The sequence below is a fragment of the Pristiophorus japonicus genome, chromosome 2, assembly GCF_044704955.1.
Source record: "Pristiophorus japonicus isolate sPriJap1 chromosome 2, sPriJap1.hap1, whole genome shotgun sequence".
In the NCBI taxonomy this organism is placed as follows: domain Eukaryota; kingdom Metazoa; phylum Chordata; class Chondrichthyes; family Pristiophoridae; genus Pristiophorus; species Pristiophorus japonicus.
The window spans coordinates 25,523,250-25,595,338 of NC_091978.1; the positions used below are offsets into that span (position 1 = coordinate 25,523,250).

General features: G+C 47.1%; 1 protein-coding gene across 1 annotated transcript; it reads left to right on the top strand.

Annotated features, from left to right (window-relative positions):
- Positions 1-11,902: 11,902 nt before the first annotated feature.
- Positions 11,903-47,508, top strand: LOC139228528 (D(5)-like dopamine receptor). Its single transcript, XM_070859608.1, has 3 exons — positions 11,903-11,946; positions 42,606-42,782; positions 46,827-47,508. The coding sequence occupies exons 1-3, from the start codon at positions 11,903-11,905 to the stop codon at positions 47,506-47,508; spliced, it is 903 nt and encodes a 300-aa protein (XP_070715709.1).
- Positions 47,509-72,089: the final 24,581 nt, after the last annotated feature.

A 72,089-nucleotide genomic window follows, 5' to 3' on the forward strand; every position in this document is an offset into this window, starting at 1 on the left:
CTGTTTCCAACGTGAACCTCAGCTCCCTATCTGAATGCCCCAATCAAAATGGCGGAGGGCTAGACAATGGGGCGGTAATTCTCCTCTGCGATTTTGAGCACGCTAACACCCCATCCCTGCCCAGAAACAGGGATGAAGATCAGCGTCATTTCTACACAAGCACAAGTGGCACACACATCCCTCTGGTCATTGCTGTGTGTGGGACCTTGCTATGGGCATTTTGGCTGCTGAATTTCTCTACGTTGCAACAGTGACAGTACTTCATTGGCTGCAAAGCGCTTTGAGACATCCCGAGGTCATTAAAAGCCACTGTATGAATGCAAATTCTTTCTATCTATGCTTCTTTGCCAGACTATTCATTTTTGCCTTTTCTACACCAGTCACGCAGGAATTAAAAGATTAGTTAACCTACACCAATCTCATCATATGTTTTATCACACTATGTATGCACCAAATGCTCAGCTAGTATTGCTTCACATTCCAATAACTTATTGGCTTATTCATTACACAATTGCCTCTGAGTCAGAAGGTTGTGGGTTCAAATCTAGGCTGACACTCTAGTGTAGTGCTGAGGGAGTGCTGCACTGCCAAGGCCGCCATCTTTCGGATGAGATGTTAAACCGAGTTCCCGTCTTCTCCCTCAGGTGGATGTAAAAGATTCCTTGGCACTATTTCGAAGAAGAGCAGGGGAGTTATCCCCGGTGTCCTGGCCAATATTTATCCCTCAATCAACACAACAAAAACAGATTATCTGGTCATTATCACATTGATGTTTATGGAAGCTTGCTGTGCGCAAATTAGCTGCCACATTTCCCATATTACAACAGTGACTACACTCCAAAGGTACGTCATTGGCTGTAAAGCGTTTTGGGACATCCGGTGGTCGTGAAAGGCGCTATATAAATCCAAGTCTTTCTTTGTAATGCTCAAATCTCATTCTGTGGTATGTCTTTCAGATGGCAGCCTCACTCACTGTTCTAACCTTAAAGCACACCATTTGCCAGCTGTTGCTATAGAAACATGACTCCTCTAACCCCATGGGTACCATAGCCTCGTGGTTATGATATTGGACGAACAACTCAGAAGTCATGGTCTAGAAATTAGATCGCTAGACATTTTGTCCAATCATAGGCAGAAAATCTAGTCCAATATGTTCCAGCATCTCAGTAACTGTTGATACTTCACGCAGCATCATTCATCTCAGCCTGCGCTTCAGGGCTGATTCCATGATCAGGAATTCCCAGCGAGAGCAGCATTCACATAGAGTAGAGATCGCGGAGTTCGATTCCTGCAGTGGCCCATGGGCCGACAATTCTCCAACATGCATTCTGTCCAGGTGCTGCTCCTTGCTGGAAGCACGTGATCACTGAACCAGCCCACTCCTTTGTAATTCTTAATCCCATTCGTAACCACATACTCACTCGGCTCTCGTTTGGCTTACTTCATATTTGCTGATTGTCCCTTTTTTCACCTGTTGCCCGTGCTGTCTCTTTAACCTTGTTTGTTAAATCGGGTTGAACTTTATGAGCAGGTCACGAGCAGGGTGGATAGGAAAGTGTCAATAGATGATATCTATATGGACTTCCAGAAAACAATTGATAAGGTTCCATGATCATCATCATCATCATAGGCAGTCCCTCGAATCGAGGATGACTTGCTTCCACGTCAAAAAGTTCACAGGTGTTTCAATGAAGGACCTAAAATTCCAGGTCCGAACTAAATCTTGAAGGGTGGAAGATGCCTGTGCGTGGATTTTTTTAACATGTGGTGGCCGTTGCACACGGGTTCGACAGAGCTTGGTCTTAGTCCAGTGGCAAGGATTAACCAAGACGACTTGAGACCAGCTCTGCTGCACGGACCCAGTGCGCACACATATCGCAGTGTGGGTTGGACCGTGCTGCCCCTGGGCCCTGAACTCGTGCCTCTCCTGACGATTAGCAAAAATGGGAGCGCACTGAATTAAAGGTAACTTGGTGACATGGATTGGAAGTTGGTTGGGAGATAGGAGACGGAGAGTAGGGATAAAGGGTTTCTTCTCAGATCGATGGGATTTAAGTGGTGCTCCCCAGGGATCTGTACTGGGCGCTGAGCTTTCCACCATACATGTTAAAGATTTGGATGAAGGAATAAAGGGCTAGAAATTGGCCTTTGCCCCGATTGGGGGCGGTAACCTTATGGGGCCGGAACTTCCTGCGCCCGACTTGGAGGTCCCAGCCCCCGATGCGGAATTAGGCCGTGCGCCCCTCAAAGGAAGCTGAGCGCTGTCTCCGGTGCTCCACTTCTTTTGAGGGGTGCTCCCAGGGTGGAAGTCCGCCGCCGAGTTCAGCATCCCATGGATCAGGCCAGCACTTCGCAGAGCATCTATGTACAGTGCCCCCTCCCCATCCATTAAAGGGGAGGGCCGCTGCATGCACTGCAGGCCCTTTGGTGGCTGCCACTGGGCCACCAGGGACATGACTGACCCGGACCGGACACCCAAAACGGAGTACCGGGCTGCACGATGGTGGCCCAATCAACACCAGGGCCGCCATTGTCGGGCCGAGCCAAGAGTTGGGTCGACAAATAAAGATGGCGGCCCAGGGCGCTAATGGCCTTCCCTTTATGGCTCGCTCCGGCAGCAGATGTCCGCCTGTTTCGCAACCCACGAAGATGGAGTTGACATCTGCCCGTGCCAGCCTCATAGCCAACGGGGCAATTGCCCCCGCGAGGCATTAAGGGGGTGGTGCGGGGCGGGGTGAGGGATCTGCGCGCAAGGTGATGACATCATCGCCGGTTGCGCGCTAGCCCGGGCTGCTAATCGCGGGGTTGTGGCGCTGCCGGGACAGCAATCCCCAAACCTCCGGGAGGCAGTAGTGCCCCCCCTCCCCCGGGCGAAAATGCCATTGCGCCCCATTAGCACACCACCCCCCACCCCACGTGGGCACTAACGAGGCTATAAAAAGGGGCAATTTCATGCCCAGAGAAATATATATCCAAGTTTGCAGGCACAATAATGGGAATGGGAGCAGGAAGTTACAAAGGGACATAAGCACACTAAGTGAGTGAGAGAAACAATGGCAGATGCAGTGGAGAAATATAAAATAGAAACATTGAAACATAGAAATTTACAGCGCAGAAGGAGTCCATTTCAGTCCATCGTGTCCACGCCGGCCGACAAAGAGCCACACGGCCCACGGTCAGCAGCCCTGAAGGTTACATATAAACTGATGAACAATGAACAATGGCGGAAAGGTAAAGAGCATCCGGCCTAACCAGTCTGTCCCACACAACTGCGACACCCTTTGCACTGACACTTTCTACACTCCACCCCAACCGGAGCCATGTGATCTCCTGGGAGACGCAAAAAACAGATAAAAACCCAGGCCAATTTAGGGAACAAAATCTGGGAAAATTCCTCTCCAACCCATCCAGGCGATCGAAACTAGTCCAGGAGATCACCCAGGCCGTATTCTATTACCTGCAGTACTTACCATTATATCTGCGTCGGCCAACAAGAGGCTATCCAGTCTAATCCCAATTACCAGCTCGAGGTCCGGCAGATTACAGCACTTTAAGTGCCCATCCAACCATCTCTTAAAAGTGGTGAGGGTTTCTGCGACCACCACTCTTCCAGGCAGTGAGTTCCAGATCCCCCCACAACCCTCTGCGTAAAGAAGCCCCCCCTCAAATCCCCTCTAAACCTTCCACCAACCACCTTAAAACTATTCCCCCTTGTAATAGCCCCCTCCACCAATGGAAATAGACCCTTACTATCCACTATGTCCAGGCCCCTCAGTATTTTGTACACCTTGATGAGGTCTCCTCTTAACCTCCTCAGTTCCAATGAGAACAAACCCAGCCTATCCAATCTGTCCTCATAACTAAGATTCTCCATTCCAGGCAGCGTCCTAGTAAATCTCCTCTGCACCCTCTCTAGTGCATTCACGTCCTTCCTATAATACGGTGACCAGAACTGCACGCAGTACTCCAGCTGTGGCCTAACCAAAGTATTATACAATTTAAGCATAACCTCCCTGCTCTTGTATTCTATGCCTCAGCCAATAAAGGCAAGCATTCCGTATGCCTTCTTAACCACCTACTTTCAGGGGTCTGTGGGCAAGCACTCCAAGGTCCCTTTGTTCATCTACAATTCTAAGTAGCCTACCGCTTAATGTGTATACCCTTTCCTTATTAGCCCTCCCAAAGTGCATTACCTCACACTTCTCTGAATTAAATTCTATTTGCCACTGTTCTGCCCACCTGACCGGTAGATTGCTATCCTCCTGCAGCCCATGACTTTCCTCTTCATTATCAACCACACAGCCAATTTTAGTGTAATCTGCAAACTTCTGAATCATACTCCTTATATTCAAATCTAAATCATTGATATATGCCACAAAAACCAAGGGACCCAGCACTGAGCCCTGCAGAACCTCACTGGAAACATTCTTCCAGTCACAAAAACATCCATCAACCATTACCCTTTTCTTCCTAGATTTAAGCCAATTTTGGATCCAACTTTGCCCTGGATCCCATGGGCTTTAACCTTCATGACCAGTCTACCATGTGGGACCTTATCAAAAGCTTTGCTAAAGTCCATACATACTACATCGTATGCACTACCCTCATCGACCCTCTTGGTTACCTCCTCAAAAAATTCAATCAGGTTAGTCAAACACGATCTTCCCTTAACAAATCCGTGCTGACTGTCCCTAATTATACTTGCCTTTTCAAATGTAGATTTATCCTATCTTTCAGGATTTTTTCCAATAATTTTCCCACCAGTGAGGTTAAGCTGACAGGCCTGTAATTATTCGACTTATCCCTTTCTCCCTTCTTAAACAACGGTACTACATTAGCAGTCCTCCAATCCTCCGGCGCCAAAGAGGACTGGAATATGATGATCAAGGCCTCTGCTATTTCCTCTTTTATTTCGCTCAACAGCCTGGGATGCATTTCATCCGGGCCTGGGGACTTATCTACTTTCAAGGTTGCTAAACCCCTTACTACTTCCTCTCTCACAATATTTATTTCATCCAGAATATCACTCCTCCTCGATAGCAGTATCTGCATTGCCCCTTTCCTTTGTGAAAACAGAAGCAAAGTATTCGTTAAGAACCTTACCAACATCTTCCGCCTTCACACAAAGATCACTCTCATGGTCTCTAATAGGCCCTACCCTTTCTTTAGTTACCATCTTACTCTTAACATATTTATAGAACATCTTAGGGTTTTCCTTAATTTTACTAGCCAAGAATTTTTTGTGTTCTCTCTTAGCATTCCTAATATCCTTTTTAATTTTTAAGATCATCCACTGTGGTACAAGAAAGCCAAATCAGAAGTTTTTCTTAATGGTGAGAGACAAGGAGCTGTGGATGAGTAAAGGATGTGGGTGTCCATGTACACAAATCACTAAATGTCAGTGCACAGGTACAAAAAGTAATCAAAAAGGCTAATGGGCTTAATGGAATGTTGGAATGTTGGCCTTTATCTCAGGGAATTAGAATTCAAAAATGAGGTTGTGGTATTCCCATGTACCTGCTACCCTTGTCCTTCTATGAGGTAGAAGTCACAGGTTGGGAGGGACTGCCAAAGAAGCCTTGGCGAGTTGGTGTTATGCCTCCAGTAAATGGTACATAGTGCAGCCATGGTACACCCATAGTGGAGGGAGTGGATGTTTAAGCGGGTGGATTGGGTGTCAATCAATATGACTGCTTTGTTCTAGATAGTGTTGAGCTTCTTGATTGTAGTTGGAGCTAAACCCATCCAGGCAAGTGTAGATTATTCCATTACACTCCTGACTTGTGCTTTGACGGCAGTGGAGATGTTTTGGGGAGTCAGGAGATGAGCCAGTGGTGGCAGAAGACCCAGCCTCTGAGCTGCTCTTGTAACCACGGAATTTATGTGGCTGGCCCAGTTCAGTTTCTGGTCAATGGTGACCACCGGGATGTTCATGACGGGGTCTGGGTGATGGCAATGACAGTGGTTAGACTCTCTCTTGTTGGAGATGGACATTGCCTGTGCCTGGCACTTGTGTGGTGTGGCTGTTACTTGTCACTTATCAGCTCAAGCCTGAATATTGTCCAGGTCTTGCTGCTTGCAGGCATGGACTGCTTCATTTTCTGAGGATTTACGAATGGATCTGAACACTGTGTTATCATTAGCAAACATCCCGACGTCTGATCTTATGATGGAGGGAAGGTCATTGATGAAGCTGCTGAAGATAGTTGGGCTGGTGTATATATATATATAGATATAGCAGTGTAACTATTTGAACTGCACTTTTTTTTGCAGACATGTGTCTATCAAAACCCCGCCCCGTCAAGCTCCGCCCCGCTCCCGGCCCGAATCATTCCCTCCACGAGAAGCAGGACCTGAGGCTCCAACTCACTTCACCCGCTCAGGCCCCAGTCCTCTCCTCCCCCACCCCGCCCCCACTCACCCCCCACTCCCCCTCGACCTGTCTCACCCCAGATTCCCCCCCACGTCTCTCTCTCCCCCCCGACCCTTCCCCCCTCCCACTCACCCCCACTCCCGCTCAACCTCTCCCTCCTGACTCTCCCCCCCTTGACTCTCTCTCCCCCCCGACTCTCTCCCACCCTCACCCTTCCCCCCCCCCCCACTCACCCCCTCTTCCTCGACCTCTCTCATCTCTGACTCTCTCCCCCTCTGGTTCTATCTCACCCCTGACTCTCCCCTCCCCAACGCTCTCCCCCGCCCCCCCCACCCGGTGGGCCTGGTGCCTGAAGCGGCCTGCGTGAGACAGAGAGGGATGGAGAGAGAGAGATTGGGGGGAGAGAGAGTGACTGGAGGGGAGAGAGAGACTAGGGGGAGAGAGAGAGATTGGGGGGGCAAGAGAGTGACTGGAGGAGAGAGGAAGACTGGGGGAGAGAGATTGGAGGAGAGAGAGAGAGAGAGAGAGAGAGAGACTATGGGGAGAGAGAGAGAGGTTGGGGGGAGAGGGAGAGACCAGGAGAGAGAGAAGAGAGGTGGGACGGGGGGAGGTCGGGGAGAGAGAGAGAGACCCGGGTGGGGGAATCAGAGGGGAGACAGGGAACTCAGGGAAAACGGATCACGTTCTTCCAACCCTCTACTAGGGACATTGTTGGAGTGGATGATATCCAGAAGTCATAACACTGTCACGATTTACTTCATACCCAATAAACCTGTTAACAATCCGTACATAATACCTGCCCCATCTATGGCAGGATGCATTTGTGCTGGGGTAAGGCACTTTGGCTGGAGGAGGGATGTACTTGGATTGGGATAAGGCACTTTGACTGGGAGAGGCATGCACTTGTGCTAGGGTAAGGCACTTTGGCTGGAGGAGGGATGTACTTGGATTGGGATAAGGCACTTTGACTGGGAGAGGCATGCACTTGTGCTGGGGTAAGGCACTTTGGTTGGTCCTTGCTGTCTTCTGGGGAGTTCTGTCCTCTGTCGCTTCAGGAAGTCAAAGTAGATCGAGTTATAATTTGCAAAGTCAGTGAGACCTTGGGATGGGCAGTTCCAGTTACACATTCCAGTGAAACTTCAGGGTGTGGCTTATCCTCCAAGGGGACCAATCATAGACAAAGGGTGGAGCATGGTGGCCATTTTTGCAGTACAAATATGCACATCCATATACAGGAAAATATATTTCCTCTCCCAGCAATAATTTACTCGCATTGCTGCTGTCTGTGTCGAGACTGATACATGTGTTCATGTATTCACTCTCTGACCCAGTTTAATGCTACTTATTACTATACAGTAATTTCACTCAATTTACAGAGACAGCAGCACAACAATATTTAATTGGGGCAAAGATATCAGAAATAATGACAGAGCAACATGACCTACAGTTTGAAAAAACAAAAAGAGAAATAACAATGTGCAGCAATTAGGTCACTCAATTCCACCTGAAATATCAATCCAGCTGATGGGACTTGTCGCATAAATCTTTTATATTTCGGTTTTCCAACATTTTATCACTTTTCTCGAAGAATTACCCTGTGATTGCCTCATAGAAGGGAATAAACAAAACTCTTTGATGAAAAGGTAGAACTGAATCAGTGAACACATTGTGAGGCAATTTTAAAATGATAGCTTAAGGGGAATGTGCAACTAATGCATGCTGTCTAATTACTTTTCCTCTATTAAGGAAGAATCATTAGAACAATGTGATTCTATTTTTATCTTTAGCTTTGCTGGGTTAGAGGAAGGGATAAAGCAGCAGATTTGCATCTGTATAGCACTTTTTATCTCCAGAAATACAAAGGGATGGACGTTATGTACAGAGCTCTGTTTAGACTCCATCTGGAATAACTTGAGTTTAGTTCTGGGCACCATATTAATTGGCCTTGAAGGGACTGCAGAATAGATTCATCAGAATGATACCGGTGTTAAAAGGGTTAAATTATGAGGCCATGTTGCATAGACTAGGCTTGTATTCCCTTGAATATAGAAGTGGTGATCTAACTGAGGTGTTTAAGATGATTTAAGGAGTTGATAGCACTGATAGAAAGAAACTATTTCCTCTGGTGGGAGAGTTTAGAACAAGGGGTCATAACCTTAATATCATAGAATGGTCACAGCACAGAAGGAGACCATTCAGCCTGTCGAGCCCATGTCGGCTCTCTGCAAGATCACTTTCCCAGTAGCCCTGCAAATGTTTTTCCTTCAGGTATTTATCCAATTCCCTTTTGAAAGCTACTATTGAATCTGCAGTGCACTCCAGATCCTAGCTGTTATATATGTAAACCTGTAAATACCATGTCTAACCACCAGAGGGCTTATTCCCTGGAGTCCCAAGGGATCCCACAATCCTTTGGGAGCACCTGTATATAAGGAGGCCTCACGGGCTGGAGAAGCACTCTGAGATCTGTAATAAAGGACTACGGTCACACCTTACTTTGAGCTTGCAGCATCTAGTCTGACTCTTTATTCAAGACATAACACTAACCATGTCACCTTTGGATCTTCTGAAAATCACTATAAATCCGTGTCCTCTGGCTCTCGACCCTTCCACCAATGGAAAATTAGTGCTAGGCCATTCAGGGTTGATGTCAGGAAGCACTTCTGCACACAAAGGGTAGTGGAAATCGGGAACTCTCTCCCCCAAAAAGCTGTTGAGGCTGGAGGTCAATTGAAAATTTCAAACTGAGGTTGATAGATTTTTATTAGGCAAGGGTATTAAGGGTTACGGGACCAAGGCAGGTAGATGGAGATAAGCTACTGATTGGTCATGAACTAATTTAATGGCAGAACAGGCTCAAGTGTCTGAGTGACCTACTCCTGTTCCTATGTTGATCACATCCTTAGGATATCCCAAAACATTTCACAGCGAATTAATTACTTTTCAATTGTAGTCACTGTTACATAGGCAAGCATGGCGGCCAATTTGTGCTCAGCAAGGCCCCACAAACAGCAATGAAATGAATGACCAGTTAACATGTTTTGGTGATGTTGTTTAAGGAATAAATGTTGGCCAGGATAGCTCACCTGCTGTTCTTTAAATATTGCAATGGGATCTTTTCAACCCACCTGAACAGGTAGATGGGGGCCTTGGTTTAATGTCTAATCTGAAACACTGCACCTTTAACAATGCTGCACTCCCTCAGTACTGCACTGAAGACTATGGGGTGGATTTTCGGTTGTCTATAGCCTCGGTTAGCGGGCGAGGGGGCGTGAATGCGAGCATTAGAGCTTACCGATTGGGCGTGCAGCTTTAAGCGCCCCGTCTGAAAAATTATTAGAGATTTACCGGGGGCGCAAATCGCTAGCGCCTGGTTGCTGACGATCACTCTGATCATCAAGTATTCCTGATGCAACGCGCACATTTGCGCCCCGGTCGGTAAATTTGGTGCATGCGCCTCATTGAGCGCCCCCCGATAACAACGTCTGGAAAAACAGTCAGTACAGGTTTGCAGGGTCGTTAGCCGGTGGCTAATTAAAGGGAAGAGGAAGCGCTTCCCTCGGAGGTCACAGTCAGTGCAACGTTTACACACAGCACGGTGCGTGAGCCTCCCAGTTTGCAGCGGCAGACAGACATAAGAGTTCAGCTGGAGTAAAGTGATTTTGAAAACTTTAATGGGTACATTAAGACGCGGCTTTTCCCGGGGTCTGAATCGGAGTTCGGCACATGCGCAATGGCTTGGTTAAATGTAGCGGTGACGTTTTCGTTATCGCTCTCCCCCCACCCCCCAAAGCTCTGGTGTGCAACGGCTGATTTAGCGCCCCGTCAGCTCTTCGACTGATTGTGACGAATTTCTGGGTGGGAGGCGCAAACTTTGTCAAGGCTCTAAAAGTACCGCTCCGACTGGATTAACGCCACAGCAGAAGCGGCCGAATTTCTCCCCCTATGTGCTCAAGTCCTGCCGTGGGGCTTGAACCAGCAAACTTCTGACCCAGAGATGAGAGTGGTACCACCAAGCAAAGCTGGTACTTAGAAAAGATTAACGATTTAGCTTTCCAAGCACTGATCTTCATGCAATGGGTCAACATACAATGAATTTGATAATGAATGTCAGCATGCCTAATTCTTGGAGCACACAATTTTAATGGACAGAAAATTGTGTGGATCTTGAATCAAACATGATGCTCTCCATGGCTGAATTCCCAATATACAACAACAACAACTTGTATTTATATAGCACCTTTAACATAGTAAAATGTCCTAAAGTTCTGTACAGGAGGGTAATGAGACAAAAAATTGTCTCCAAGCCAAAGAAGGAGACATTAGGACAGGTGAAGTGGTGGGTTTTTAGGAGTGTCTTAAAGGAAGAGAGAGAGAGGTCGAGAGGCTGAGAGGTTTAGGGAAGTGATGACGGAGCTCAGGGCCGAGGCAGCTGAAGTCACGGCCACCAATGGTGGGGCAAAGGAAATCAGGGATGCACAGGCAGCCAGAACTGGCGGAACACAGTGATCTCGCAGGGTTGTAAGGCTGGAGGAGGTTACGGAGATAGGGAAGGGTGAGTATGCTTAGCTCAGTGCTGAATGCTGAATTGTAAAATTTACCCCAATATATATTTTGTAGAATTTGGTCAAGTCCTCCGCCCGCCCAAGTGCCGCCCGAGGCCGCCGAGGTACCGGACGGTACTTTCGGCGGAGTTTTCATCACCGAGGTCACTCAAAGGTCGGCGGGTGACAAATCAACAAGTACGCCGCCAATCTGGGCGGCAGCGGGCGAGAGGGCTCATCCTCGGCGGCAGAGGCGCTTGCCGCCCAAGTGCCGCCGAGGATGGAGTCGGGCCCACGGAGGGTCGAAGAGCTGAAAAGGAAAAGCATCAAAAATAAACCATCAGAAGACCTTCAGCGGACTCCATCCAGGTTCGTACCTGTAAAGAAATAATGTAAAAACATTCCCACTTAGCTTTTTTACAGGATCTTCACTCTCACCGTTCAGGACAGAGCAGCCTCCACGCAGTGGTCCATCGCCGTTCTGCCGCTGACCCCGGCCGACTCCCGCCCCCACCAATCTGGCACCTCGGTGGGCCGGAGATCACTTACGCGCATCGGCCGTCCGCTGACATTGGCAGGCGCTTCCCGGCGGCTCTCCCTCCCGTCTGCTCCAGGCCACGTCAAAAGTGACACTGGGCGGTTCGACTGACGGCGGCAGTCGGCGGCAGTGGCCGGTGAGTGCATCAATTTCGGCCCCTTATTTTCTACACCATCAGTTCACTAACCGGACAAACAACAACAACTTGTATTTATATAGCGCCTTTAATGCAGCAAAAGGTCCCAAGGCGCGTCACAGGTATGTTATGCAATTACAAATTTGACACCGAGCCACATTAGTAGAAATTAGCGCAGGTGACCAATTGCTTGGTCAAAGAGGTAGGTTTTAAGGAGCGTCTTGAAGGGGGAAAGAGAGGTAGACAGGTGGAGAGGTATAGGCAGGGAGTTCCAGAGCTTGGGGCCTAGGCAACAGAAGGCACGGCCACCGATGGTTGAGCGAAACAAGGTGATCCTGCTGCTCTCCTACCATAAGTGAGCATCTGTCAGCCAGGATGAAATGCGGAGAGCTACAGTTGGCCTCAGTGCCTCTGAGCCTGAAAAAAGGCCACATTACATCATAATTCTAAAAGGACAAAGGGTGTTAAAAAAAACAAGCCTGAAGGCTCTGTGTCTCAATGCGAGGAGCATTCGTAATCAGGTGGATGAATTAACTGCGGAGGCGGCTGTTAACGGATATGATGTAATTGGGATTACGGAGACATGGCTCCAGGGTGACCAAGGCTGGGAACTCAACATCCAGGGGTATTCAATATTCAGGAAGGATAGACAGAAAGAAAAAGGAGGTGGGGTAGCATTGCTGGTTGAAGAGGAGATTAATGCAATAGTAAGGAAGGACATTAGCTTGGATGATGTGGAATCTGTATGGGTAGAGCTGCGGAATACCAAAGGGCAGAAAACGCTAGTGGGAGTTGTGTACAGACCACAGTGGTAGTGAGGTTGTGGATGGCATCAAATGAAATTAGGGATGCGTGCAATAAAGGTACAGCAGTTATTATGGGTGACTATAACCTACATATAGATTGGGCTAACCAAACTGGTAGCAATACAGTGGGGGAAGATTTCCTGGAGCGTATAAGAGATGGTTTTCTAGACCAATATGTCGAGGAACTAAGTAGAGAGCGGGCCATCCTAGACTGGGTGATGTGTAATGAGAGAGGATTAATTGGCAATCTTGTTGTGCGAGGCCCCTTGGGGAAGAGTGACCATAACATGGTAGAATTCTTCATTAAGATGGAGAGTGGCACAGTTAATTCAGACTAGGGTCCTGAACTTAAAGAAAGGTAACTTCAATCGTATGAGACGTGAATTGGCTAGGTTAGACTGGCGAATGATACTAGAAGGGTTGACGGTGGATAGGCAATGGCAGACATTTAAAGATCACATGGATGAACTTCAACAATTGTACATTCCTGTCTGGCATTAAAATAAAACGGGGAAGGTGGCTCAACCGTGGCTAAGAAGGGAAATTAGGGATAGTGTTAAATCCAAGGAAGGGGCATATAAATTGGCCAGAAAAAGCGGCAAACCTGAGGACTGGGAGAATTTCAGAATTCAGCAAAGGAGGGGGGAAATAGAGTATGAGAGGAAGCTTGCCAGAAACATAAAAACTGACTGCAAAAGTTTCTATAGGTAAGTGAAGAGAAAACGATTAGTGAAGACAAATGTAGATCTCTTGCATTCAGAATCAGGTGAATTTATAATGGGAACCAAAGAAATGGCAGACCAATTGAACAAATACTTTGGTTCTGACTTCACTAAGGAAGACACAAATAACCTTCCAGAAATACTAGGGGACCAAGGGTCTAGCGAGAAGGAGGAACTGAAGGAAATCCTTATTAGTCAGGAAATTGTGTTAGGGAAATTGATGGGATTGAAGGCCGATAAATCCCCAGGGCCTGATAGCCTGCATCCCAGAATATTTAAGGAAGTGGCCCTAGAAATAGTGGATGCATTGGTGGTCATTTTCCAACAGTCTATAGACTTTGGGTCAGTTCCTATGGATTGGAGGGTAGCTAATGTAACACCACTGTTTAAAAAAAGAGAGAGAAAACAGGGAATTATAGACTGGTTAGCCTGACATCGGTAGTGGGGAAAAGGTTGAAACCAATTATTAAAGACGTAATAGCAGCGCATTTAGAAAGCAGTGACAGGTTCGGTCCAAGTCGGCATGGATTTATGAAGGGGAAATCATGCTTGACAAATCTTCTAGAATTTTTTGAGGATGTAACTGGCAGAGTGGACAAGGGAGAACCAGTGGATGTGTATTTGGACTTTCAAAAGGCTTTGACAAAGTCCCACACAAGAGATTGGTGTGCAAAATTAAAGCACATGGTATTGGGGGGGTAATGTATTGATGTGGATAGAGAACTGATTGGCAGACAGGAAGCAGAGAGTCAGAATAAACAGGTCCTTTTCAGAATGGCAGGCAGTGACTAGTGGGGTACCGCAGGGTTCAGTGCTGGGCCCCCAGCTATTTACAATATACATCAATGATTTAGATGAAGGAATTGATTGTAATATCTCCAAGTTTGCAGATGACACTAAGCTGGGTGGCAGTGTGAGCTGCGAAGAGGATGCTAAGAGGCTGCAGTGTGACTCGGACAGGTTAGGTGAGTGGGCAAATGCATGGCAGATGCAGTTTACTGTAGATAAATATGAGGTTATCCACTTTGGTGGAAAAAACAGGGAGGCAGAATATTATCTGAATGGTGACAGATTAGGAAAAGAGGAAGTGCAATGAGACCTGGGTATCATGGTACATCAGTCATTGAAAGTTGGTGTGCAGGTACAGCAGGCGGTGAAGAAGGCAAATGGCATGTTGGCCTTCATATCGAGAGGATTTGAGTATAGGAGCAGGGAGGTCTTACTGCAGTTGTACAGGGCCTTGGTGAGGCATACCTTGAATATTGTGTTCAGTTTTGATCTCCTAATCTGAGGAAGGACATTCTTGCTATTGAGGGAGTGCAGCGAAGGTTCACCAGACTGATTCCCAGGATGCCAGGACCGACATATGAAGAAAGACTGGATCGACTAGGCTTGAATTCACTGAAATTTAGAAGATTGAGAGGGGATCTCATAGAAACATATAAAATTCTGACGGGATTGGACTTGTTAGATGCAGGAAGAATGTTCCCGATGTTGGGGGAGTCCAGAACCAGGGGTCACAGTCTTAGGATAAGGGGTAAGCCATTTAGGACTGAGATGAGGAGAAACCTCTTCACTCAGAGAATTGTGAACCTGTGGAATTCTCTACCGGAGAAAGTTGTTGATGCCAGTTCATTAGATATATTCAAAAGGGAGTTAGATGTGGCCCTTACGGCTAAAGGGATCAAGAGGTATGGCGAGAAAGCAGGAATCGGGTACTGAAGTTTCATGATCAGCCGTGATCATATTGAATGGTGGTGCAGGCTCGAAGGGCCGAATGGCCTACTCCTGCACTTATTTTCTATGCTTCTATGTTTCTATGAGAGAGATACACCCCAGGAGTCTTGCTACCCCATCAATCCAGCAGGAAAGCTTGCATATGTAGGTATCAAGAGAGGACACAATCTGGCTCAGCTATGACGAAATAGGATGCGAGTCCTCGCTGCCTCAGCTCAGATAGGAAAGATCATCACCTGGGCGAGAGACTGGAGGAGGGCGGCCCATGTGCAAGTATGAACCTTCAGGAGAGGAAGGAAATAAATGATGGGTGAGCACATAAGAACAGGAGTAGGCCATTCAGCCCCTCGGGCTTGTTCCACCATTGAATTAGATTGCGGTTGATCCGTACCTAAATTCCATTTACCCACCTTTGTTCCAGATCTATTGATACCCTTACCAAACAAAAATCGATCAATCTCTGTCTTGAAAATTTCAAATCACCCAGCAGGAATAGCCTTTTGGAGGAGAGAATTCCAGATTTCTGCTACCCTTTGTGTGAATAAGTATCTCGAAATCTATCTAGAGAATCATAGAAAATAGGAGTAGTAGTAGGCCATTCGGCCCTTCGAGCCTGCACCGCCATTCAGTATGATCATGGCTGATCCTCTATCTCAACACCATTTTACCCACTTTCTCCCCATACCCCTTGATGTCTTTTGTGTCTAGAAATCTATCTATGGAAACATAGAAAATAGTTGCTTCCTGATTGCCCTCCAAAATGGCCTCGCTCTCATTTTAAGGTCAACCCCCTTGTTCTGGATTCCCCCACCAGACAAAATAGTTTCTAGCCTATCAAATCATTTTATTGTTTTAAAGACCTCGATTCGATCACTCCTTAATCTTGTATACTCAAGAGGATAGAAACCAAGTGGGAGAATTGCAGTCCCAAATTCAGACCAACTATATGCAGCAGTGGTAAAGAATGCTGGGGGCCAAAACTGCATATCACCCCGTTTGGGGGCAGTAACCTTGGCGAGGAGGGACATCCTCCGCCCAGCGCAGAAGTCCTGCCCCGGAAGCGAAATTGGACTTACCACCCTCAACATCGCGCTCCACTTCCTCTCGGGGGGGGGGGGGGGCAGGTTGGGGGCACTAAGCGCGGCCTCTCGTAGCGCTGACGTGATTCCAGGGCCCTCCCCTTCCGCTCAAGGGGAGGGCACGCTGTGAGCTCTGCAGGGTTTTCAGTGGCCTACACTAGACCACCGGGGACGCAGGGCACTGAAACGGAGTGTCGGGCTGCACCATCACGGCACGGACCCCGTGAAAATTAACATGGGGGGCCAGATCGATACGTCCCAGGACAACGCAAAATGGCGCTGTGCACCTGTGCACCTCCCCTTTAACTTTCGGCCCAGTTCACGACCCGAGAGGAGCTGTCCAATTTCTGCCGCGAGGCGAAAACGGGCCGCCACGCACGGCGATGACATCATCGTCGGTGGCCCAATGGCCCGGTGCGCTACCGGTTTTGCGCCTTCGTTAATTCCCATGCTATTTCGCTGCCCCTCACCCCCCACCCCCACGAGGGGCAAACGGCAGTCGCAAACCATGCAAATTTCTCCCCCCTTGTCTTTTGTTCAGTACTTCTCAACCTCAATATTACAAAGCTTTCATAATCACAAATGATAAAGCAAGAAAGAAAGATTTGCATTTATATAGCGCCTTTCATGACCACCGGACATCTCAAAGCGCTTCACAGCCAATGAAGCACTTTTGGAGTGTAGTCACGGTTGTAATGTGGGAAATGCGGCAGCCAACTTGCACACAGCAAGCTCCCACAAACAGCAATGTGATAATGACCAGATAATCTGTTTCTGTTACGTTGATTGAGGGATAAATATTGGCCAGGACACCGGGGATAACTCTCTTGCTCTTCTTCAAAATAGTGCCACGGGATCTTTTATGTCCACTTGAGAGAGCAGACGGGGTCTCGGATTAACATCTCATCTGAAAGACGGCACCTCCGACAGTGCAGCACTCCCTCAGCACTGCACTGGAGTGTCAGCCTATATTTTTGTGCTCAAGTCCCTGGAGTGGGACTTGAACCACAACCTTCTGACTCAGAGGCGAGAATGCTACCCACTGAGACACAGCCGACTTTGATGATAGCATGAAATGAGTTTGTGAAAATGTTGAGCGAACAGGATAAGATGGATGAAGTGGATTTGTTCACTTGGACTGTGAGCACAGAACAAGGCAGCATCAATATAAAGCTAACCACAGGGAAGCAACATTTAAGATTAGAAGCACATTTTTTCCTGCAGGGCCGAGGCTGCATAGAATGGACTCTCAGTAATGTGCTTAATGCTGCATCATTTAACATCTTTAATAAGTGCTGAGAGAAAACCCAGTTAGAAATAGGATCAAGCATTGTGAGGATAACAGCACAGACAGTGATGATTGAATGCTGATGGCTCCCCGAGGCAGGGGGCCCCATGCTGCAGAAGGCAATCAGTAAAGCTTATATAATTCAGGATATGAAGTTAGATAGACATCCTGGAATAACCTGTGACTTAACTTTGGCAAGTGGCAAGGAAGAACTTTAGTTGAGACATTTTACTACATTAAAGGTGCTATATAAATGCCAGTTGCTGTTGTTTTTAGGTGCGTGGTGTCCCTGTTAGAGCAGATTGTACCTTACCTGTGGAAGGAGTGTCCTGGATAGGAACTATCTTCAATTGCTCAGTAACTCAAAGCAATGGAACTCTTCACCTCCCTCATTCTTCACCAATATTCCTCTAATTGTAATGTTCGCTGCACGGTATCTATTCCAGCCGAACAGCTGGAGGACAGCCTGCACAGGAACTCTCGCTCGCCGCATGACCACACGCCCACACAGCGTAGAGGGAATGTTGCTCTTCACCCCCTCACTCTTCACCCCCTTCCTCTTCACATCACTCTTCACCCACTCACTTTTCACCTCACTCTTCACCAACTCATTCTTCACCTCACTCTTCAACTCACTCCTCACTCCCTCACTCCTCACTCCCTCACTCACTCACTCTTCACCCACTCACTCTTCACCCACTCACTCTTCAGCCCCTCACTCTTCAGCCCCTCACTCTTCAGCCTTTCACTCTTCACCTCACTCACTCCTCACCCCTTCACTCCTCACCCCCTCACACCTCATCCCTTCCCTCGTCACCTCACTCCCTCACTCCTCATTCTTCATCCACTCACTCTTCACCTCACTCACTCTTCACCACCTCACTCTTCAGCCCCTCACTCTTCACCCACTAGCTCTTCACCCCCTCACGTCTCACTCCCTCATTCTTCACCCCCTCACGTCTCACTCCCTCATTCTTCACCCCTTCCTCTTCACTTCACTCTTCACCAACTCACTCCTCACTCCCTCACTCCTCACCCACTCGCTCTTCACCCCCTCACTCTTCACCCCCTCAATCTTCACCTCACTCATTCCTCACTCCTCACCCCCTCACTCCTCACCCCCTCGCTCCTCATCCCCTCACTCTTCACCTCACTCACTCTTCACCCCATCACCTCACTCACTCTTCACCCCCTCACTCCTCACCTCACTCACTCTTCACCTCACTCACTCTTCACTCCTCACCTCCTCGCTCTTCACCCCTCACTCCTCACTCCCTCACTCTTCATCCCTTCACTCTTCACCTCACTCACTCTTCACCCCTTCGCTCTTCAACCCCTCACTCCTCACCCCACTCACTCTTCACCTCACTCACTCTTCACCTCACTCACTCTTCACCTCACTCACTCTTCACCTCACTCACTCTTCACCCGCTCACTCTTCAGCCCCTCCCTCTTCACCTCACTGTTCACATCACTCACTCCTCACTCCCTCACTCCTCACCTACTCGTTCTTCACGCCTCGCACTTCACCCCCTCAATCTTCACATCACTCACTCTTCACCTCACTCACTCTTCACCCCCTCACTCCTCACCCCCTCATTCTTTACCTCCCTCACTCTTCACACTCCCCCCGCCCCCCCCTCCACACCGCAGAACCACTTCTGCTGCAATACAGGGATGACATTTCTATCCCTTGTTTCCTCTGTGGGTGGAACAGCTCTCAGCACAAACCAATTTCTCAATAGCTCACATTCAATTAATGCAGCAGAATGTTTTAGAAAGCTCTAAACAAACTGTAATGTTGAGGGGCTCTTCAAGAACATTGCAATTAGGCGTAATATGCCCAGACATGGATTTCCAAAAGACACAAGGCATGTTGAATAGCACATAATGTCTGCTGTTGCAATTTGTGTGATATGGAACAGTGCTGAACAAACTTTGTGCGGCTGCTTTTCATATGTATAATGACAAATGAAATTATAGATTCCGATACCTAGGAATGTCACATGATGAGTTGCACTGGTTTGCACCAATACATCATGAGATGTACCCTCCAACGTCTACAGAGCTGAACGTATCAGACTTGTGTGGGGTTTTTTAATTCATTCTGGGGATGTGTGAATTTCTGGCATTTATTTTCCATCCCTTAGTTGTCCTGAGAAGGTAATGCTGGGCCTAATTCTTGAACCGCTGAAGCCCATGTGGTGAATGTGCCCCTTCACGAACCCATATTGGCCATCTTTTACAACTTTATTTCTAGGCAGGTGCTCCATGACATCTTTAATAAGAGTTTCCATAACTTTAAAAGAAAAAAACAAAAGATTTGGATTTATATAGTGTCTTTCATGACCAACTGACATCTCAAAGCGCTTTACAGCGAATGAAGTACTTTTGTAATGTAGTCACTGTTGCAATGTGGGAAACACGGCAGTCAGTTTGCGCACAGCAAGCTCCCACAAACAGCAATGTAATAATGACCAGATAATCTGTTTTTGTTATGTTGATTGAGGGATAAATATTGGCCAGGACACCGAGGATAACTCCCTGCTCTTCTTCAAAATAGTGCCATGGGATCTTTTACTTCCACCTCAGGGGGCAGACGGGGCCTCGGTTTAGCGTCTCATCTGAAAGCCGGCACCTCTGACAGTTCAGCGCTCCCACAGCACTGCACTGGAGTGTCAGCCTAGATTTTTGTATTCAAGTCCCTGGAATGGGACTCAAACCCACAACCTTCTGACTCAGAACTGAGTGTGTCTACCCACTGAGCCACAGCTGACACTTAATAGCCACAATGGACGTCAAACACTCTGGGCCGTGGTTTCCTAGGTCACTTTTGCTACCTTTCCTGGAGTAACGTCTGCCTTTCTCTAGTCCCCAGCCACCTCTCCAGTATTCTGTGATTTCTGGAAGATTTGTGCCAGAGTTCCTGCATTTGCCTCCCTTATTTCGCCAAGGATACTTGGAAGCATCTTTTCCAGCCCCCGAGATTTATTCACTCGAAGTTTGCATAGCTATTCAGCAATCAGGCTGATAGTAAGGTGAATAGTGTCACAACTTGTAAGGCCTTAGAGAGGGTGAGACTTACCAGGGATGAGGAACTTCAGTTACGAGGTGAGGTTGGAAATGTTAGGACTGTTCTTCTTGGAACAGAGAAGGTCAAGGGGTGACCGAATAGAGGTTTTCAACATGATGAGAGGTTTTTGATAGAGTAAATAGGGAAAAAAGTATTCCCTCTGCTGAGTGTCAAACCAGCTGCACTTGCTCAGTTTTTGCACACACCTGACTGCAAAATTCACACTTTCCACTTTCCGGCCACAGACCGTCCCTCATGCTACAGCAGCTCGCATATACTCCAGCAGACTGTTAACCACGTGGCTGGCCTGTACAAATGGGCATAGAAACATAGAAATCCATAGCGCAGAAGGGGCCCATTTCAGCCCATCGTGTCGAACTTAACACAATCACAATCACTAAGGAGGCGGTGCTCAATAAGATAATGGGCCCAAGTTTCGGCCTGAGTTGCTCCTGATTTTTTGGAGCAACTGGTGTAGAACAGAATATCTTAGAAATTCAAATTCTCGGCATTTAGTTTGCTCCAGTTCTAGTCAGTTAGAACAGTTTCACTTTGGAACAGAATTTCTTTTTCAAAAGGGGGCATGTCCGGCCACTTGCGCCTGTTTTCAAAGTTTCGGCAGTGAAAACTTACTCCAAACTAACTTAGAATGGAGTAAGTGAAGATTTTTGTACGCTCCGAAAAAACCTTGTCTACACTTTAGAAAATCAGGCGTAGGTTACAAATCAGGCGTAGGGAATGGGAGGGGGGGGGGGGGTTTAAAGGGAAGTTTACAAACATTAAACACTTCAGTTTTACAAATAAAGAGCCATCACCAATAATAAATGATAAAAACATCAATAAATCAACCAATAAATCAATCAAAAAAAATTAACAAGAAATAATTTTTTTTTAAATCAATAAATAAAACATTTTCTACATACCGACTGCAGCACCGGGAGCCCTCCAACAGCATGCTGGGATACCCCCCCCTCCGCCCCACCCCCAGTGTGTCTCTATCTCTCTGTCTGTCTGTCTGTGTGTCTCTCACTCTCTGTCTGTCAGTGTCTGTGTTTCTGACAGCGAGGGGTGGAGGGGAGGGGGAGGATGGGGAGGGGGAGGAGGGGTGGTGTAGTGGGGGAGAGGGGGTGTAGTGGGGGAGAGGGAGTGGGGGGAGGGGGGTGACAAGGGAGGGAGGGGAGGGGGGTGAGAAGGGAGGGGGGAGGGGGGCGAGAAAGGAGGGAGGGGAGGGGAGAGGAGAGGTAGGAGGAGGGAGGGGAGGGGGGGAGAGATGGGAGGGAGGGGATGGGAGGGGGGGAGAGAAGGGAGGGAGGGAGATGGGGGGGGTGAGAGAAGGGAGGGAGGGGAGGGGAGGGGGGTGAGAGAAGGGAGGGAGGGAGGGGAGGGGGGGTGAGAGAAGGGAGTGAGGGGAGGGGGGTGAGAGAAGGGAGGGAGGGAGGGGAGGGGGGAAGAGAAGGGAGGGGGGGAAGGGGGGAGAGAAGAGGGGAAGAGAGAAAGAGAGAGAGAGAGAGAGAAAGAAAGGAGAGGGAGGCTGAACGGGCCGGGCCCGGCCGGGCCCAAGACTTGGAGCTTAGACTTACCGGATTGACAGGTAGGTGGCATCGGGTCCGGGGTCCGGGGGAGCGCGGATCGGGGGGAGCGCGGGTCGGGGCGGAGGGGAGGGAGGTCGGTCGGTCGGAGATCGGTGGGGGGGGGGGGAGATCGGTCGGGGGGGGCGGTGATCGGTCGTGGGGAGATCGGTCGGGGCGGGGGCGGAGATCGGTCGGCGGGGGGGGAAGGTCGGGAGCGGGGGAAGCGGAGGTCGGGTCGGGTCGGGGGAGGGGGCGGAAATCGGGCGGGAGCAGAGGTTGGTTGTGGGGGGGAGGGGGGAGGTCGGAAGCGGAGGTCGGTCGGGGAGGGGGGGTGCGGTCGGGAACGGAGGGGGTGGGGAAGGTCGGGAGCGGGGAAAGCGGAGGTCGGGTCGGGTTGGGGGGGGGGCGGTCCGGTGGGGGGGGGGGTGGGAGCGGGAGTCAAGTCGGGTCCGGTCCGGTCCGGAGGAAGCAGGAGCTGGCCGTGGGAGGAGCCTTATTCACGCAGCCCCAGTGAGGCCATTCGGCCAGGGCTAGGGACTGCGTGCTTCGGGCCCCTCCCACACAGTTTAGGTGCCTGGAGCTACTGCACATGTGCACTGTTTTCAGTGCAGGGACCTAGCTCCGCCCCCTACAGCTCGTGCTGCGCGCGCCCAGCTGCAAACGACCTGCAGGGAGCCGGAGAATCTGGAAGTTTTTTTTAGACGCACTTTGTGGCGCGAAAAACGGGCGTCCAGTTCGGGGTTGCGCCGTTCTAGGCGCGGCCCGAAACTTGGGCCCAATGGAACTAAAGGCAGATAAATCCCCTGGACCTGATGGCTTGCATCCTAGGGTCTTAAGAGAAGTAGGGGCAGGGATTGTGGATTCATTGGTTGTAATTTACCAAAATTCCCTGGATTCTGGGGAGGTCCCACCAGATTGGAAAACTGCAAATGTACCGCCCCTATTCAAAAATGGAGGCAGACAAAAAGCAGGGAACTATAGACCAGTTAGCCTAACATCAGTGGTTGGGAAAATGTTGGAGTCCATTATTAAAGAAGCAGTAGCAGGGCATTTGGAAAAGCAAAATTTGGCCAGGCAAATTCAGCATGGATTTATGAAGGGGAAGTCATGTTTGACAAATTTGCTGGAATTCTTTGAGGATGTAACGAACAGGGTGGATAAAGGGGAACCAGTGGATGTGGTGTATTTGGACTTCCAGAAGGCATTTGACAAGGTTCCACATAAAAGGTTACTGCACAAGATAAAAGTTCACGGGGCGGGGGTAATATATTAGCATGGATAGAAGATTGGCTGACAAACAGAAAACAGAGAGTCAGGCTAAATGATTCATTCTCTGGTTGGCAATCAGTAACGAGTGGGGTGCCGCAGGGATCAGTGCTGGGACCTCAGATATTTACAATCTATATTAACGACTTGGAAGAGGGGACTGAGTGTAACGTAGCCAAGTTTGCTGACGATACAAAGATGGGAGGAAGGGCAATGTGTGAGGAGGACATAAAGAGGCTGCAAGAGGACAGAGACAGCTAAGTGAGTGGGCAAAAATTTGGCAGATGGAGTATAATGTTGGAAAGTGTGAGGTCATGCACTTTGGCAGAAAAAAATCGAAGAGCAAGTTATTATTTAAATGGAGAAAGATTGCAAAGTGCCGCGGTATGGCGGGACCTGGGGGTACTTGTGTGTGAAACACAAAAGGATTTGTATGCAGATACAGCAAGTGATCAGGAAGGCCAGTGGAACCTTGGCCTTTATTGCAAAGGGGATGGAGTATAAAAGCAGGGAAGTCTTGTTACGGCTATACAGGGTATTGGTGAGGCCACACTTGGAATACTGCGTGCAGTTTTGGTTTCCATATTTACAAAAGGATATACTTGCTGTGGAGGCAGTTCAGAGAAGGTTCACTAGATTGATCCCGGGGATGAGAGGGTTGACTTATGAGGAAAGGCTGAGTAGGTTGGGCCTATACTCATTGGAATTCAGAAGAATGAGAGGTGATTTTATAGAAACGTATAAGATTATGAGGGGGCTTGACAAGGTGGATTCAGAGAGGATGTTTCCACGGTGGGGGAAACTAGAACTAGAGGGCATGATCTTAGAATAAGGGGCCGCCCATTTAGAACTGAGATGAGGAGAAATTTCTTCTCTTAGATGGTTGTGAATCTGTGGAATTCGCTGCCTCAGAGAGCTGTGGAAGTTGGGACATTAAATAAATTTAAGACAGAAATAGACAGTTTCTTAAACGATAAGGGGATAAGGGTTATGGGGAGCGGGCGGGAAAGTGGAGCTGGGTCCATGATCGGATCAGCCATGATCGTATTAAATGACGGAGCAGGCTCGAGGGGTCTTATGGCTTACTCCTGCTTCTATTTCTTATGTTCTTAAGTCCACGCCGGCCGAAAAAGAGCCGCATGACCCTTGGTCATCAGCCCTGAAGATTAAGTATAACCCTATGAACAATGAACAATGGTGGAAAGGTAAAGAGTACCTGGCCCAAACAGTCCGCCCCAAATAATGGAACAATTCTCTCTATCTTGGCAAGAATGACCTGGATGAACAACCCAAAGTCATGAGTTCAAATCCCACCAAGGAACTGAGCTCAATAAATTTGGGAATTTGTGATCTGGCGCTGGAAAAATGACCGTGAAAGCTGCCAGATTGTCCACAATTGGTTCACTGATGCCGTTCGGGAAAAGAGAACCTCCCATTCCTCTACCTATAGTTGACTATGTAGTTGATGCTTGTCCTCTGAAGTGTTCTAGCAAGCCAGTCGGTTGTCAGGACAACTAGGGATGGCAAATAATTGTAGGCTTGTCAGTGTCACTTACTTTCCAAGAACAAATCTGTCTAAAACAAATTCTGATATTGCTTTCTTACACTTCCACTAGCCTCTGCAACCCTGCTGTCTTCAAACTGTGGCATGGTACACGTTAGAATAATGCAGACATCAAATTGAACCATGTGGGTGGGCAGTGAAATGTGCTGATAGATTCTAAATAGGTCGATCAAGGAGTTCTCTTACTGACTCATAACTGAAGGCCGATGTGGTTTGTAAAATAAGGAGGCAGACAAAAAGCAGGAAATTACAGGCCAGTTCGTCATACATCTGTCGTTGGGAAAATGCTGGAGTCCATTATGAAGGAAGCAGCAGCGGGACATTTGGAAAAGCATAATTCAATCAAGCAGAGTCAGCATGGTTTTATGAAATGGAAATCATGTTTGACAAATTTGCTGGAGTTCTTTGAGGATGTAACGAACAGGGTGGATAAGGGGAATCAGTGGATGTGGTGTATTTGGATTTCCAAAAGGCATTCGATAAGGTGCCACATAAGAGGTTACTGCACAAGATAAAAGCTCACGGGGTTGGGGGTAATATATTAGCATGGATAGAGTATTGGCTAACTAACAGAAAACAGAGAGTCGGGATAAATGGGTTATTTTCCAGTTGGCAAACAGTGATTACTGGGGTGCCACAGGGATCGATGCTGGGTCCTCAACTATTTACAATCTATATGAATGACTTGGATGAAGGGGCCAAGTGCAATGTAGCCAAGTTTGCTAATGATACAAAGATGGATGGGAAAGCAAATTGGGAAGAGGACATAAAAAATCTGCAAAGGGATATAGACAGGCTAAATGAGTGGGCATGAATTTGGCAGATAGAGTATAGGAAAATGTGAGGTTATCCACTTTGGCAGAAAAAATAGAAAAGCAAATTATAATTTAAATGGAGAAAAATTGCAAAGTACAGCAGTACGGAGAGACCTGGGGGTCCTTATGCATGAATCACTAAAAGTTAGTATGCAGGTACAGCAAGTAATCAGGAAGGCAAATGAAATGTTGGCCTTTATTGCAAGGGGGATAGAGTATAAAAGCAAAGAAGTCTTGCTACAACTGTACAGGGTATTGGTGAGGCCACACCTGAAGTAGTACATACAGTTTTGGTCTCCGTATTTAAGGAAGGATATAATTGCATTGGAGGCTGTTCAGAGAAGTTTCACGAGGTTGATTCCGGAGGTGAGGGGGTTGAGTTATGAGGATAGGTTGAGTAGGTAGGGCCTATACACATTGGAGATCTGAAAAATGAGAGGTGATCTTTTTGAAACTTATAAGATAATGAGGGGGCCCGACAAGGTGGATGCAGAGAGGATATTTCCACTCACAGGGGAAATTAAAACTAGGGGACATAGCCTTCGAATAAGGGGCCGCCCATTTAAAACTGAGATGAGTAGGAATTTCTTCTCTCAAAGGGTTGTAAATCTATAGAATTCTCTGCCCAAAAGAGCTGTGGAGGCTGGGTCATTGAATATATTTAAGGCGGAGATAGATAGATTTTTCAGCGATGAGGGAATAAAAGGTCATGGGGAGCGGGCAGGGAAGTGGAGCTCAGTCCATGATCAGATCAGCCATGATCTTATTGAATGGCGGAGCAGAGTCAAGGGGCCAATTGCCTAGAATAGACTGGTGAGTGATAAAGGGTTGACGGTGGATAGGCAATGGCAAACATTTATAGATCACATGGATGAACTTCAACAATTGTACATCCCTGTCTGGAGTAAAAATAAAACGGGGAAGGTGGCTCAATCATAGCTAACAAGGGAAATTAAGGATAGTGTTAAATCCAAGGAAGAGGCATATAAATTTGCCAGAAAAAGCAGCAAACCTGAGGACTGGGAGAATTTTATAATTCAGCAGAGGAGGACAAAGGATTTAATTAGGAGGGGGAAAGTAGAGTATGAGAGGAAGTTTGCTGGGAACATACAAACTGACTGCAAAAGCTTCTATAGATATGTGAAGAGAAAAAGATTAGTGAAGACAAACATAGGTCCCTTGCAGTCAGATTCAGGTGAATTTATAATGGGGAACAAAGAAATGGCGGACAAGTTGAACAAATACTTTGGTTCTGTCTTCATGAAGGAAGACACAAATAACCTTCCGAAAGTACAAGGGGACCGAGGGTCTAGTGAGAAGGAGGAACTGAAGGATATCCTTATTAGGCGGGAAATTGTGTTAGGGAAATTGATGGGATTGAAGGCCGATAAATCCCTGGGGCCTGATAGTCTGCATCCCAGAGTACTTTAAGTACCTGGACCTAGAAATAGTGGATGCATTGGTGATCAGTTTCCAACGGTCTATCGACTCTGGATCAGTTCCTATGGACTGGAGGGTAGCTAATGTGCACCACTTGTTACGAAAGGAGGGAGAGAGAAAACGGGTAATTATAGACTGGTTTGATTGACATCAGTAGTGGGGAAAATGTTGGAATCAATTATTAAAGATGAAGTAGCAGCGCATTTAGAAAGGAGTGACAGGATCGGTCCAAGTCAGCATGGATTTATGAAAGGGAAATCATGCTTGATAAATCTTGTAGAATTTTTTGAGGATGTAACTAGTAGAGTGGACAAGGGAGAACCAGTGGATGTGGTGTATTTGGACTTTCATAAGGCTTTTAACAAGATCCCACACAAGAGATTGGTGTGCAAAATTAAAGCACATGGTATTGGGGGTAATGTACTGACGTGGATAGAGAACTGGTTGGCAGACAAGAAGCAGAGAGTCGGGATAAACGGGTCCTTTTCAGAATGGCAGGCAGTGACTAGTGGGGTGCTGCAGGGCTCAGTGCTGGGACCCCAGCTATTTACAATGATTTAGATGAAGGAATTAAGTGTAATGTCTCCAAGTTTGCAGATAAAACTAAGCTGGGTGGCGGTGTGAGCTGTGAGGAGGACGCTCAGAGGCTGCCGGGTGACTTGGACAGGTTAGGTGAGTGGGCAAACGCATGGCAGATGCAGTATAATATGGATAAATGTGAGGTTATCCACTTTGGTGGCAAAGACACGAAGGCAGAATATTATCTGAATGGTGGCAGATTAGGAAAAGGGGAGGTGCAACGAGACCTGGGTGTCATGGTACATCAGTCATTGAAAGTTGGCATGCAGGTACAACAGCCGGTGAAGAAGGCAAATGGTATGTTGACCATCATAGCTAGGGGATTTGAGTATAGGAGCAGGGAGGTCTTACTGCAGTTATACAGGGCCTTAGTGACGCTTCACCTGGAATATTGTGTTCAGTTTTGGTCTCCTAATCTGAGGAAGGATGTTCTTGCTATTGAGGGAGTGCAGCGAAGGTTCACCAGATTGATTCCTGGGATGGCAGGACTGACATATGAGGAGAGACTGGATCGACTGGGCCTGTATTCATTGGAGTTCAGAAGGATGAGAGGGGATCTCATAGAAACGTATAAAATTCTGACGGGACTGGACAGGTTAGATACAGGAAGAATGTTCCCGATGTTGGGGAAGTCCAGAACTAGGGGACATACTCTAAGAATAAGGAGTAAGCCATTTAGGACCGAGGTGAGGAGAAACTTCTTCACTCAGAGAGTTGTTAACCTGTGGAATTCCCTACCGCAGAAAGTTGTTGATGTCTGTTCATTGGATTTATTCAAGAGGGAGTTAGATGTGGCCCTTACGGCTAAAGGGATCAAGGGGTATGGAGAGAAAGCAGCAAAGGGGTACTGAGGTGAATGATCAGCCACGATCTTATTGAATGGTGGTGCAGGCTCGAGGGGCCGAATGGCCTACTCCTGCATCTATTTTCTATGTTTTTATGTTTCTAAATGGCCTTCCTCTGCTCCTATTTCTTATGTTCTGTTACTGACTCATATCTGAAGACATATGTGATTTGTAATGTCACTCGTCTACAATTTATTTTTCACGTCCTTGCATTTGTCCGAGCCTAAACGCTAGATTTTCATTGGAAAAGAGTTACAGGCTGTTTGATTACAACTAAATGAGTTGGGAAATTAAATACTGACATTGGGAACTCCCTTGGTGGGGATTCTTTCGATCAACTGTTGTAGCTTCGGTGGAATCCCTGGATCCACATTAAACTGGGCTTCCGCCAAACTTCTGCAAAGTTACGGCTGCCGATCGCGAGAACCCCTGAGAAAATTTCCGTTGCAACTCCCATTCTATACATTAAGGGGTCCATTTTGCGAATGCCACTCCTGGTGTGGAATCCTGCACACTGGATACGCAGCTCATGGGTATGTTTTCTGTGACTTTCATGCTCGGCAGAAAATTGTCATGAGGCTATCCATAAGAAGAGTCATTTTGTAAGATCAGCCTCAGAGCATACATGTCTCTATATAATGTTGATTCTTCAAACAATATGGTATTCAATCCTACTATTTCTTCACAATTCTTCCTGTTGCAGTCCCAAGCAGGATGTTATATTTAGTAACAAACTAGTGACAGCCAGATACTTTCTTCTAATGTCAAAGCCGTGTTCTGTCTCAATCAGTGTCAGTGCCAATATCTCTCTTACTGCCAGTCTCTCCGTCAATGCCAGGGCCTCTCTCACTTGGTGTTGCTGCCAATACCAGGATCTCTTGCTGATGATACAAAGATCGGTGGGAAAGCAAATTGTGTGGATGACACACAAAATTTGCAAAGGGATATAGACAGTTTAAGTGAGTGGGCAAAAATTTGACAGATGGCATACGATGTGGCAAAATGTGAGGTTATCCACTTTGGCAGAAAAAAATAGAAAAGCAAATTATTATTTAATTGGAGAAGAATTGCAAAGTGCTGCAGTACAGAGAGACCTGGGGGGGTCCTTGTGCATGAAACATAAAAAGTTAGTATGCAGGTACAGCAAGTAATTAGGAAGGCAAATGTGATGTTGGCCTTTATTGCAAGGGGGATGGAGTATAAAAGCAGAGAAGTCTTGCCACAACTGTACGGGGTATTGGTGAGGCCACACCTAGAGTTCTGCATTCAGAGAAGGTTCACTGGGTTGATTCCGGAGATGAGCGGGTTGACATATGACGATAGGTTGAGCAGGTTGGGCCTGTACTCATTGGAGTTCAGAAGAATGAGAGGTGATCTTATTGAAACATATAAGATAATGAGAGGGCTCGACAAGGTGGATGCAGAGAGGATATTTCCACTCATAGGGGAAACTAGAACTAGGGGGCATAGTCTCAGAATAAGGGGCCGCCTATTCAAAACTGAGATGAGGAGGAATTTCTTCTCTCAGAGGGTTGTAAATCTGTGGAATTCACTGCTCCAGAGAGCTGTGGAGGCTGGGTCATTGAATATATTTAAGGCGGAGATAGACAGATTTTTAAGCGATAAGGGAGTAAAGGGTTATGGGGAGTGGGCAGGGAAGTGGAGCTGAGTCCATGATCAGATCAGCCATGATCTTATTGAATGGTAGAGCAGGCTTGAGGGTCCAGGTAGCCTACTCCTGCTCCTATTTCTTATGTTCTAATGTTCTCTCGCTCTCTCATTCAAAGCACCTGCTCCAAGGTTTCTTCTCTTTTCCTTGCTCCTTTTCCCTTTCCCCACATTCCTGATATTCTCAATTTGTAGGAGGTAGGTACCAGGCCAGGTGCATAAGGTGGTTAAGAAAGAATACAGAATACTTGCATTCATTAGCCGAAGCATGGATTAAAATAGCAGGGAGGTTATGCTTGAACTGTGTAAAACACTAGTTAGGCCACAGCTGGAGTACTGCGTGCAGTTCTGGTCACCACATTACAGGAAAGATGTGATTGCGCTAGAGAGGGTACAGAAGAGATTTACGACAATGTTGTCTGCACTGGAGAATTTTAGCTATGAGGAAAGATTGGATAGGCTGCGTTTGTTTTCTTTGGAACACAGGATGCTGAGGGGAGACCTTATTGATGTTTACAAAATTATGAGGGGCCGAGATAGAGTGGATAGGAAGGACCTATTTTCCGCAGCAGAGTGGTCAATAACCAGGGGGCATGGATTTAAAGTAATAGGTAGAAGGTTCAGAGAGGAAGTTTCTTCACCCAGAGGGTATTGGGGGTATGGAACTCACTGCCTGAAAGGGTGGTTGAGGCAAAAACTGTTGTGTATCTGTAAAGCATGCACTCCCATGTTCCGCCACCAGGGAGCTCATCCCCTGAAGTTCCAAGGGATCCCAGCATCCCTTGGGAGCACTGTATATAAGCCGGCCCCTAAGGCCTGTTCCTCACTCTGGAGTGTCTTAATAAAGACTGAGGTCACTGTTACTTTAAGCTCCCTGTGTGCAGCCTCATCTGTGTTAGGAACACAATAACTTGCGACGAAAATACGAATCCAATGCAAAGATGCAGCAAACTGTGGGCATCCTAGAGAAGTTCTCGAATGGTGAGGACTGGGAAGCCTATGTCGAACGGATAGACCAGTACTTTGTAGCCAACAAGCTGGACGGAGAAAAAAGTGCTGCAAAAAGGAGAGCGGTCCTCCTCACAGTCTGCGGGGCACCGACCTATAGTCTCATGAAGAATCTTCTGGCTCCGGCGAAACCCACAGATAAGTCGTATGAGGAGCTGTGTACACTGGTTTGGGAGCATCTTAGCCCGAGGGAGAGCATGCTGATGGCGAGGTATCGGTTCTACACGTGCCAGCGATCTGACGGTCAGGAAGTGGCGAGCTACGTCGCCGAGCTAAGGCGACTTGCAGGACAATGTGAGTTTGATGGCTACCTGAAGCAAATGCTCAGAGACTTTTTTGTACTGGGCATTGGCGATGAGACCATCCTACGAAAACTTTTGACTGTAGAGACACCGACCCTCAGTAAGGCCACTGCGATAGCACAGGCGTTTATGTCCACCAGTGATAACACCAAACAAATCTCTCAGCATACAAATGCTAGCAATGTTCATAAATTAACTGGAACTGTGTTTGTGAGCAGAAATTTACAGGGCAGAACCCACGAGTCTGCAACTGCCAGCAGGCCTCAGGTGACCCAGATGACTCAGAGTCCGCAACAAAGGATGAATGCAAGGTAATTCACACCTTGTTGGCGTTGTGGAGGTTTCTATTCAGCCTATTCATGCCGCTTCAAAGGGTATGTTTGCAAGAGCTGTGGAACAATGGGTCACCTCGAACGAGCTTGCAAACGAGCTGCGAGCTCTGCAAAACCTGCTAACCACCACGTGGTAGAGGAAGATCGGTCCATGGTGGATCAAAGCAATTTCGAGCCTCAGAGAGAGGAGGCAGATGCTGAAGTACACGGGGTGCACACATTTTCGACAAAATGTCCACCTATAATGGTAAACATAAAATTGAATGACTTACCCGTAGCCATGGAACTGGACACTGGCACTAGCCAATCCAGCATGAGTAAAAAGATGTTTGAGAGACTGTGGTGCAACAAGGCATTCAGACCAGCCCTGAGCCCCATCCACACGAAACTGAGAACGTACACCAAAGAGCTTATTACTGTCCTGGGCAGCGCCATGGTCACGGTCACCTACGAGGGCACGGTGCACGAACTGCCACTCTGGATTGTGTCGGGCAATGGCCCCACACTGCTTGGAAGGAGCTGGCTGGGCAAAATCCGCTGGAACTGGGATGACATCCGAGTGCTATCACATGTCGATGAGGCCTCATGTACTCAGGTTCTAAACAAATTTCCTTCCCTTTTTGAGCCAGGCATTGGAAACTTTTCCGGGGAGAAGGTGCAGATCCACTTGGTCCCAGAGGCATGACCCATTCACCACAAGGCGCAAGAGGTACCTCACATGATGAGGGAGAGAGTGGAACTTGAGCTGGACAGGCTGCAACCCGAGGGCATCAGCTCCCCAGTGGAATTCATCGAGTGGGCCAGCCCAATTGTACTCAAAAGTGATGGCACGGTCAGGATTTGCGGCGGTTATAAAGTAACTATTAATCGTTTCTCGATACAGGACCAATACCTGCTACCTAAGGCAGATAACCTATTTGCGACGCTGGCAGGAGGCAAGCCGTTCATCAAGCTCGACCTGACTTCGGCCTACATGACGTAGGAGCTGGAGGAGTCTTCGAAGGGCCTCACCTGCATCAACACGCACAAGGGACTGTTCATCTACAACAGATGCCCATTTGGAATTCAGTCGGCTGCTGCGATCTTCCAGAGAAACATGGAGAGCCTACTCAAATCGGTACCACACGGTGGTCTTTCAGGACGACATATTGGTCACGGGTCGGGACACCGTCGAGCACCTACAAAACCTGGAGGAGGTCCTCCAGCGACTGGATCGCATCGGGCTGCAGCTGAAGAGGTCGAAATGTGTCTTCATGGCAACAGAAGTGGAGTTTTTGGGGAGAAAGATCGTGGCGGATGGCATTCGGCCCACAGACACCAAGACAGAGGCTATCAGGAACGCGCCCAGGCCACAGAACGTCACAGAGCTGCGGTCGCTCGTGGGACTCCTCAACTATTTTGGTAACTTCCTACCGGGGTTAAGCACCCTCTTAGCGTCCCTACATGTGTTATTGCGCAAAGGTGAGAACTGGGTATGGGGAAAAAAACAAGTAATTGCTTTTGAGAAAGCCAGTAACAAGCTGCTTGAATTGTATAACCTGTATAAAAGACTTGTGCTAGCATGTGATGCGTCTTCGTACAGAGTCGGGTGTGTGTTACAATAAGCTAACGTTGCGGGGAAGTTGCAACCTGTCGTCTATGCTTCCAGGAGCTTGTCTAAGGCCGAGAGGGCCTCCAGCATGATTGAGAAAGAGGCATTAGCGTGTGTGTTCGGGGTAAAAAAAATGCATCAGTACCTGCTTGGCCTCAAATTTGAGCTGGAAACCGATCACAAGCCCCTCCTATCCCTTTTCGCTGAAAACAAGGGGATAAATACCAATACCTCAGCCCGCATACAAAGGTGGGCACTCGCGCTATCAGCATATAACTATACCATCCGCCACAGGCCAGGCACCGAGAACTGTGCAGATGCTCTCAGTTGGCTACCATTGCCCACCACGGTGGTGGAAATGGCGCAGCCTGCAAACTTGTTGATGGTGACGCAGCCCGCAGACTTGTTTGAAAATGATAAATCACCTGTCACGGCCCGCCAGATTAGGACTTGGACCAGCCAAGATCTTCTGCTGTCACGACTAAAAAACTGTGTACTGCATGGGAGCTGGGCCAGCATCCCCGTTGAAATGTAAGAGCCAATCAAGCCGTTCCAGTGGCGAAAGGACGAGCTGTCCAATGAGGCAGACTGCCTGTTGTGGGGTAACTGCATAGTGCTACCAAAAAAGGGCAGGGAGACGTTCATCTCGGATCTCCACAGCACACACCCGAGTATAGTAATGATGAAAGAGATAGCCAGATCCCACGTGTGGTGGCCAGTATCGACTCTGACTTAGAGTCCTGTGTTCGGCAATGCAGCGTGTGTGCTCAGTTGAGCAACGCGCCCAGAGAGGCACCACGAAGTTTGTGGTCCTGGCCCTCCAAACCATGGTCGAGGATCCATTTCGACTATGCGGGCCCGTTTCTCGGTAAAATGTTCCTGGTGGTGGTGGATGCTTTTTCAAAATGGATTGAATGTGAAATAATGTCGGGAAGCACCGCCACCGCCACCATTGAAAGCCTGAGGGCCATGTTTGCCACCCACGGCCTGCCTGACATACTGGTCAGTGACAACGGGCCATGTTTCACCAGTGCCGAATTTAAAGAATGCATGACCTGCAATGGGATCAAACATGTCACCTCGGCCCTGTTTAAACCATCCCCCAATGGGCAGGCAGTGCGGGCAGTACAAACCATCAAACAGAGCCTTAAACGAGTCACAGAAGGCTTACTCCAAACCCGCCTGTCCCGAGTACTGCTCAGCTACCGCACGAGACCCCACTCGCTCACAGGGGTGCCCCCGGCTGAGCTACTCATGAAAAGGACACTTAAGACCAGACCCTCGCTGATCCACCCCAACCTGCATGATCAGGTAGAGAGCAGGTGGCAGCAACAAAATGTAAACGATGGTCGTGCCACTGTGTCACGGGAAATTGATCTGAATGACCCTGTGTATGTGCTAAATTATGTACATGGTCCCAAGTGGATCGCGGGCACAGTGATAGCTAAAGAAGGGAGTAGGGTGTTTGTAGTCAAACTAGACAATGGACAAATTTGCAGAAAGCACCTGGACCAAACGAGGCTGCGGTTCACAGACTGCCCTGAACAACCCACAGCAGACACCACCTTTTTCGAGCCCACAACACACACCCAAAGGATCAACGACACCACCCCAGACCAGGAAATCGAACCCATCACGCCCAACAGCCCAGCAAGGCCAGGCTCACCCAGCAGCCCTGCAGAACCAACAACATGCCAGCCCAGCGAGGGCACAGCCAACACACCAGAACAAACATTTGTACCGAGGCGGTCCACCAGGGAAAGAAAGGCTCCCGACCGCCTCATCTTGTAAATAGTTTTCACTTTGACTTTGGGGGGGGGAGTGATGTTGTGTATCTGTAAAGCATGCACTCCCATGTTCCGCCACCAGGGAGCTCATCCCCTGAAGTACCAAGGGATCCCAGCATCCCTTGGGAGCACTGTATATAAGCTGGCCCCTAAGGTCGGTTCCTCACTCTGGAGTGTCTTATTAAAGACTGAGGTCACTGTTACTTTAACCTCCCTGTGTGCAGCCTCATCTGTGTTAGGAACACAATAAGAACCTTCACTAGATTTAAAAAGTAATTGGATGTGCACTTGAAGTGCCGTAACCTACAGGGCTATGGAGCGAGAGCTGGAAAGTGGGATTAGGCTGGATAGGTCTTGGTCAGCCGGTGCAGACACAATGGGCTGAGATGGCCTCCTTCCATGCTGTAAATTTCTCTGATTCTATAATTGCACAGGGTTAAGCTGTCTCACAGCTACTGCCACACACACTGGTACAGAAAAACCGGGGCCTGGGAAAGGGTTTGGGACAGGCTGGGAGAGAGAGTCAGAGGCCTGGCTCAGATGGCTGGAGCCTGGGGTTTCTTTGTATGAGCGAGCAGGTGATGGGAGGTCTGACAGGGAGGGGTGGTCTCGAGGTGGAGGTGAGACGTCGGGGAACAGTGAGCTGAAGGTTGTGTAGTGCTGCAGGTCTGAGATCATTGTGACGATTTTCCCCCTTCCTCTTCTGAAGTTGCTGATTCTCACTGTGCTACGGGTAACAGGAGCCCTCCTGGACTGCCCTCACCCCCAAACTGCCCATTTTCTTCAATTTACAAGCCTAAATGTCATGGGCCTGAGATTGCTGGTGCCCGGCTCTGCTGTCAGAAGTACAGCGGGCGGTGAATCCACCCGCCAGTCTGCCTCGGTTCTGACCCCATCCCAAATTTGGGACCAGACTCGTTTGCATAAGAGAACCCAAAGGACTGCCAGGAATTTCAGAGATTGGGTGTCCACCTGCATTACAAATACTGGGGGATAGCGGGGCGGGGGGGGGGCGGGGGATCACGGCCAAACCCCATCCCCCCACACAGGTCCTTAGATCGTGACGAGGAGTGCAATCCCTGGATGATGTGTTCCTGTGGCTCACCCAAGAATGCTGGGCCCACATTATTTGCATGAGCCAAAGGGAAAAGTGCTGCGGATGCTGGGAATCTGGAATATAAACAGAAAGTGCTGAAAATACTCAGCAGGTCAGGCAGCATCTGTGGAGAGAGAAACAGAGTTAACCTTTCGGGTCGATGACCTTTCGTTATTATTTAAGTGAGTCCTGAGGCCTTTTTTTCTCATGCCAGCCTCAGGCCTCCAGGTTTGGGTCCCATCGCCAGCTGCATAAGAACATAAGAAATAGAAGCAGGAATTGGCCCTGCTCCGCCATTCACTAAGATCAAGGCTGATCTTCGCCCTCAACTCCACTTTCCCGCCCAATCGCCATATCCGTTGATTTCCCCAAGAGTCCAAAAATCTATCTACCTCAGCCTTGAATATGTTCAACGATTCAGCATCCCAAACTGGGCGTCGGCAAATATCCAACTCTTCCGGCAAAGTTACGGCGGTGGAACGAGAGCAGCTTCCAGGAAATTCCCAGATGGTTGTGCCGATCTCTGAGCTTTACTATCTGTCAGTTAGTGAAGGCAGCTGAATTGGGTCCAATTGCCCACTTTAAAATAAACTATTTCATAACTCTCAAGAAAAATATATTCCAGCGAGGAGGAAAGGGTGTAAAAGAAAAGATAGCCATCCGTGGCTAACTAAAGAAATAAAAGATGGTATCCAATTAAAAACAAGGGCATACAATGTGGCCAAAACTAGTCGGAGGACAGAAGATTGGGAAGCTTTTAAAAGCCAGTAAAGAATGACTAAAAAATGATTAAGAAAGGGAAGATAGACTATGAAAGAAAACTAGCGTGAAATATAAAAACAGATAGTAAGAATTTCTACATGTATATAAAAAGGAAAAGAGTAGCTAATTAGTGACGGGGAACATGGAGATGGCACAAACTTTGAACAAATATTTTGTATCAATCTTATCAATCTTGTTGTGCGAGGCCCCTTGGGGAAGAGTGACCATAATATGGTGGAATTCTTTATTAAGATGGAGAGTGACAAAGTTAATTCAGAAACTAGAGTCCTGAACTTAAGGAAAGGTAACTTTGATGGTATGAGGCACGAATTGGCAGGATTAGACTGGCAAATGATACTTAAAGGGTTGACAGTGGATAGGCAATGGCAAACCTTTAAAGATCACATGGATGAACTTTAGCAATTGTACATCCCTGTCTGGAGTAAAAATAAAACGGGGAAGGTGGCTCAACCGTGGCTAACAAGGGTTAGTGTTAAATCCAAGGAGGAGGCATACAAATTAGCCAGAAAAAGTAGCAAGCCGGAGGATTGGGAGAAATTTATAATTCAGCAGAGGAGGACAAAGGGTTTAATTAAGAAGGGGAAAATAGAGTACGAGAGGAATCTTGCCGGAAACATAAAAATGACTGCAAAAGCTTCGATAGATATGTGAAGAGAAAAAGATTAATGAAGACAAATGTTGGTCCCTTGCAGTCAGATTCGGGTGAATTTATAATGGGGAACAAAGAAATGGCAGACCAATTGAACAAGTACTTTGCTTCTAGTGAGAAGGAGGAACTGAAGGATATCCTTATTAGGCGGGAAATTGTGTTGGGGAAATTGACAGGATTGAAGGCCGATAAATTCCCAGGGCCTGATAGTCTAAATCCCAGAGTACTTAAGGAAGTGGCCCGAGAAATAGTGGATGCATTGGTGTCGAGGAAATTTAGCTTAAATTAACTCAGGCGGAGACTTTCAGAATTTGCTTCGAGAGAAGTTTATTACTAAAGCTAACAAGATATCTTGGAGAGCTTGCTTGGACCGTACCAAGGCAAAAACTCTGCCGTACAGGCAAATTGTCCCTATCTTTATACAGAAATTGAATACAGAAATATAAAAGGAATCTTATTCATTAGTCCCGCGACTACAAAGGACGTCTCGGGAGGTACACACTCTATCTTTCCTTGCATAGTTTCTCTCTGTTCACAGTCTGATAAGAAAAGGCAAAAGGAGACTTCCTTTTAATACCAGATGGTCACCTAGTTGCATCTCTAAGTTTCAAGGCTAAAAAAACGTGGCTATTTTTCTAGTCCTATTATTTCTTTAAGCATAGCAAAAACAGAATTTAACCCTTCCCTTTTCCATAAGCCATAGATTCATAGATTCTTTCTTCCACAATTGGTGATAATTTTCCAACAGTCTATCGACTCTGGATCAGTTCCTATGGACTGGAGGGTTACTAATGTAGCACCACTTTTTAAAAAAGGAGGGAGAGAGAAAACGGGTAATTATAGACCAATTAGCCTGACATCAGTAGTGGGGAAAATGTTGGAATCAATCATTAAGGATGAACTAGCAGCACATTTGGAAAGCAGGGATAGGATAGGTCCAAGTTAGCATGCACTTATGAAGGGGAAATCATGCTTGACAAATCTTCTGGAATTTTTTGAGAATGTAACTAGTAGAGTAGACAGGGGAGAACCAGTGGATGTGGTGTATTTGGACTTTCAAAAGGCTTTTGACAAGGTCCCATGCAAGAGATTGGTGTGCAAAATCAAAGCACATGGTATTGGGGGTAATGTACTGACATGGATAGAGAACTGTTTGGCAGACAGGAAGCAGAGAGTCGGGATAAATGGGTCCTTTTCAGAATGGCAGGCAGTGACTAGTGGGGTGCCGCAGGGCTCAGTGCTGGGACACCAGCTCTTTACAATATATATTAATGATTTAGATGAAGGAATTGAGTATAATATCTCCAAGTTTGCAGATGCCATTAAACTGGGTGGCGGTGTGAGCTGTGAAGAGGACGCTAAGAGGCTGCAGGGTGATTTGGACAGGTTAGGCGAGTGGGCAAGTACATGGCAGATGCAGTATAATGTGGATAAATGTGAGGTAAAACACGAAGGCAGAATATTATCTGAATGGCGGCAGATTAGGAAAAGGGGAGGTGCAGCAAGACCTGGGTGTCATGATTCATCAGTCATTGAAGGTTGGCTTGCAGGTACAGCAGGCGGTGAAGAAGGCAAATGGTATGTTGGCCTTCATAGCAAGGGGATTTGAGTATAGGAGCAGGGAAGTCTTACTGCATTTGTACAGGGCCTTGGTGAGGCCCCACCTGGAATATTGTGTTCAGTTTTGGTCTCCTAACCTGAGGAAGGATGTTCTTGCTATTGAGGGAGTGCAGTGGAGGTTCACCAGACTGATTCCTGGGATGGCGGGACTGACATATGAGGAGAGACTGGATCGACTGGGTCTGTATTCACTGGAGTTTAGAAGGATGAGAGGGGATCTCATAGAAACATATAAAATTCTGACGGGACCGGACAGGTTAGATGCGGGAAGAATGTTCCCGATGTTGGGGAGGTCCAGAACCAGAGGACATAGTCTTAGGATAAGGGGTAAGCCATTTAGGACTGAGATGAGGAGGAACTTCTTCACTCAGAGAGTTGTTAACCTGTGGAATTCTCTGCCGCAGAGAGTTGTTGATGCCAGTTCATTGGATATATTCAAGAGGGAGTTAGATATGGCCCTTGCGGCTAAAGGGATCAAGGGGTATGGAGAGAAAGCAGGAAAGGGGTACTGAAGGAATGATCAGCCATGATATTATTGAATGGTGGTGCAGGCTCAAAGGGCCATATGGCCTACTCCTGCACCTATTTTCTATGGCCCCAAGTTTCCACACGCGGCAAAACAGGCACCCCTCCGAGCTGGGCACCCGTTTTTCGCGCCGAAAACGGCGCCTGAAAAAAAACGCGGTATTCTCGAGCGCTTTGCAGCTCGATGTCTGCTTGGCGCGGTGCCCAGGGGGGCGGAGCCTACCACTCGCGCCGATTTTGTAAGTAGGAGGGGGCAAGTACCATTTAAATGAGTTTTTTTCGTGCCGGCAACCCTGCGCGTGCGCGTTGGAGCGTTCGCGCACGCGCAGTCTGAAGTAAACATTGGCACTCGGCCATTTTAAAAAGTGCTGCAGAAAAAGTGAAAATGTGTTTATTGAACCCTTGCAAAGGCTTGCATTTTAATTTTCTTCATATTTCTGTGTGTGAGGGTGAGGGAGTGCATTCTGTAATTAAAGATAGACTGTGATAAACGGGACACATGCACTTGTTTGAGACTATTCAAATTCTTTGTAGCTGTTCAATTTTTAACATTTTTTAATAAAACCACATTGCCCTTCCATGATCAGCACTGAGGCTTCTTGCAGCTTTCGCCCCCTGCCGTCCGTCGGGCCCGTCGGGAACTGCTGCCTCCACTTCTGAGGCTTCCTGCAGCCTTCTCACTGCCTCCCCCCCCCCGCCGTCGGGAACGGCTGCCTCAACTTCTGAGGCTTCCTGCAGCCTTCTCACTGCCTCCCCCCCCAGCTGTTGGGAAACCGCTGCCTGAAAGGCCTGCCTGAAGCACTTTCACACAGGTAGGAACATGGTTTATTTAATCTTTTCTTTGCTTATAAATTTTTATTCAGGTTGGATTTATTTGTATAATATTTGTATAAGTATAAATAAGGATTTATTGTAGAATGTAATGACTTCCCTTCCCCCCCTCCCCCCCCCGCCCCACCTAGTTCCGGACGCCTAATTTGTAACCTGCGCCTGATTTTTTAATGTGTAGACAAGGTTTTTTCAGGCCTACAAAAATCTTCACTTGCTCCATTCTAAGTTAGTTTGGAGTACGTTTTCACTGTGGAAACTTTCAAATCAGGTGTCGGTGGCCGGACACGCCCCCTTTTGAAAAAAAAATTCTGTTCAAAAGTGAAACTGTTCTATCTGACTAGAACTGCAGAAAACTTAAATGTGGAGAATTCCGATTTCTAAGATACTCCGTTCTCCACCAGTTGCTCCTAAAAATCAGGAGCAAATCATGTGGAAACTTGGGGCCTATGTTTCTATGTTTCTATGTTTCTAAGAACATATAAGGTATTGGTGAGGCCACACCTGGAATACTGCGTACAGTTTTGGTTTCCATATTTACGAAAGGATATACTTGCTTTGGAAGCAGTTCAGAGAAGGTTCACTAGGTTGATTCTGGAGATGAGGGGATTGACTTATGAGGAAAAGTTGAATAGGTTGGGCCTCTACTCATTGGAGTTCAGAAGAATGAGAGGTGATCTTATTGAAATGTATAAGATTATGAGAGGGCTTGACAAGGTGGATGCAGAGAGGATGTTTCCACTGATGGGGGAAACTAGAACTAGAGGGCATGATCTTAGAATAAGGGGCCGCCCATTTAAAACTGAGATGAGGAGAAATTTCTTCTTTCAGAGGGTTGTAAATCTGTGAAATTCGTTGTAGAAGCTGGGACATTGAATAAATTTAAGACAGAAATAGACAGTTTCTTAAATGATAAGAGGCTATGGGGAGTGGGCGGGGAAGTGGAGCTGAGTCCACGATCTTATTGAATGGCGGAGCAGGCTCGAGGGATCATATGGACTACTCCTGTTCCTATTTCCTATGTTCTTATGTTCTTAAAAGCAGCTGGATTGATGTGTATAGAACAGGTATCAAGGATTAGAGAGAGATTAATAGCATTGATTGATTTTTTTTTTGCTGAGGCAGTAAGTGAATGATCTTCTAGTGGTGTAAGACAGTTCTAAATAGATATGGATTGATCGAAATCTTCCCAGCTACTTATCTCCCCATTGGACTCCATTTTCACGAGTCAGCCAAATCCATAAATTAGCACAAAAATCCAGTTAAGTGCATACTAGTAACTTACTAGTTACCCCTCGTGGGGGAATCTAGAACTAGGGAGCACAGTTTCAGAATATGGGGCTGCCCATTTAAATCGGAGATGAGGAAGAATTTCTTCTCTCAAAGGGTCGTGACTCTTTCCCCAGACAGCTGTGGAAGCTGGGTAATTAAGGTGGTGATAGACAGATTTTTGAACGCTAAGGGAATCAAGGGTTATGGGGAGCGGGCGGGGAAGTGGAGTTGAGGCCAAGATCAGATCAGCCATGATCTTATTCAATGGCGGAGCAGGCTTGAGGGGCCAAAAGGCCGACTCAAGCTCCTATTTCTTATGTTCTTATGTTCAATTGGAAACATTGCACATACTGCAGGGACTCGAATCTAGGCTGACACTCTAGTGCTGTGTTGAGGGAATGCTGCACTGTCGGAGGTGCCGTTTTTTGGATGAGACGTTAAACCAAGACGGACGTAAAAGATTCCAGGGCACTATTTTGAAGAAGAGCAGGGGAGTTATCCCTGGTGTCCTGGCCAATATTTATCCCTCAATCAACATAACAAAAAAACAGGTTGTCTGGTCATTATCACATTGCTGTTTGTGGGAGCTTGCTTGTGTGCAAATTGTCTGCCGCATTTCCCACATTACAACAGTGACTACACTCCAAAAGTACTTCTTTGGCTGTAAAGCGCTTTGATACGTCCAGTGGTCGTGAAAGGCGCTATATAAATCCAAGTCTTTTTGTAACCAAGCTCCACTGACATAGCCTCTTGTCCTTCCTGTTCCAGTATTATTTACGAAGTGACGGGAATGTGGATGTTCGGCAGACAGTTGTGCAAGGTCTGGATCTCCTTCGATGTCATGTTCTGCACGGCCTCCATCGTCACCCTGTGTTTCATCAGCCTGGATCGGTATTGTTCGGTCGTCACTCCTTACCACTACTCAAAGAGGATGTCTCGCAAAAGGTCAGTGAGTGTGTTTTACCCGTCGCTCCGTGTATCAGTGAGCAAAGATGCAATGTGTTGCCTTTGATCATTCACATCCTTTCTCCTTAGTAATAGTGGTAATTGACGTGTTTCATAAGTGCTGGCAGTCTCCCACACTGTTAGTAATGGCCCATCATGGGTTGTGATGTTCAGTGCCTAACCTGTCTGGTGCCCTTATCATCATCATCGTAGGCAGTCCCTCGGAATCGAGGAAGACTTCCACTCTAAAAATGTGTCCTTGCGTGACTGAACAGTCCAATACGAGAGCCACAGTCCCTGTCACAGGTTGGACAGATAGTCGTTGAGGGAAAGGGTGGGTGGGACAGGTTTGCCGCATGCTCATTCCGCTGCCTGCGCTTGATTTCTGCATGCTCTCGGCGTAGGACATCGCTATATAAAAGCAAATGTAGTTAATTGTTGCTACTTTTGACCATTAAATAAGGGGAGTTGTTATTATTTTGCAAACTTTAAAACAAGGGGAGTTTGGGGGTTAGGGGGTGGGGAAGGTTTAAGAGCACTGGAAGTATTGGGAGTAGCGAGGATCCGGCAATTTTGGGAGCCCTAAGCTCTGGAATTCCCTCCCTAAACCTCTCTGCCTCTCTCCTCCTTCAAGACGCTCCTTATAGCCAAACTCTTTGATCAAGTACTAATATCTCCTCTTGTGGCTCGGTGCCAAATTTTGCTTGTGAAGCGCCTTGGGATGTTTTATTACATTAAAGACGCTATATAGTTGCAAGTTGTTGTTGTTGTTGACACGGTGCAGCAATCTTATGAAGGTGGGAAATGAAACCCAAATTGCTCGTGGTCCCTTTCGAATCACATCCCTCATCATATTCCTACCTGTTAGCCTCTTCCCTGACCCGACAAGTCTACCTGTTAGGATGGATGGGCGGGCAATTGGGGTGCAAGTAAAACACGCGGCCTAAAAGAATGCAGAATTTTGGGCGTCGGTGAGTTACGCACTTAACTCTTTTACTGCCAATTTTTCCCAATTCCATACGTTCATTTATAGGTTCCCTCGCCTGAACGTATCTCTGCCCACAAAACTGGCCCCGCCCCCAGGTTACAAATGCAAGCGTCCTGCAGTTGCACGGGTTCGAAGGCCTCCCTCAAACTGCGGCCAGAATTTCAGGCGCACAGGGAAACAAAGTCATTTTTCCGGTGTTTTATTGAAGATCTTTGAGCGTTTATTTTTTAAATTTGTCCTCACTGAGACCGGTTCTGTATTTTCTGTTTCTTTCATTGCATTTTTACGGCATAAGTATAAGTCGCGTGTCAATCAGAAGAACCTCCCTAATTGCAGCATCTAAAACATCAGTGCCTGATGTGCATTAATGACGGTTAAATGAGTCAAAACATTAATCTTCATACTTAAAGAAGGAAATATATGGTGTGGGTTCAGCGCCTTCCTTGGGCCCTGATTGTTTACTACAACAACAACTTGTATTTATATAGCGCCTTTAACGTAGTGAAACATCCCAAGCCACTTTACAGGAGTATTATGACAAAAAAATTGACACCGAGTCACATAAGGAGAAATTAGCACAGGTGAGCAAAAGCTTGAGAAAAGAGGTAGGTTTTAAGGAGCATCTTGAAGAGGAAAGAGAGGTCGAGAGGTGGAGATGTTGAGGCAGGGAGATCCAGAGCTTGGGGCCCAGGCAGTAGAAGGCACGGCCACCAATGGTTGAGCGATTATAATCAACGATGCTCAAGAGGGCAGAATTTGAGGAGCGCAGACATCTCAGGGGGGTTGTGGGGCTGGAGGAGATTACAGAGATAGGGAGGGGCGAGGCCATGGAAGGATTTGAAAACAAGGATGGGAATTTTGAAATCGAGGCGTTGTTTAACCGGCAGCCAATGTAGGTCAGCGAGCACAGGGGTGATGGGTGAGCGGGACTTAATGCAAGTTATGCTGATTTACACCTATTTTAAGCTCGGGGCTATTCTAATGAGATTCGCAGGAAATCTGAGCGTAACTCAACATTGGCAGAATGGGCGTGGGTTTGGGCGCATTTTCAAGTCTAACTTCCGGGTTGAGCAAATTCCAGGTCGCGGTCCTTTCCAAACCCTCACCTGTGACAAAGAACTGCGCTCAACACACGCGCGCGTTGCAAAATTGCGGGTCGACAGTTTTCCAATTGCAGCTCATCTGCTGATGAAAACCCTCTTCCATGCCTTTCTTACCTCTACAGTTGACTATTCCTGGTCAGAATCCCATCCTCCAACCTCCATAACTCTGCTGCCTGTATCCTAACTTGCACCAAGTCCCTGTTCACCCATCACCTGTGTCCTCGCCAACATACATTGGCTCCCAGTTGAGTAACAGCACGATTTTAAAATTCTCATCCTTCCATGACCTCCCCCCGTCCCTATCTCTGTAACCTCCTCCAGTCCTACAACTCTCCGAGATCTCTGAGCTCCTCTAATTCTGGCCTCTTGCGCATCCCCGATTTTAATCACGCCAACATTGGCTGTCGTGCCTTCAGCTGCCAAGACCCTAAGCTCTTGAATTCGCTCCCTAAACCTCTCCGCCTCTCTACCTCTTTTTCCTCCTTTAAAGTGCTCCATAAAAAACTTTCATCTGCCCTAAAATCTCCTTATGTGGCTTGATGGAGAGACTGGATCAACTGGGCCTGTATTCACTGGAGTTCAGAAGAATGAGAGGGGATCTCATAGAAACATATAAAATTCTGACGGGACTGGACAGGTTAGACGCAGGAAGAATGTTCCCGATGTTGGGGAAGTCCAGAACCAGGGGTTACAGTCTAAGGATAAGGGATAACCCATTTAGGACCGAGATGAGGAGAAACTTCTTCACTCAGAGAGTTGTTAACCTGTGGAATTCCCTGCCGCAGAGAGTTGTTGATGCCAGTTCGTTAGATATATTCAAGAGAGAGTTGGATATGGCCCTTACGGCTAAAGGGATCAAGGGGTATGGAGAGAAAGCAGGAAAGGGGTACTGAGGTGAATGATCAGCCATGATCTTATTGAATGGTGGTGCAGGCTCGAAGGGCCAAATGGCCTTCTCCTGCACCTATTTTCTATATTTCTATGATAACGCTCCTGTGAAGCACCTTGGGATGTTTTGCTACATTAAAAGTGCTATATAAATGCAGGCAAAGTTTCGGAAAGTCTGCTGTTTGAGTTCTCCAGATGGTCTCGTGGGTACTTGATGAAGTCATACAGACCAGAAATTGAAAGATTCAAATGCTGGATGTGTGTGTACAGGTTAAAAATTAAGAATAAATTGGGAAGTGGGGCATTTTTACACATCGGGTCATAAGTTATAAAGCCTTTGAAGCTGACGGATTAAAGAGATAATTTGCTGTGTCTGTGGAAATAGAAGGAATCGAGGGTTATAATGAGATCATAGAATCATAGAAGTTTACAGCATGGAAGGAGGCCATTTTGACCCATTGTGTCCATGCCGGCCAACAAGAGGCTATCCAGCCTAATCCCACTTTCCAGCTCTAGGTCTGTAACCCTAACAGGGACTTGGTGCACTTCAGGTGCACATCCAAGTACTTTTTAAATGAGTTGAGGGTTTCTGCCTCTACCACCCTTTCAGGAAGTGAGTTCCAGACCCTCACATCCTTCTGCGTGAAGAAATTTCCCCTCAAATCCCTTCTAAACCTTCTACCAATGACTTTAAATTTATGCACCCTGGTTGTTGACCCCTCTGCTAAGGGAAATAAGCCCTTTCTATCCACTCTATCTAGGCCCAATGGTGGCTGGGTTGAGATCAATCAGAAAGGGATGAGGGATGGAATTTTCTGAGACCCCCAGGCCAGCAATAGGGCCTTCCTCAGTGGGCGATGTATTGGAAAAACCATGGCTGCATTGCCACAATTTTCTGACTCTCCAGGTCAACGGGAGGGTAATCGCAGATAATCCATCCGTGATATTTCATTCAGTCCATCCCCAGTCCGCAAACCCCAAAGCAGTGCTTCAGAGTATTTCACGTGCCATGTTGAGTTTCATGCTGCTTAAAAAAAAATTCTGATGTCGTTCTCATTTTTGCAGATGCATCGTAATGGCGGTGACAATTTGGGTCTACTCATCGTTAATATCATTCCTACCTGTGATGCAAGGGTGGAATGAAATACCAGGCGTCGATTTCGACGCTGGCACGGAATGCGTCTTCGTGACCAACTGGACATTCGCCATCGTGGCTTCCGCCTTGGCCTTCTACATTCCCTTCCTGATCATGTGCAGCATGTATTTCTTCATCTACCGGGCGTCTCGGCTGAAGGCCACCAGGATCATGTCACAGACTCTGGACCTTCACTACCACCCCGACAGCAAGCGTCCAAATAACTTGCAGCTGGAAAACAAGGCCACCAGGACAATGAGCATCATTATCTCGGTCTTTGTCATGTGCTGGCTCCCGTACTTTGTTCTCAACGTCTGGCTGGCGGTGCACGGGACCGAGGAGACCGGCGGCGTCATCACACACGTCTTCAAAGTGATAACCTGGCTGGGCTACTGCAATTCCACCATCAACCCCATGCTGTACGCCTTCCTCAACCGCGACTTCCAGCGGGCGCTGAAGAAGCTGCTGATCTGCCGACGCTGGAGGTCACAGGTGGACATTGGAGAAGACATGGTGTCCATTGTGACCTTCTCAAAGACTGCCCAAGAGGCTGAGTACAATACCAGGGCGACCAGCATTCCCAATGGCAACAAGAGCAAGTCGAAGCAATAAGAAGAGTTTCCATGGGGTGAGATGAAGAGAGGCGGGAGGAGGCTCATGTGGAGCATAAATACAGGCATGGTCCAGTTAGGCCGAAGGGCCTGTTCCTGCGCTGTAAAGTCTATATAATCCATCGTGTCCTGTCTTTCTTTTTTAGTCGTTCCTGGGATGTGGACATCGCTGGCAAGTCCAGCATTTATTGCCCATCCCTAATTGCTCTTGAGAAGATGGTGGTGAGCTGCCTTCTTGAATCGCTGCAGTCCATGTGGTGAAGGTATTCACATACAATGCTGTTAGGGAGGGAGTTCCAGGATTGTTGCCCAGCGACATTGAAAGAATGTTCTATATATTTCCAATTCAGGATGGTGTGTGACTTGGAGGGGAACATAGAGATGATGGTGTTCCCATGCTCCTGCTGCCCTTGACCTTCTAGGTGGTACAGGTCACGGATTTGGGAGGTGCTGCTGAAGAAGCCTTGGCAAGTTCTGGCAGTGCGTCTTGTAGATGGTACACACTGCAGCCACGGTGAGCCGGTGGTGGAGGGAGTGAATGTTTAAGGTGATGGATGGGGTGCCAGTCAAGCGGGCTACTTTGTCCTGGATGCTGTTGAAATTTTTCAGTGTTGTTGGAGCTGCACTCATCCAGGAAAGTGGAGAGTATTCCATTACACTCCTGACTTGTGCCTTGTAGATGGTGGAAAGGCTTTGGGGAGTCAGGAGGTGAGACACTCACTGCAGAATACCCAGCCTCTGACCTGCTCTTGTTGCCACAGTATTTATGTGGCTGGTCCAGTTAAGTTTCTGATTAATGGTGACCCCCAGGTTGATGATCTTGGGAGATTGGGCGATGGCAATGTTGTTGAATGTCAAGGGTGGTGGTTAGACTCGCGCTTGTTGGAGATAGTGATTGCCTGGCACTCATGTGGCACGAACGTTACTTGCCACTTATCAGCCCAAGCCTGAATGTCGGCCAGGTCTTGTTGCATTGTCTGAGGAGTTGCGAATGGAACCGGACTTTATTTCCTCCACATTATTATGATCATTGTACCTCTCATCTTCTCTCTTCTGTTCCGTGTAAGTTCCAAATGTATCGTCCGACACTATCTACTCCTTTGGCAGTGTGTTGAAATTAAGCTCGATTGGATTGTCTCCTACTCCTACTCATTCTGTCCCAAAACCTCAGAAACGTGGATGTCTTTATCTCCCTCAGCCTTTCCTCCCACCTGCAGGCTATGGACCTTCAAAAGCCCAGCTTGCTGCCGCAACGTCTTAATATAACTTATCTTCTCTGCTGGTATCTTGAGTCTTGTGGTGTCCTTCACTTAGGTTTCTCAATAGGTAAAAAAAAAAATCTAAGGGGGTGGGGGAAAGAGAAACATTCCTCACCTCATTGCACAGCTTTGAGACACTTTTGTAAAAGCAGTTGAACTTGGCTCATGACTTTTCCATCTTACACGTGATGCTATGTTAAGTGTTACGCAACCTCGTTAGGACAGCTAAATTGCATTAACTGCTGAGGACCGTATTACAATTCATACAAGACCCTGAATAGGTTGGCAACGTGGTGTAAAAATAATCTTGTGTCAGCTCCTGGTGCTGTTCCATGTTACTATCTCATTGGCTAACGTGACAACAAGTATTTTGCAACAGGAGCCAATTAACCAGCGCCAGATTGAAAAACAGAACGCAGGATTGAAAGACCCCATTGCATGTTCCTCTGTCCAGTTCCACCTCGCTCTCTCTCTCATGCTCCACAATTGCTTTCACTGGCAAATATCTGTCCAGTTCCCTGTTGAATTTGCTGACTGTACCTGCCTTCGCTGCCCCCCTGCACTCCATTCCACACTTTCACCCCTCTCGGAGTAAACCTAAACTATTTGTTCACCTTCCTTCTTCTGAGCTTGTGCTTGCTGTGGAAGTTTTTTTTCCCCTCTGGATGACTTGAATAACATTAGAATGCCATAGAATGCTCTCGCATTACTTGGTAGGCAAGTCCAGTGTGGGACTAAGCCATCAAGATCAAGGAGACCCAGGTTTGATCACTGGCCCACGTTGAGTTAGCTGATCTCATCTGATCTCCGACAGATCAGGCTGGTGGATTATCCTTGCGTTGACTCTGCCACGGACCTATTTAGGTACGTAAAGCAGTTGCTACACCCAAATCGCGCCCAAATTCAGGTCATTAAGTTTTAGGTCATCAATATTCTTGGCCATAATTTGCATGGAAGCCATGTAGCCATGTAGTGAGAGTAAAGCACAGATAAATGAAAGGCCATTCAGGATAATGACCAATCATTTACAATTTCAGGTTGCAAGCTGCTAAATGTATGGGACTAGAAATTGGTTGATGCCATGCCCGTTGCACCAAAGCAGCCAATGTGGCGGGTGGCGTGCTCACACACATTCCATGCTACAAGTGCCATTTTAGTAAAGGCAGAAAAGGAGGCGTCCAGGGCCCGTTCCTGAAATAGGCCTTAGACCTTTGCACATGCACATAGGGAGGGCCTAACGAGCCCAGCTTTGCAAAAAAATTGGATTGCCAATTAAAATGTAGTTAAAATGTGACTTAACCAGTGGTCCTTCGAGGACCTACTTGAGGGCGGTTGCCGGTGACGCAGCATCCCACAATCAAATGTCAAATCACCAGCAAGCTGCCTGGGGACACAGTTTATGCAAAGGAGGCCAGGTGCCCCAGGCCTACTTGTTCTGGCACAGGGATTTGTTCAACACATATCCTCATTTTCTTATTGTTTATGGTGGAAATTGTCGAATAATTTTACGGTATCATGAACACATTACATTTTCTCATTTTTCCCTGAAAAGTGCCTTGGGATGTTTTTCCACATTAAAGGCACTATTTTTAGGTTGATGTTATAAATCATCATCATCATCGGCAGTCCCTCGAAATCGAGGAAGACTTACTTCCACTCTAAAAGTGAGTTGTCAAGTGACTGAACAGGCCAATGCGGGAATTACAGTCTCTGTCACAGGTGGGACAGACAGTGGTTGAAGGAAAGGGTGGGTGGGGAGTCTGGTTTGCCACATGCTCCTTCCACTGCCTGCGCTTGATTTCTGCATGCTCTCGGCGATGAACATAAGAACAAAAGAAATAGGAGCAGGAGTAGGCCATTCGGCCCCTCGAGCCTGCTACGCCATTCAATAAGATCATGGTTGATCCGATCATGGACTCAGCTCCACTTCCCCGCCCGCTCCCCATAACCCTTTACTCCCTTATCGCTCAAAAATCTGTCTATCTCCACCTTAAATATATTCACTGACCCAGCCTCCACAGCTCTCTGGGGCAGTGAATTCCATAGATTTACAAACCTCTGAGAGAAGAAAATTCTCCTCATCTCAGTTTTAAATGGGCGGTCCCTTATTCTGAGACTATGTCCCCTAAATATATTCACTGACCCAGCCTCCAGAGCTCTCTGTGCCAGTGAATTCCATAGATTTACAACCCTCTGAGAGAAGAAAATTCTCCTCATCTCAGTTTTAAATGGGTGGCCCCTTATTCTGAGACTATGTCCCCTAGTTTTAGTTTCCCCTATAAGTGGAAATATCCTCTCTGCATCCACCTTGTCGAGCCCCCTCATGATCTTATATGTTTCAATAAGATCACCTTCCATTCTTCTGAACTCCAAAGAGTATAGTCCCAAACTACTCAACCTACCTTCATAAGTCAACCCCTCATCTCTGGAAACAATCTATTGAACCTTCTGCCAATGCAAGTATATCCTTCCTTAAATATGGAGACCAAAACTGTACGCAGTACTCCAGAATGAGACTAGAGGGGCTCAGCGCCCTCCCGGATGCTCTTCCTCCACTTAGGGCAGTCTTCGGCCAGGGACTCCCAAGTGTCGGTGAGGATGTTGCACTTTATCAAGGAGTTATAAATATTCTCAGTGCTAGTACATGCTGCCTCTTGAGATGTGATGTGACTTGCTGCTCACAGTTCAAAACAATTATTGACCTGTTCCAGGAGTCACTGAATTTCTTTTTATTCGGTCATGTGATGTGGGCGTCGCTGACTAGGTTAGCATTTATTGCCCATCCCTAATTGCCCTTGAGAAGTTGGTGGTGAGCCGCCTTCTTGAACTGCTGCAGTCCGTGTGGTGAAGGTACTCCCACAGTGCTGTTAGGGAGTTCCAGAATTTTGACCCAGCGACGATGAAGGAACAGCGATATATTTCCAAATCAGGATGGTGTGTGACTTGGAGGGGAACGTGGAGGTGATGGTGTTCCCATGCTCCTGTTGCCCTAGTCCTTCTAGGTGGTAGAGGTCATGGGTTTGGGAGGTGCTGTCCTTTAGAAGACTTGGTGAGTTACTGCAGTGCATCTTGTAGATGGTACATACTGCAGCCACGGTGCGCCGGTGGTGGAGGGAGTTAATGTTCAAGCTGATGGATGGGGTGCCAATCAAGTGGGCTGCTTTCATAATCCAAATCCGTCCACATTTTCAGGTTCAGAACTTTACTCCTAAGCCCACCCCTTGGCAGGGTTTTGTGCAAAAACAGATGCCAGAAGGCCGAGAGCCCTGATGATCTAATTGGGAGACCTGAGGTGTACGGTAGCATTGTGGTTAGGTTATTGGACCAGTAATCCTGAGGCCTGGACGAATGATCCAGAGAAGGGGAGTGGAGCTGAGGCCATGATCGGATCAGCCATGATTGTATTAAATGGCGGAGCAGGCTCGAAGGGCTGTATGGCCAATCCTGCTCCTATTTCTTATGTTCTTATGTGAGTTCATAATCCCACCCCAGCACCTGGGGATTTTAAATACAGTTAATTCAATAAATCTGGAGTAAAAAAAGCTAGTGGCAGTAATGGAGATCGTGAAACTATTAGATTGTCGTAGAAACCCATCCAGTTCACTAATGTCCTTTGGGGAAGGAAATCTGCTGCCCTTGCCCGGTCTGGCCTATAAATGTCTCCAGACCCACAACAATGTGGTTGACTCAAAACTTTTCTCTGAAATGGCCCAGCAAGCCACTCAGTTGTATAAGGCAGCTCATCACCATCTTCTCGAGCGCAATTAGAGATTGGCAATAAACGCTGGCCCCAAATCCTGTGAATGAATAAAAACAAAGAGGGTGTTACCTACCTCTCAGTCCTCCAATGCCTGCCTCTGTCATTTAGTCCAATCTAACAGGTGTGGACCGGGGGTGGAGTTCAGAAGAATGAGAGGTGATCTTATCGAAACTTATAAAATAATGAGGGGGCTCGACAGGGTGGATGCAGAGAGAATATTTCCACTCATAGGGGAAACTAAAACTAGGGGACTTAGTCTTAGAATAAGGAAGGGGCCGCCCATTTAAAACTGAGATGAGGAGAAATTTCTTCTCTCAGATGGTTGTAAATCTGTGGAATTTTCTGCCCCAGTAGAGGCTGGGTCATTGAATATATTTAAGCCTGAAATAGACAGATTTTTGAGCGATAAGGGAGTAAGGGGTTATGGGGTGCGGGCAGGGAAGTGGAGCTGAGTCAATCAGATCAGCCATGATCCTATTGAATGGCGGAGCAGGCTCGAGGGGCCATGTGGCCTACTCCTGCTCCTATTTCTTATGTTCTTATGTAAGGCCTATTTCTTCTAGGTATTTATTAATGGTTGTTCGTCCAGAGTGGGAAGAGGAAAATCAAGACTGTAACTTCAGAACCTCCCCCGCCCCCCACCCAGGGTTTGGCAGAGGAAAATGGGCCCTTATGCGCAGTGATTCTTTCCTCCTTTGTGACAGCGTTGTGGTATGTTTCATTCCTTGGCGGAGTTTGAATGTGATTAGAATGGGCCATGTTGGTCACTGCACAAGGCTCACCTGCTCTGCACCACGCGATTCCCCCCTGCACAGCCGTGAAGTTAGCAATGTAATTCCTGTTCTGTGGTCGTTTTGTCTGTTATAAAAGGCCTGATGTGCTGCTTCTGGTTTAACTGTAATCTGTCAGATTAAATTTATTTTGCACTAAAAAATACATTGCCTGTCATGGTCACTGATTTGTTGCATCTTCATTACTGTCATTTTATGCCCATGCCTTTGTTAATTACTAAGACCCAACTACTGGGTTACCTCATGGTGATTCACTCCCAATCCTGAACCAACCTGGGTTTAAATCCTATGCATCACACCAGATACCTATTTAAATTAAATGTTCGTTTGGTGTAATGCATGGGACTTAAACCCACACTGGCTCAAAACCAACAAAATACTCTAATTAACATCTAAAATTGGTCACGGAGGTTGAATAGAGGCAGGAGGTTTGCTGGTCATTACATAGTGAATAGGGGGATAGAGTATAAAAGCAGAGAAGTCCTGCTACAACTGTACAGGTTATTGGTGAGGCCACACCTGGAGTACCGCGTACAGTTTTGGCCTACATATTTAAGAAAAGATATACTTGCATTGGAGTCTGTCCAGAGAAGGTTCACAAGTGTTATGTCTCAAATAAAGCAATATGACCGAGTACTGTAGACTTGCGTAAGTGTGACCTTAGTCTCTTTATTCTGACTCCAGAGTGCTGGCTCAGCATGGGAGGCCTGTTTATATGCAGTGCTCCCAAGGGATGCTGGAATCCTTTGGGACTCCAACAGATGTGCCCTCTGGTGGCGGTAGAATACTGGTTACAAGGTGTTGCATACATAATAACTAGGCTGATTCCAGAGATGAGGGGGTTGACTTATGAGGCTAGGTTGAATAGGTTGGGCCTATACACATTGGAATTCAGAAGAATGAGAGGTCATCTTATTGAAACATATAAGATAATGAGGGGGCTCGATAAGGTGGATGCAGAGAGGATATTTCCACTCATAGGGGAAACTAAAACTAGGGGACATAGTCTCAGAATTAGGAGCCGTCCATTTAAAATTCAGATGAGGAGGAATTTCTTCTCTCAGTGAGTTGTAAATCTGTGAAATTCTCTGCCCCAGAGAGCTGTGGAGCATGGGTCATTGAATATATTTAAGGCGGAGATAGACAGAATTTTGAACGATAAAAGAATGAAGGGTTATGGGGAGCGGGCAGGGAAGTGGAGCTGAGTCCATGATCAGATCAGCCATGATCTTATTGAACGGTGGAGCAGGCTCGAGGAGCCAAATGGCCTACTCCTGCTCCTATTTCTTATGTTCTTACACAGACTGAAGCCAGGAAGAGATGATAGTCAACACACAATTTCTGACCAGTAACTCTATGCCCAGAAATAACGGGGTGTAAATTGGTTATTGTTCATTTTTGGCTTGCATTCATACAGCCTTTACTGTAGAAAAACGACCCAAAGCGCTTCACAGCATCATAATCAGACAAAGAATGACACCATCGCAGGATTCTCTGGCTACAAATGGATAGGTAAGAGTGGAGCTGGTCGAGGGCAGTCCCTCAGCTGGACAACAGAGGAAAGCAATGTTCCCTCTAATTATTTTTGGATCGCACAACCACCGGATGTCCCAAAGTGCTTTACAGCCAATGAAGTACTTTTGGAGTGTAGTCACTGTTGTAATGTGGGAAACGCAGCAGCCAATTTCCGCACAGCAAGCTCCCACAAACAGCAATGAGGTAATGACCAAATCATCTGTTTTTGTGATGTTGTTTGAGGGATAAATGTTGGCCAGACACCGGGGATAACTCCCCTGCTCTTAATCAAAACAGTGCCATGGGATCTTTTACATCCACCGCAGACAGCAGATGGGGCCTCGGTTTAACATCTCATTCAAAAGTCGTCACCTCTGACAGTGCACTTTCACAGCACTGCTCTGAAGTGGCATGTCAGCCTAGATTTTTGTGCTCAAGTCTCTGGAGGGGGACTTGAACCCACAACCTTCTGACCCAGAAGCAGGAGTGCTACCCACTGAGCCACAGCTGACACTGCAACACTGCAATACAAATTAATCACTTGGTCGGGTGCAGCAGCAACAATGCTCAAGAAGCTCAGCACCATCGAGGACAGATAAATTCTCTTGCTGAGCAGCCATGCTGAACTCTATATCCACCCCTCCATTACTGGCCCTCTATGGTTGCAGCATCTCCAATTTACAGACTATAATTAATGACTTCTTACAGAAATCTTTCTGATAAAAATAGTAATTCACAGTTTGAGGGAAAAGTGCTGCTGGAGCATAATTATGCCCCAGTAGGTAACTGATATGTCCTTACTACACAGTATAAATGCACACAAGGCCCATACTTGAGAGAAGGTCACTCTGTGATGAGTTACCTTTATTACCAAGACCTCAAGTGATGAAGGTGGGTGGAGCTTCCACTTTTATACCTGGAAAGTGCAGGCTAGGAGTGTCTCCCACAAGTTCACCCCCTTGTGGTCAATGTGTACAACTTAGATCAGCTTATACATGGGTTACAATGACAGTTGAATACATGACATCACCTCCCCCCCAAAGTCACAGGTTGAGTCTCTCTGGTGGTTTATGTTCCCTTGTAGAGCGCCTGAATTGCGGCTCCGGTTGTTGGGTGCTGGCCTGAGTGTCTGCTGTTTGCGGTGCCTCAGGCCTATCAAGACTGCCCACAGTGACTGGACTCTCCTCCACTTGGTTCCGGTGTTCGGTCACCTGTGGTGGAGTAAACTCTATGCCGTGTTCTTCCTCTGCTTCTTCTATGGGGTTGCTGAACCTCCTTTTAGTTTAATCCACATGCTTGCGGCAGATTTGTCCATTGGTAAGTTTAACAACCAAAACCCTATTCCCCTCTTTGGCAATCACAGTGCCTGCAAGCCATTTGGGCCTTACAGCATAATTAAGGACAAAAATAGGGTAATTGACATCAATACATCGCCCCCTCGCATTCCTGTCATGGTAGTCACATTGTGACTGACGCCTGCTCTCAACAATTTCTTTCATAGTAGGGTGTATAAGGGATAACCTGGTTTTGAGCATCCTTTTCATTAGCAGCTCTGCGGATGGAACCTCTGTGAGTGAGTGTGGTCGGGATCTATTGGCCAACAGGTGGCGTGATAAGTGGCTTTGTAGGGAACCCCCTTGGATTCTGAGCATCCCCTGTTTGATTATCTGCACTGCTCGTTCCACCTGGCCATTTGAGGCCGGCTTGAACGGTGCCATTCTGAGATGGTTGATTCCATTGCCTGTCACGAAGTCCTGGAATTCAGTGCTTGTGAAGCACGGGCCATTGTCGCTGACCATGACATCCGGTAGACCATGGGCGGCAAACATTGCCCGTAGACTTTCTACCGTGGCAGAGGTTGTGCTTGAATTTAAAATGGCACAATCAATCCATTTGGAGTAGGCGTCTACTACAACCAAAAACATTTCTCCCATGAAAGGACCTGCATAGTCCATGTGGATGCGTGACCATGGCTTGGCGGGCCAGGACCAGGGGCTAAGGAGGGCTTCCCTGCGTGTCTTGCCCAGCTGAGCACATGTGTTGCACCTGCAAACACAAAGTTCCAGGTCTGCATCTATCCCTGGCCACCAAACGTGTGACCTGCCAATTGCCTTCATCATGTCAATGCCCGGGTGCTCATTGTGAAGTTCTCTGATAAACACCTTTCTGCCCATCTGGGGCATGACTACTTGGTTTCCCCACAGTCGGCAATCGGCCTGAATCGAGAGTTCATCCTTGCGCCTATGAAACATAGAAACATAGAAACATCGAAAATAGGTGCAGGAGTAGGCCATTCGGCCCTTCGAGCCTGCACCACCATTCAATGAGTTCATGGCTGAACATGCAACTTCAGTACCCCATTGCTGCTTTCTCACCATACCCTTTGATTCCCCTAGTAGTAAGGACTACATCTAACTCCTTTTTGAATATATTTAGTGAATTGGCCTCAACAACTTTCTGTGGTAGAGAATTCCACAGGTTCACCACTCTCTGGGTGAAGAAGTTTCTCCTCATCTCGGTCCTAAATGTTTTTCCCCTTATCCTTAGACTGTGACCCCTGGTTCTGGACTTCCCCAACATTGGGAACATTCTTCCTGCATCTAACCTGTCTAACCCCATCAGAATTTTAAACGTTTCTATGAGATCCCCTCTCATTCTTCTGAACTCCAGTGAATACAAGCCCAGTTGATCCAGTCTTTCTTGATACGTCAGTCCTGCCATCCCGGGAATCGCGGGAAAACGGTTTAAATTCCTCAGGGCATGCCCCGTACGTGGCTGCCCAGTCCCCATTCAGGACACATTTCTTAACTAAAGACAGTAGCGAGTCTTTATTTGTCGAGACTTTAATCTGACGGGCTGTCACAGGTGAGCCCTCACTTTCGAAAGCTTCAACAGCCATGACCATCTCAGCATCATGCTCAGTTGCCCCCTCAGTGGTGGCTAGTGGGAGCCTGCTGAGTGCATCGGCGCAGTTTTCAGTGCCCGGTCTGTGCCGAATTGTGTAGTCATAGACGGCTAACATGAGTGCCCACCTCTGTATGCAGGCCGATGCATTCGCATTTATGGCCTTGTTGTCGGCCAAAAGGGATGTTAGGGGTTTGTGATCTGTCTCCAGCTCAAATTTCCTGCCAAACAGGTACTGGTGCATTTTTTTTACTGCATATACACATGCTAGCACTTCCTTTTCTACCATCCTGTAGCCCCTTTCTGCCTGGGACAGACTTCTGGAGGCATAAGCTACCGGCTGTAACTGACCATTGGAATTCACATGCTGCAACACACACCCGACCCCATAGGACAACGCATCGCACGTTAAAACAAGTTTCTTACACGGGTCATATAACGTTAACGGTTTGTTGGAGCATAACAAATTTCGTGCTCTATCAAAAGCCCTTTCCTGGCTGTCCCCCCAGACCCAATTGCGACCTTTGCGAAGGAGCACGTGTAGCGGCTCTAACAGCATGCTCAATTTGTGAAGAAAGTTACCAAAATAGTTCAGGAGCCCCAGGAACGACCGCAGCTCCGTCGTGCAACAGGGTCTGGGTGCTCTCTGGATCGCTTCGATTTTGGATGAAGTAGGTCTGATCCCGTCTGCTGCTACCCTCCTCCCCAGGAATTCTACCTCTGGAGCGAAGAAGACACACTTCGCCTGTTTCAGTCACAACCCTACCCGGTCCAGTCTGCGTAGCACCTCCTCCAGGTTGTGGAGGTGTTCTTCAGTATCGTGACCCATGATGAGGATGTCGTCTTGAAAAACCACCGTCATTGGAATTGACTTGAGGAGGCTTTCTATATTTCACTGAAAGTTCGCGGCGGCCGAATGAATCCCGAACGGACACCTGTTATACTCAGACAACCCCTTGTGTGTCGTGATGGTGGTCAGCTTCTTCGACTCACTCGCCAGCTCCTGGGTCATGTAAGCTGAGGTCAGGTCCAATTTTGAAAAAGGTTTGCCACCGGATAGCGTCGCAAAGAGGTCCTCCACTCTCGGTAGCGGATACTGGTCTTGGAGTGACACCCGATTGATGGTGGCCTTGTAATCGCCACATATCCTGACCAACCCATCCGCCTTGAACACCGGCACGATCGGGCTCACCCAGTCACTGAATTCAACTGGCGAGATGATGCCTTCCCTCAGCAAGCGGTCCAATTCGTATTCTATCTTTTCCCGCATCACATACGGCACCACTCTGGCCTTGTGGTGTACTGGCCTGGCGTCCGGGTTTATGTGAATCACTACCTTGGCCCTCATGAAAGGGCCGATGCCGGGTTGAAATAATGAGTCAAATTTGTCCAGGACCTGTGAGCATGATACTCGCTCCACAAAAGAAATTACATTGACATCGCGCCATTTCCAGTTCATGACAGCAAGCCAACACCTCCCCAGTAGTGCAGGACTGTCCCCCAGAACAATCTAGAGTGGCAACCTGTTCTCCGAATCTTTGTGGGTCACAACTACCGTGGTGCTGTCGAGCACCGGAATGATCTCCTTTGTCTTGTATATGTGCTCCGCATGAACTCACTGAACTTCTGCTTTCAGCGATTTCCCCCAGTATTCGTTTGGCCTCATAGGGCTGACATGGGACCCATCCTCCTCGTACATCAACCTGGCTGCAGGCTTCCTGCACATATGCGCCAAGTGACCGCTGACGTTGTAGTTTCTGCAAGTATATTGCTGATACCTGCAAGCTCTGGCTGGGTGCTTGCCTCTACAGGCATGAGCTGGGGGCCACATTGTTGGAAACAAAAGGTCCATTACCAGTCGATCATCTCTGACTGTCTCTGTAACTGTCCTTAAGAGTACCATTAACAGGTGTTGATGGCCCCATTACTGGCCGCATTGTCCATTGCGATGGCATGAATCGCCGTTCAGCTAGCCATTGTCTCTGTTGACTTCCCCCTTTGGTTTCAACTGCATGCTGGGGCATGTCCGATTGCCCTTGTCTGCCTAGAGAACTGTGTGCCGCGTTAACAATGTGAACTTCCTTGCCGTTTGCCGCATTTGAGCAAGATTTTTGTCATACATCATTCTGGTCTTTTCCTCACGAGATAAATGTCTGGGCTATCAGAGCCGCCGCTTCCAAGGTCAAGTCTTTGGTCTCAGTCAGTTTCCTGAAAACCCCAGTGTGCCCAAACTGGAAGCAATAGGGTGGAGGAGGATTTCCTGGAGTGAATAAGGGATGGTTTTCTAGACCAATATGTTGAGGAACCAACTAGCGGGGAGGCCATCTTATACTGGGTGTTGTATAATGAGAGAGAATTAATTAGCAATCTCGTTCTGCGAGGCCCCTTGGGGAAGAGTGACCATAATATGGTGGAATTCGACATTAGGATGGAGAATGAAACAGTTAATTCAGAGACCATGGTCCAGAACTTAAAGAAGGGTAACTTTGAAGGTATGAGGCATGAATTGGTTAGGATAGATTGGCGAATGATACTTAAGGGGTTGACAGTGGATGGGCAATGGCAGACATTTAGAGACCGCATGGATGAACTATAACAATTGTACATCCTGTCTGGCGCAAAAATAAAAAAGGGAAGGTGGCTCACCCGTGGCTATCAAGAGAAATCAGGGATAGTATTAAAGCCAAGGAAGTGGCATACAAATTGGCCAGAAATAGCAGCGAACCCGGGGACTGGGAGAAATTTAGAACTCAGCAGAGGAGGACAAAGGGTTTGATTAGGGCAGGGAAAATAGAGTACGAGAGGAAGCTTGCAGGGAACATTAAGACAGACTGCAAAAGCTTCGATAGATATGTAAAGAGAAAAAGGTTAGTAAAGACAAACGTAGGTCCCCTGCAGTCAGAATCAGGGGTAGTCATAACAGCGAACAAAGAAATGGCAGTCCAATTGAACAAGTACTTTGGTTCGGTATTCACTAAGGAGGACACAAACAACATAAGAACATAAGAACATAAGAATTAGGAACAGGAGTAGGCCATCTAGCCCCTTGAGCCTGCTCCACCATTCAACAAGATCATGGCTGATCTGGCTGTAGACTCAGCTCCACTTACCCGCCTGCTCCCCGTAACCCTTAATTTCCTTATTGGTTAAAAATCTATCTATCTGTGATTTGAATACATTCAATGAACTAGCCTCAACTGCTTCCTTGGGCAGAGAATTCCATAGATTCACAACCCTCTGGGAGAAGAAATTCCTTCTCAACTCAGTTTTAAATTGGCTCCCTCGTATTTTGAGGCTGTACGCCCGAGTTCTAGTCTCCCCGACCAGTGGAAACAACCTCTCTGCCTCTATCTTGTCGATCCCTTTCATGATTTTAAATGTTTCTATAAGATCACCCCTCATCTTCTGAACTCCAACGAGTAAAGAGCCAGTCTACTCAATCTATCATCATATGGTAACCCCCTCATCTCCGGAATCAGCCTAGTGAATCGTCTCTGTACCCCTTACAAAGTTAATATATCCTTCCTTAAGTAAGGTGACCAAAACTGCACGCAGTACTCCAGATGCGGCCTCACCAATACCCTATACAGTTGCAGCAGGACCTACCTGCCTCCATTGCTCTCGCAATGAAGGCCAACATTCCATTCGCCTTCCTGATTATCTGCTGCACCTGCAAACTAACTTTTTGGGATTCATGCACAATGACCCCCAGGTCCCTCTGCACCGCAGCATGTTGTAATTTCTCCCCATTCAAATAATATTCCCTTTTACTGTTTTTTTTTCCCAAGGTGGATGACCTCACATTTTCCGACATTGTATTCCATCTGCCAAACCTTAACCCATTCGCTTAACCTATCTAAATCTCTTTGCAGCCTCTCTGTGTCCTCTACACAACCCGCTTTCCCACTAATCTTAGTGTCATCTGCAAATTGTGTTACACTACACTCTGTCCCCTCTTCCAGGTCATTTATGTATATTGTAAACAGTTGTGGTCCCAGCACCGATCCCTGTGGCACACCACTAACCACCGATTTCCAACCCAAAAAGGACCCATTTATCCCGTCTCTCTGCTTTCTGTTAGCCAGCCAATTCTCGATCCATGCTAATACATTTCCTCTGACTCCGCGTACCTTTATCTTCTGCAGTAACCTTTTGTGTGGCACCTTATCGAATGCCCTTTGGAAATCTAAATACACCACATCCATCGGCACACCTCTATCCACCATGCTCATTATATCCTCAAAGAATTCCAGTAAATTATTAAACATGATTTCCCCTTCATGAATCCATGTTGCGTCTGCTTGATTGCACTATTCCTATCTTGATGTCCCGCTATTTCTTCCTTAATGATAGCTTCAAGCATTTTCCCCATTACAGATGTTAAACTAACCGGCCTATAGTTACCTGCCTTTTGTCTGCCCCCTTTTTTAAACAGAGGCGTTACATTAGCTGCTTTCCAATCTGCTGGTACCTCCCCAGAGTCCAGAGAATTTTGGTAGATTATAACGAATACATCTGCTATAACTTCCGCCATCTCTTTTAATACCCTGGGATGCATTTCATCAGGACCAGGGGACTTGTCTACCTTGAGTCTCATTAGCCTGTCCAGCACTACCCCCCTAGTGATAGTGATTGTCTCAAGGTCCTCCCTTCCCACATTCCTGTGACCAGCAATTTTTGTCATGGTTTTTGTGTCTTCCACTGTGAAGACTGAAGCAAAATAATTGTTTAAGGTCTCAGCCATTTCCACATTTCCCATTATTAAATCCCCCTTCTCATCTTCTAAGGGACCAACATTTACTTTCGTCACTCTCTTCCGTTTTATATATCGGTAAAAGCTTTTACTATCTGTTTTTATGTTTTGCGCAAGTTTACTTTCGTAATCTATCTGTATTGCTTTCTTAGTCATTCTTTGCTGTCGTTTAAAATTTTCCCAATCTTCTAGTTTCCCACTAGCCTTGGTCACCTGATACGCATTGTTTTTTAATTTGATACTCTCCTTTATTTCCTTGGTTATCCACGGCTGGTTATCCCTTCTCTTACCGCCCTTCTTTTTCACTGGAATATATTTTTGTTGAACACTTATGAAAGAGCGCCTTAAAAGTCCTTCACTGTTCCTCAATTGTGCCAATTCAGTCTGTGTTTCCAGTCTACTTTTGCCAACTCTGCCCTCATCCCACTGTAGTCCCCTTTGTTTAAGCATAGTACGCTCGTTTGAGACACTGCTTCCTCACCCTCAATCTGTATTATAAATTCAACCATACTATGATCACTCATTCCGAGAGGATCTTTTACGAGGAGATCGTTTATTATTCCTGTCTCATTACACAGGACCAGATCTAAGATCGCTTGCTCCCTTGTAGGTTCTGTAACATACTGTTCTAAGAAACAATCCCGTATGCATTCTGTGAATTCCTCCTCAAGGCTACCCCGTGCGATTTGATTTGGCCAATCAATATGTAGGTTAAAATCCCCCATGATTACTGCCATTCCTTTTTCACATGCCTCCATTATTCCCTTGATTATTGCCCGCCCCATCATGAAGTTATTATTTGGGGGCCTATAAACTAATCCCACCAGTGACTTTTTCCCCTTACTATCTCTAATCTCCACCCACAATGATTCAACATTTTGTTCATTAGAGCCAATATCGTCTCTCACAACTGCCCTGATATCATCCTTTATTAACAGAGCTACCCCACCTCTTTTCCCTTCTTGTCTATCTTTCCAAATTGTCAGATACCCCTGTATGTTTAATTCCCAATCTTGGCCACCCTGCAACCACATTTCTGTAATGGCCACCAAATCATATCCATTTGTAATGATTTGTGCCGTCAACTCATTTACTTTATTTCGAATGCTGCATGCGTTTCGGTAGTGTTTTAATACTAGTTTTTAAACCATGATTTTTAGTTTTGACCCCTCCTGCAGCCCCTTTATATTCATACATATTGTCCCTTCCTATCACCTTGTGGTTTACACTTACCCCAGTGCTACTCTGCTCTGTTGCCTCCTGCCTTTTGCATTCTTTCTTCGGAACCTGTTCATCTGTGCTCTCACCCACTCTAACTAGCTCAGAGCCCTCTCCTGTGTTCCGAATACTCTTTGCATTGAGGCACCGAGCTTTCATGCTTGCCTTTTTATTACACTGTGACCCTTTAGAATTTTGCTGTACAGTGGCCCTTTTTGTTTTTTGCCTTGGGTTTCTCTGCCCTCCACTTTTACTCACCTCCTTTCTGTCTTTTGCTTTTGTTTCCTTTTTGTTTCCCTCTGTCTCCCTGCATTGGTTCCCATCCCCCTGCCATATTAGTTTAACTCCTCACCAACAGCACTAGCAAACACTCCCCCGAGGACATTGGTTCCGGTCCTGCCCAGGTGCAGACCGTCCGGTTTGTACTGGTCCCACCTCCCCCAGAACCAGTTCCAATGCCCCAGGAATTTGAATCCCTCCCTGCTGCATCACTGCTCAAGCCACGTATTCATCTGAGCTGTCCTGCGATTCCTACTCTGACTAGCACGTGGCACTGGTAGCAAGCACGAGATTACTACTTTTGAAGTCCTACGTTTTAATTTAGCTCCTAGCTCCTTAAATTCGTCTCGTAGGACCTCATCCCTTTTTTGACCCATATCGTTGGTACCAATGTGCACCACAACAACTGGCTGTTCACCCTCACTTTTCAGAATGTCCTGCACCCGCTCCGAGACATCCTTGACCCTTGCACCAGGGAGGCAACATACCATCCTGGAGTCTCGGTTGTGGCCGCAGAAATGCCTATCTATTCCCCTTACAATTGAATCCCCTATCACTATCGCTCTCCCACTCTTTTTCCTGCCCTCCTGTGCAGCAGAGCCAGCCACAGTGCCATGAACTTGGCTGCTGCTGCCCTCCCCTGATGAGTCATCCCCCTCAACAGTACTCAAAACGGTGTATCTGTTTTGCAGGGGGATGATCGCAGGGGACCCCTGCACTACCTTCCTTGCACTGCTCTTCCTGTTGGTCATCCATTCCCTATCTGGCTGTGGACCCTTCACCTGCGGTAAGACCAACTCGCTACACGTGCTACTCACGTCATTCTCAGCATCGTGGATGCTCCAGAGTAAATCCACCCTCAGCTCCAATTCCGCAACGCGGACCGTCAGGAGCTGGAGGCGGATACACTTCCCGCACACGTAGTCGTCAGGGACACCGGAAGTGTCCCTGAGTTCCCACATGGTACAGGAGGAGCATATCACGTGATCGAGCTCTCCTGCCATGACTTAACCCTTAGATACACTTAAATTGGCAACAACAATGCTAAAGTTTACTCGCTGTTATAGAAGAGAAAAAAGAAAAACTACTCACCAATCACTTACCCCCTTGGCTGTGACGTCACCTTTCTGTTTCTTTCTACCTCTTTTTTGCCTTCTCCCTGTAGCTGCACAAGCCTCTCGCTGAACTCGCGCTGCTCCTGGTCTCACTGGCCTTTTGTAGACCTCTCCGATCCCTAGAACTCCCACCTCTCGCCGAACTCACGCTGCTCCTGGTCTCACTGGCCTTTTGTAGACCTCTCCAATCCCTGGAACTCCCGCCTCTCGCTGAACTCACGCTGCTCCTGGTCTCACTGGCCTTTTGTAGACCTCTCCGATCCCCAGAACTCCCGCCTCTCGCCGAACTCACACTGCTCCTGGTCTCACTGGCCTTTTGTAGGCCTCTCCGATCCCTGGAACTCCCGCCTCTCGCCGAACTCGCACTGCTCCTGGTCTCACTGGCCTTTTGCAGGCCTCTCCGATCCCTGGAACTCCCGCCTCTCGCTGAACTCACGCTGCTCCTGGTCTCACTGGCCTTTGGAAGGCCTCTCCGATCCCCAGAACTCTCGCCTCGCGCCGAACTCGCGCTGCTCCTGGTCTCACTGGCCTTTTGTAGGCCTCTCCGATCCTCGGAACAACCTTCCGGATATAAAAGGGGTCAGAGGGTCTCGTAAGAAGGAGGAACTGAGGGAAATCCTTATTCGTCGGGAAGTTGTGTTGGGTGAAGTTGATGGGATTGAAGGCCAATAAATCCCCAGAGCCTGATGGACTGCATCTCAGAGTACTTAAGGAGGTGGCCTTGGAAATAGCGGATCCATTGACAGTCATTTTCCAATATTCCATAGACTCTGGATCAGTTCCTATGGAGTGGAGGGTAGCCAATGTAACCCCACTTTTAAAAAAAGGAGGGAGAGAGAAAACAGAGAATTATAGACCGGTCAGCCTGACATCAGTAGTGGGTAAAATGATGGAATCAATTATTAAGGATGTCATAACAGCACATTTGGAAAGAGGTGACATGATAGGTCCAAGTCAGCATGGATTTGTGAAAGGGAAATCATGCTTGACAAACCTTCTGGAATTTTTTGAGGATGTTTCCAGTAGAGTGGACAAGGGAGAACCAGTTGATGTGGTGTATTTGGACTTTCAGAAGGCTTTTGACAAGGTCCCACACAAGAGATTAATGTGCAAAGTTAAAGTACATGGGATTGGGGGTAGTGTGCTGACGTGGATTGAGAACTGGTTGGCAGACAGGAAGCAAAGAGTAGGAGTAAATGAGTACTTTTCAGAATGGCAGGCAGTGACTAGTGTGGTACCGCAAGGTTCTGTGCTGGGGCCCCAGCTGTTTACATTGTACATTAATGATTTAGACGAGGGGATTAAATGTAGTATCTCCAAATTTGCAGATGACACGAAGTTGGGTGGCAGTGTGAGCTGCGAGGAGGATGCTATGAGGCTGCAAAGTGACTTGGATAGGTTAGGTGAGTGGGCAAATGCATGGCAGACGAAGTATAATGTGGCTAAATGTGAGGTTATCCACTTTGGTTGTAAAAACACAGAGCAGACTATTATCTGAATGGTGACAGATTAGGAAAAGGGGAGGTACAACGAGACCTGGGTGTCATGGTACATCAGTCATTGAAGGTTGGCATGCAGGTACAGCAGGCGGTTAAGAAAGCAAATGGCATGTTGGCCTTCATAGTGAGGGGATTTGAGTACAGAGGCAGGGAGGTGTTATTACCTGGAGTATTGTGTAAAGTTTTGGTCTCCTAACTTGAGGAAAGACATTCTTGCTATTGAGGGAGTGCAGCGAAGGTTCACCAGACTGATTCTCGAGATGGCGGGACTGACATATCAAGAAAGACTGGATCAACTGGGCTTGTATTCACTGGAGTTCAGAAGAATGAGAGGGGACCTCATAGAAACGTTTAAAATTCTGACGGGTTTAGACAGGTTAGACAGAAGAATGTTCCCAATGTTGGGGAAGTCCAGAACCAGGGGTCACAGTCTAAGGATAAGGGGTAAGCCATTTAGGACCGAGATGAGGAGAAACTTCTTCACCCAGAGAGGGGTGAACCTGTGGAATTCTCTACCACAGAAAGTTGTTGAGACCAAATCACTAAATATATTCAAAAAGGAGTTAGGTGTAGTCCTTACTATTAGGGGGATCAAGGGGTATGGCGAGAAAGCAGGAATGGGGTACTGAAGTTGCATGTTCACCCATGAACTCATTGAATGGCGGTGCAGGCTCGAAGGGCCGAATGGCCTACTCCTGCACCTATTTTCTATGTTTCTATGTTTCTATGTTTCTATGTTTCTATGCCCTCAATAAAAAAAGTCTCGCAGCATCTCCGCTCTGCATGCATCTGGGAACTTACATAGGATCGCCAGTCGTCAGAGATCTGCCACGAAGTCTGGAACGCTTTGCTCTTTTCACCGCCGGTGCGTATAAAAACGGTGTCTCGCCATGTGCATGCTGCTCGCTGGTTTAAAGTTTTCACTGATCAACTTACTGAGCTCTTTGAACGTCTTGTCCACCGGCTTCTCTGGCACTAGAAGGTCCTTCATCAGGGTGTACATTCTGGATCCACAAACTGACAGGAGTTGAGCCCTGCATTTGTCGGCCGAATCCTTAGTGACAAAACTTTGCTGTAGTCTCTCAATAAAGTCGTCCAAATCATCACCAACACAGTTCCTCTCTTCTGTGCTGCTAGTGGTCATGCTCACGTGGTTTAAATCCCAGTTTCTCGTCGCCAATGATATGTCCTTACTATACAGTATAAATGCACACGAGGCCCATACTTGAGAGAAGGTCACTCTGTGACCAGTTACCTTTATTACCAAGATGACAAGTGATGAAGGTGGGTGGAGCTTCCCCTTTTAACCTGGAAAGTCCAAGTTAGGAGTGTCTCCCACAAGTTCACCCCCTTGTGGTCAATGTTCTCAAGGTGTACAACTTCGGACAGCTTATACATGGGTTACAATGATAGTTGAATACATGACAGTAGCCTTCAACTATTTCTGTCTCTCAATAAAAAGGCAAATTTACTCTGAGGCTCCCTTCCTGCTCACGAGGCTGAGATGGTACATCTACCTCTTCTGACAGTTCTGGTGAGTGTTAAAGAACTCAAGGCACAACTCAACGAACAGCAGTGAGTTTTCATAGGCTTTGAATTGCCACGATCTCCCATTATAATTTCACTGGAAACCCAGAAGAATTGGTGTCGTGGTTGTTTTCAGCGGCTTATGCCATTTCTCCAAGCGTCCCATCAATCTCACGTCCAAGTTACTGCAGAACATTGGAAGAACCCCCATGAAAATTCAACGTGTTGCTGTCCTGGTCATCCTTCCTCCCTCAATCAATGCTGCCCCAAAACAATAACTTAAAATTTGAATGCGTCTTTAATGTAGTAAAACACCGCAAGGTAATCAAACAAAAATTGACGGGCAGTCATCTCATTGCTGTTTGTGGGTTGCTGGTGAGTGCAGAATGGGTGCTGTGATATCTACCAAACAACAGTCACTGAGAATGGGGTTCAAACATCAGATAGAATGATCAACAACAACTGATATTTATATAGCACCTTTAACCTCATAAAACATCCCAGAATGCCTCACAGCAGCATTATCAAACAAAATTTGCCTCCAAGCCACAAAAAGAGATATTAGGGCAGAGCTTGGTCAAAGAGCTAGGTTTTAAGGAGCATTTTAAAGCAGGGGAGGTTTCGACAGGGAATTCCAGAGTTTAGGATTGAGGCAGCTGAGGCACAGCCGCCATTGGTGGAGCCATTAAAATCAGGGCTGTGCAGAAGACCTGCTCGAACTACTCAGCTCAGTTTATTTTAGAGTCATGAATGGGCCCGAATTTGATGAAGGCCCACGCCCGCCCAAAAAACTGCCGATGGCCGCCAAGATACCTGATGGCACTTTGAGCGGGGTTTTAATCGGAGAGGTCCCTCGAATGTCGGCGGGCGGCGAATGAGCGACTTACGCTGTCAATCTGGGCGGGAGCTCTCAGTCTCAGCAAAGGCGTTTACCGCCCAAGTGCCACCGAGGATAGAGTCTGGCCCACGGAGGGTCGAAGAGCTGAAAAGCAAAAGCATTTAAAAAAATGTAAAAACCTTCTGAAGACCTTCAGAGGACCCCATCCAGGTAAGTCCCTGTAAAGAAAAAAATTACAAAAAGTACACTAACCTTTTTTTCACCATCTTCTTACCTACCGTCGGAGACAGACCAGCCTCCAGCCAGCGATCCACTCCCGTTCTGCGACGACTCCCGCCCGCATCAATATTGCAGCTCGCGGGCGGGAAGCCAATTGAGTGACTTGGTTGTCCGCTGATGTCGGCTCTCCCCTCCCGCCTGCTCCAGGTCACATCGAAAGTGGGACTGGGCGGATGTTCCAGAGGAATGTTGGCAGCAGTGGGCGTTAATTCTTCAGTTTCGGGCCCATGAAAAGAAGCTTTAATTTGACACCGTCTATTCAGCGACTGAATCTAATTATAAATGCAGTGTTGGAGCTATACCGACATTAAGCCCTTTAAGAAATTGTTACAAACTACTGTTGGGACCTGAGTAAAGAAGCTTTGCGAGGTGTGGTTACTGATCCTATTACAGATTAGGCTCAGCCGTGAAATTGATTTTGTGAATGGTATCACAAGAATGATCCTCATAATCTGCATTGAGGGGAAAGCTAGCTAAGTACATGAGGGAGAAAGGAACAGAAACTTATGCTGATAGTGTTCATAGAAACATAGAAACATAGAAAATAGGTGCAGGAGTCGGCCATTCGGCCCTTCTAGCCTGCACCGCCATTCAATGAGTTCATGGCTGAACATGCAACTTCAGTACCCCATTCCTGCTTTCTCACCATACCCCTTGATTCCCCTAGTAGTAAGGACTTCATCTAACTCCTTTTTGAATATATTTAGTGAATTGGCCTCAACAACTTTCTGTGGTAGAGAATTCCACAGGTTCACCACTCTCTGGGTGAAGAAATTCCTCCTCATCTCGGTCCTAAATGGCTTCCCCCTTATCCTTAGACTGTGTCCCCTGGTTCTGGACTTCCCCAACATTGGGAACATTCTTCCTGCATCTAACCTGTCTAACCCCGTCAGAATTTTAAACGTTTCTATGAGGTCCCCTCTCATTCTTCTGAACTCCAGTGAATACAAGCCCAGTTGATCCAGTCTTTCTTGATAGGTCAGTCCCGCCATCCCGGGAATCAGTCTGGTGAACCTTCGCTGCACTCTCTCAATAGCAAGAATGTCCTTCCTCAGGTTAGGAGACCAAAACTGTACACAATACTCCAGGTGTGGCCTCACCAAGGATGAAGAAGGGTGGAAGGAGGCTCATAACTAGCGGCATTGATCTGTTGGGCCGAATGGCCTATTTCTGTGCTGTAAATCCTATGTAATTCTATGTAACCAACTGCTTTAATTGCCTAGATTCTGGTGAGTTGGCTAGCCAAAAGCAACAAAAGCATGAATCAATGGGCTTACTAAGCTCATGTTGCAATGGAGTTCTGTTGCTTCCGGTAAAGTATTATCACATGGTTTGTCACATGGTTTGGTATGAGCATGCTCAGTTCTTTCTGGCCTAATAAACATTAGAACATAAGAAATAGGAGCACAAGTAGACCAGTTAACCCCTCGAGCCTGCTCCACCATTCAATAAGATCATGGCTGATCTGATCATGGACTCGGCTCCACTTCCCTGCCCGCTCCCCATACTCCCTTATGGCTCAAAAAATCTGTCCGCCTTAAATATATTTAATGACCCAGCCTCATAAACCATGCTGACTCTGATTGAATTATGCATTTCCAAATGTCCTGCTACAACTTCCTTAATAATGGACTCCAGCATTTTCCCAACCACAGATGTTAGGCTAACTGGTCTATAGTTTCCAACTTTCTGTCTGCCTCCTTTTTTAAATAGGGGTGTTACATTTGCAATCTGCTGGGACCTCCCCAAAATCCAGGGAATTTTGATAGATTACAACCAATGTATCCACTATCTCTGCAGCCACTTCTTTTAAGACCCCAGGATGCAAGCCATCTGGTTCAGGGGACTTGTCTGCCTTTAGTCCCATTATTTTGCCGAGTACTATTTCTTTAGTGATAGTCTCCCCGTAACTATCATCCAGTATCTCCGCCAATGCAGCACTCTCTCAGCACTGTGGGAAAACAGAATCCTATACTCCAACTCAAGTCTCTGGAGTGGGCTTTCTGACTAAAAGCCAAGGGTACTGCCACTGAGCTAAGGCGAACACAATATACCAAATATAGCATCACTAATGATTTGTACATGGTTGGAATATATTTCAACATAGAGTCCAATGCCCTTGAGAAGAACTCCACCCCTTGATTAGTCTTGTTGGTAATAGCCTTACATTGAGTGGATGCTTTCAGTGAGCAGTCAATAGTCACACACAGATTCTTTTCCTATTCCACTGTTATAAATGGATTCCGCTTCATGGTGTCCACATGTTGCATGTTTTGTCGTCCAAACTGCAAAACCTTACATTGATTTAATTACGTACATAGCACATCTGCCATTTTCCAGATGTTACACTTAAGATGTTACATTTTAAAGTGTCGACGTTTTATTAAAAAAAAACAAAAGTCAATCATTCTCCTGCAAGTTCCTCTGACCATGTTTATCGAGTCCATCGCCACGAACACAAGCTACTGCCGATCTATTGCAACCTCTCTCAGCAATTAGCCTCCGATTGATCTCAGGATATGCCTATGGAGACTTGTCCACAGTAAATACCCAAGCAGCGGTCTTAAGCGGACTGGACCAGTTAAACAGCACTCCGTCTGTAGCAGTAAAACATCACAACACTGCACCGAATCTTAGATCATCTGTGAACAGTGCCACGGGTGATGAACAACAATAACTTGTATTTATAAAGCACCAATAAAGTAGTGAATTATGAGACAAAATATTTGACACTGAGCCACATAAGGAGAAATTAGGGCAGATGGGAGGTAGGTTTTAACGAGCGTCTTAAAGGAGGAAAGAGAGGTAGAGAGGTGGAGATGTTTAAGGCAGGGATTTCCAGAGC

Bases quoted from the DNA above. Each gene is read 5' to 3' on its own strand.
- LOC139228528 (XM_070859608.1), top strand. From the start codon at position 11,903: ATGGTTGAGCGAAACAAGGTGATCCTGCTGCTCTCCTACCATAA. The intron at 11,947-42,605 runs GTGAGCATCTGT...TTCCTGTTCCAG, and splicing joins CTGCTGCTCTCCTACCATAA to TATTATTTACGAAGTGACGG. The intron at 42,783-46,826 runs GTCAGTGAGTGT...TCATTTTTGCAG, and splicing joins AAGAGGATGTCTCGCAAAAG to ATGCATCGTAATGGCGGTGA.